The sequence below is a fragment of the Sebastes umbrosus genome, chromosome 14 (assembly GCF_015220745.1).
Source record: "Sebastes umbrosus isolate fSebUmb1 chromosome 14, fSebUmb1.pri, whole genome shotgun sequence".
In the NCBI taxonomy this organism is placed as follows: Eukaryota; Metazoa; Chordata; class Actinopteri; order Perciformes; family Sebastidae; genus Sebastes; species Sebastes umbrosus.
This window is the reverse complement of record NC_051282.1, coordinates 2,916,607-2,988,695: the sequence shown is the minus strand read 5'-3', so window position 1 is coordinate 2,988,695 and position 72,089 is coordinate 2,916,607. Positions and strand designations below refer to the sequence as shown.

The window sequence follows — 72,089 nt, the reverse complement described above, 5'->3', positions numbered from 1 at the left end:
CAGAGTGTAAATACAGGTATATTCAGGCAGACAGTATGAGGAAAATAAAAATTATTTTTTTACATTACAGCATGTAAACATAGTTTTGTCGCCGTTTTCATTTCAATAAAAAGAAAAAACCTTGATGTCCAATTGTTGTCCTCATCTCTCATTAGACAATAATAGCAAAGTAAGTAAGTAAGTAAGGGCCGCAAGTTTGAGGAAAGTATGACAGCTTGTGTTGTCGTCCGCGCCCCTCGGATATTTCTCAGTGACCCTTCGAAGCCCCAGGACAGACCTTCTATCTTACATTATTAGCAATGCCTACCTTAAGAGGAGCAGGAGAACTAAACTTTGAAGTATAGGCCTCGTGTTGATAACAGCCTAGTTCGCAAAGGATCAGCTTAACGTATCTGGAACATTAGCAGATGGAATGACAGCAGCAGATGCAGAATTGGAAGTGTCCAGCCGGCTTTTTTTTCCTAAGGGGAATCATCTCTGAATCACTCTCAGAGTCAGTGACAGATGAATTTTCAAGAGACCTAGGAGAGGTCACTATCCTCCCTCAGACTCTGAAGCCTGGCTAAAGCCTCTGTGGCAATCACATTCCTTCTTGATGACATTTCATCTCATATTCTGATAATTAATTCAATGTGATTTTAGGCTGGAAAGCTTTCTTTCCTCCTGGGTTTTAGCTCACAGCTAAAGGTAGCTTTGCAACAGAGTAAAACAACAACGAGAAACAATAGTTGCTATCCATTGGAGACACGCTGTCTTCAACACTGAAATGATACAACACCGGTCAATATGACCATTTATGGTAGAAATACTCAGAACTCTTTTGTGTTTCGTAATTTTATTAAAATAATAATGTTAGAATAAAATATACACACATTCAGGAAAAGTCAGGGTCCTATAGTCACATGGGTTGTATTTCAACAAAGTTAACATTGCAAAATTAGTGTTAAATCAGTGTAACAGAAAAGCCATTTTAGTTACATGTAGAGATACAGATGGAATATTTCTGCAGCAGATATAGTTTTGATTTCATATTTTTCAGACGTTAAAAAATCTTCAGAATCACATGGCACTGCATACTGCAGATTTATCATGTGCTAAACCACAATATTATGAAATCAACTGCAGTGAATGTGTTTGGTTATAGGTTAAACTGTGCGATATATCCAGAAGGTTATTTGTGTGGTGGCGAGGGACAACACCTTCCTCGCTGTGACAAATAATGAAAAAAAAGACCATACTGTAGGTTTAATCATAGTCCACGGGTCTTGTCAAGTCAAGTCAATTTTATTTGTATAGCCCAAAGTCACAAATCACAAATTTGCCTCGGGGAGGCTTTACAATCTGTACAGGATACGACACCTTCTGTCCTTTGCAGTATGACCCTCTCATTGGATAAAGAAAAACTCCCCAACCAAAAAACCCTTTTAACAGGGAAAAAATGTTAGAAACCTCAGGAAGAACAACAGAGGAGGGATCCCCCTTCCAGGATGGACAGATGTGCAATAGATGTCGTGTGTGCAGAGTAACAACAAAATGAAAATACAACATAGACAATCCATATGACAAAAAATAATACATATAATGAGAACATATGTGAGAAGGTGGATCCAGGAGGATGTCAAGCAGCTTCCCGGCATCGCCAAACAGATAGAGCCAAAGCAACACGACCTTCTCTCCATGCCAAACAGGTAGAGCCAGAGCAACACAACCTCCTTTCGACGCCAAACTGGTAAAGCCAGAGCAACATGACCTCCTCTCCACGCCAGATAGGTAGAGCCCGAGCAACACAACCTCCTCTCCACGCTGGATAGCTAGAGCCAGAGCAACACATCCTCCTCCCCACGCCAGATAGATAGAGCCAGAGCAACACAACCTCCTCTCCAAGCCAGATAGATAGCGCCCGAGCAACACGACCTCCTCTCCATGCCAGATAGATAGAGCCAGAGCAACACGACCTCCTCTCCACACCAGATAGATAGAGCCCGAGCAACAAAACCTCCTCTCCACCATGAACCTATAGAGAGAGGACCATATTTTTGTTTTTTTAATAAATAATAACATAATAATAATAAGTCTTTAACTTTTTCATCAAAGCAAGACGTATAATTACCACGATCATCATAAACCTGCAACACACCACCTGGAGCCCAGTATTGCGGTTGGTATCAGCAGATATACTGTACAGTATTGTAACTCAATACAGTCAGCAACACTGGAGAGGCACAAGCCGATATCTGTATGTCTGTGTGCTATATGCCAACATGGTTTTTACTCTCATTCTAAGCTTGAAAAGGAGAGTCTCCAGAAACAGTGATGGTGATTTGCTGCTATCTAGTGGTAGAGTCAAAGTCATTGTAAACACGCTGGTGACTACCTGTTTCTCTGTGGAGGGAGGACGGCATAATACTGTGCTGAGTAAACTGTAGTTGTTATCTTCTCTGTATGAGGGAAGGTGCTGGTATGAAGTACCCAGTACCCAAAACCTGCTGTATGTGCGAGTAGTCAAGTGCATACATGTGTAACATATCTCCAGTAGCTGCCGCAGTGCCCGAGTGCCCTTTAAGACTGCGACCATGTTGAGGTTTATCTGAGCTCCGTGGGGCAGACTTGGTTAATGAGGTCATTCTGTCTCTCATGCAAACACATAATGTAGCTCAATCCAGCTCAGTTGAGTTAGTTATTGAGAAGCACATTTAGAGCTGTACGTAAAAGTGACATTACACAATATTATTTCAAAATATTTCTTGAGAGGAGGAAATGGCTAAAAGGATATGATATTTAACATTTATATCATCCTAATCTGGCAAAACAAGCGGGTCAAAATGTCCACTTTAGTTTGAGACAAGATACCTACACACCTAATGACATCATTCCCATCAGCCTCTGCTGTGCATTACTAGCATTATCCATAACATAATCTGAAGATTATTGTTGACAAATCATTTTCATAATAAATATCATTAATTGTCAAAAATTACCCCTCACCCCACATCACTATAATGTTACACAGGTGCTCTTTTTGTATAGCAAACATGTTAGAGCTGATGCCTTACCCTGGTTGTGAGTGATGTCTGATAAGTGCTGTCCTCTCACATCCAAGATAAGTCTAAGATGTGTCATTTAGATATGACTTTATTTGGATGTAGTGAATGTACATCATTTATGGTTCATAAGAACAACCTCCTCTCTGCTTCCTCTTTTTTTGAAAAGGGGGAAATGAGTATGACGGGCATCACTGATCATGGTATTTTTCTTTCAATTTTGTCTTCTGACAAATGACAAAAATACAACATCCAAAGCACTATCCCCATTCCTCCACGTGATCCCTCCAGCACTATCGCCCATCCCTCCATTATCCGTAACCGCTTATCCTATTCAGGGTCGCCGGGGGGCTGGAGCCGATCCCAGCTGATATTGGGCATAGGAGGGGTACACCCTGGACATGTCGCCACATCACACACACATCACAGGGCTGACACATAGAGACAGACAAACACAATTTAGAGTCAACATTAACCTGCATGTCTTTGGACTGTGGGAGGAAGCCAGAGAACTGGGAGAAAACCATAGCTAACACGGGAAGAACATGCAAACACCACACAGGAGGGACCCAAGCTGGGTTTGAAGCTGCGACCCTCCTCTTGCTGTGAGGTGGCAATGTTAACCCCAGCACCACCGTCTCGCCCTTCAAAGCACTAATAAAGGAAATAACAAACAAACAAAAAAGCTCCGTTAGGAGACTCTTTGAATAGTTTGGTCTCACTACTAGACATTTTAGAGAGCTGTCTACAATATTGTGATAATGTTATGAAAGCACATAAAGAACCACATGATTTAAATTAATGAATGCATACACTACATGATCCTGATGTGAAAAAATAATGAAGTGTTACGCCATCAATAAGCAGATACAACTTGGTGACAGCAAGTTCGTAAAGAAAAGTGAACTTTTGAAAAATTGTGGGTAATACAGAATTTAAAGCTGCATATTTTACAGTATATTATTATGATTATTAATGGATCAGATGACTTCCTGTAGTGTGAAAGGGGTCATATATAGGGAGAAGAGAATTATAGACCCAACTCGGCAGTTCACCTCCGATCTATAGAGCTTTATTTTTTCGGCCCACAACTTTACTCTTTTGGTTTTGTCTCATCACTCTCGTCCACCTTGTTCTTTCAGCAAAAAAAGGCAGGCAAACAAAGTTAGCTGCTAGCAGGTGAACATAGGGTCGCTTCTATCAGGAGATGGTGGAGACCAAAGCAGAGCCAAAAGGAAGCATGAAATACGACATCAAATATATGTTATTGCTGATGGATATGTAAATAACTGTTTCCTGACAAGTTTGCCATAATATCTTTATAAGGTGATAATGATGTTTTATTTACAGCTAACCCAACTGGCAGAATAAGTAAATAAATTGCGGTTGCTATAATAAATGGTTGCTAAATAATTTGAAACTTTCAGCTGTAGCATACCTCTACAAAAAACAGATACAAAATAAAAAGTTACGTTTATTTTATTTTATTATCAGAATCAATATGATAATGATTTTAGATAGTACAGTCAAAGTTTCTGACAGTTTTCAAGACACTACAGAGCTATCAGCGATGTTGTAATCAGAGCTGGGACATACAGTATGTTTCTGGGAAGACATGCTGCTGTTGAAGTTTTTAAATATAGGCTAATTTTTCAACGCCGTGACCAATGCAAATTAAATTCCATTAGCTACCTCCATTGTACTGAAGGGGAGACAGAAATCACAGGTGATTAAGTAAAACCAAAACTATCTCCATTTCTAGATACCATAGAGGTGACAGTGAGAACATGTATTTAATTAATGTAGGCTAACTATTTAGCTAGTAATTATTGTAACTTGGAGGAAGTGACCAAGTGTTGGTGGGGTCAACCATTTTTTGTGAGCACTATTTTTCTTTTTCTGCTATTCCAATCTTTTGTGAGTTTTCTCTTTGCTGTATTTAGGAAATAAGTCATTAAAGGTCCCATATTGTAAAAAGTGAGATTTCCCTGTCTTTTATATTATAAAGCAGCTTTAAGTGCTTTATAAATACTGTTAAACTATCAAAACGCTCAATATACGGAGAAATACACACATTTGAAACAAGCCGTTAGGATTTCTGTCCATTTGTGATGTCACAAATATACAGTATATACATTATTACACGGTTTTAAACATAAACATTCTAAATGGGTCCCAGTTTATTTCCTGTTGCAGTGTATGTGAATAACATCAGCTGACAGGAAGTAAACATGGACCCAAACTGTTGCCTAGCAACGCAATTCCGTTGCAATTCCATTGAAATGCACTAAAACGGAGCGTTTCAGATAGAGGGTAAATAAAGGTATATTCAGGCAGACAGTATGAGGAAAATAAAGGGTTTTTTGAACATTACATTATGTAAACATGTTCTAGTAGAAACAAAATACAAGTATGAACCTGAAAATGAGCACAATATGGGACCTTTAAGGTACTTCCGCATTGGCTTCACTTTTCAGACCCAGAGGCTCCTATATACACCCTTCTCAAAGCCTTTGTGGATGAGCTAAATATCTAAAATGTAAATGCAGTTCCTGTCTAGCACTCCATCTAGGGGGTGAAGATGAATGAAGACAGTTGGACAGAGGAGATTCAGGGACACTGAAATGTGGTGACTGACACCAAGCCTTGAACCGGTGATCAGAGAAAGAGAAGCCACAATCTCAAGTGCTATATAAATACTGTGTAACTATCAAAACACTCAATAAATGGAGAAATACACACAGCCCGTATTCAGAAAATGTGTTTTTGAACATTACAGCATGTAAACATGTTCTAGTAGAACCACAAAATACAAGTATAAACATGAAAATGAGCTCGATATGGGACCTTTAACAACAACAAAGGTCAGGGTGTATTTCCATGAAAACATTAGAGAGCATATTTTAATAATTTTACTTATTGTTCAAATGGTACATTGTGTCCATGTAGGCTACTGTTTGGTGAATGGTAAATGGACTTGCATTCACATAGCGTTTCACCTATTCCCACACACATTCAAATAGGCTACTGATGGCAGAGTCTGCCATACAATGTGCCAACCTGCCCATCAGGATCGATCTACTGGGTTCATTAACGAGTAATGAAAATACTGGATGGTTGAAAATAAGACTGTAAGTCATGAATGTCGAAGTATGTTTCCATACAAATATTAAAAAAGATTGCCTAAAATCAATGCAAAAACAGGCCTACGATAAATGCCAATTCCGTGTTTGAGCTGTTTCCGACCGCCCCTGAATGCAGCACGTCACCGCGCCACGACCCGGATGAAGTTCCGCTCAACTTTATATCCCAGAATCCTTTTCACCGTCGTCCTCTTTCCCTACAGCAGCCATGTCTAAGAGAGGTAGGAAACCAGCCTGATCAAATCCACTTTCATCTGCTGTCTTTTACCCCCAGCTAGCGCTTAAAGTGTTGTTTGTGTGTGACAGAGAGGGAAAGACAACACATCTATGTGATTAGTTTGAAATTAAAGCGAGTAGTTAACAGTTTGTGAGCGATATCTGGTCAGTTGGCTGAAGCCATGTTTCCCTGTCTGCGCCGTGTCGGCGTGAAGCGAGTAAAGCTGGAGGAAGAACACGAGAATGTGCTGTTTGCTGTGAACTACAGACATGTGTAATCACAGTAGACCTAATGTCGCACTATTAAATGAATTAAAACGTGAAGTCTCGTTCTGCAAACCGTCTCAGTAATGTGTGACGTTAGCTAATGCTAATGCTAGCTGCGCTAGCTAGGCAGCGCCGGTAACGTGTTGGTGGTAGTGTGCATCGTGGAGAGCGCTGTCACACTTTAAAACTTAACCACTGTTGAGCAAATACAGTTAGTTAATACACAGTGGCAGCCAGAGTCTGTGTGTCTGTCGATCAGCTCATGCTGTGATCATTCAGCTAAACGTTAGCCAGTTAGCATTTAAGTCATTTGTGGCCTTCTGATGTCAAAGAGTCTTATCTGAGAAATGCCAGCATATTGCTGTCGACTCACTTGTCCAGTATCGACTGTTTTGAGTCTCGATGTTTGCGAAGACTCCTCGTCCAGTCATCAAAGGTCTTATTAACTGGCGATCTGTCATAGTCTAATAAACTGTAGTAAACTGCAGTTAGTTTAACTCCATCTTGTTGCTGAATAATAATTAATGTGCTGCAAAGTGAATTTCAGTGCAAATTGACAAAGTTGTATTGTAGTTATTAAGAGTATACAGGTGTATAGAGATCAGCCACTGATGTCATCACAGCTCACTGGATGTTAATGTTCTGGAGATGTGTTTTGACATTGCAGTGATGGTATGTTAAAATCTTATATTTGTACACGTGTTAGAACTGGGTGCACTAGTTGTTCAACTCTGGGTGTTTGGTCTTGTCAGAGCAGCTAAAGTGACAATAAGAGGTGTTGGATCACATGCTGGACAAAAAGCATGCAACAATAAAAGTGATCCGTGTAACTTGTCAACTACTGAATCAGGATTTCCAGTGTCTGCTTGTGGAAAACCAATTAAACTGTTAATCAATGTGCTGCTTAAACTGGAAAATAAATGTAGACATGGTGTTTCATTTGTATAATCTCTCTCTGATGTGAATCTCTAATTCCTTGATTTGTCCTGGAAGTGGTATAGATGTAACAGATTATTTTAATGTGTTCCTTGTCTTCTTACAGGACGTGGTGGTTCGTCTGGAGCCAAGTTCCGCATCTCACTGGGTCTCCCAGTGGGAGCGGTCATCAACTGCGCCGACAACACAGGTACGCTTCTACTAACCTATTGTATTGCCATGGCTTAAATTTTCAAATTCAGCATAGGTGATTTGAAGTCTCGAGTTGAAGGAAACTAATCAAGTGAAATGCTTAAACCCGTGTTAACCTTGCTGCTCAGATTAGTGGGTAAATCTTAGTTGTTGACTTTTAAACTGAATTTAACAGGAAAAGTTGCATGTTGACCGCTTGAGCGGGCGGTAGACGTGTGTTAGCAATGACTGGTAGTTAAAGGAATAGTTTGACATTTTTGGAAATAACTTTATTGGCTTTCTTGCTTTGATAAATGAGAAGATCATTACCACTTTAACCTTGAAACACTAAATATGTAGCTGAAGTTACCAGTCAACTAGCGCAGACAGCAGGAAGTTACTGCTCTGTAATCACTGCAGATAAAGCTGTACATGTTGTGTGTACATTATATTGTGGTGGTTAGACGAGTTCAGTGCGAGTTGCTAAACTAGCAGGCAGTTGACTGTATTGATTTTGACTAATTATGGCACATTGTAAGGTTTGTGTTTTTGGCCAATCCTTCCTTAGTGCTCTGTCCCTTCCAAAAAGCACTTGCTTTGTCTGCTCAGTGACTGAGTGAGTTGTCGTCGAAGGGAATATGGACCTCATCACTGTGGGTGAGATAGCAGCGACACACCGTGGCTGACTGATCTCAATCAGTGATGAAACAAAGTGCTGTAGCCTGTGTCATTTCTAAAATGCCAGAATATGACACTGTTCTTTAGAAACTCTTGTCCCAGCTCCTTATCTCACCTTCTCCCCCAGTGTCCCTTTATTTCATGTTTGTGTTCTCCCTCCATCCTTCAGGTGCTAAGAACCTGTACATCATCTCTGTCAAGGGCATCAAGGGGCGTCTGAACCGTCTGCCTGCTGCAGGAGTGGGTGACATGGTCATGGCCACAGTCAAGAAAGGCAAGCCAGAACTCCGAAAAAAGGGTGAGTGGAAACAACTAGTCTGTCTTCAAGTTACTCTAGTATTAGGTTAAGAGATGGAGGCAGTTTAACTGTCATATGAACTAGGGATGTGCACAATTAGTCAATTAAACGTTTCTACCCTCGCTAGTCAGCACCAGAAATACTAGTCGATTAAACTTATTGTTATATTATTAATGTACACATTTACGTTACATATTGACACATGCTGTTGCTGTGGAGAGCTGCTGGTCCTCCTGCAGCAGCGTCTCTCCACTAACACTCCTAACTCACTTCCACCCCGCCACCGCCTCCTCTTTCTGAAATAGCAGCTGGGTTCAGCAGTCAGTCTGGTACTCCTGATTGACTGGATTGGCCCAAAGATAGGGCTGCATTTAATGTTTGGGTTTTTTTTACATTCAAATCTTTGATTGAGGTTTTTTTTTATAGTGACTTCAGCGGCATTTAAAATACGATGTGGTAATGAAAGATTTCAAATGTCTCTTATAATATACACGTTTAACCTTGTAGATTTGTGTTTTCTTTCACGCGTGATACGTTTCATTTTGAAATTCGGCATCGATTTGATTCAACGTGAATCGTCACGCGGTAGTAATGATGTAATTCTGTCGGAACTCTAAAAGTACAGAGTTCAGTACCCAACCCCTAGTGATACAGGTGGTAGGTCAATAGGAAGATGGTTCCCCTTCTAAAAAGCACTTGCTTTGTCTGCTCAGTGGCTAGGTGAGTTGTCGAAGAAGGGAATATTAAGCTCATCACTGTGGGTGAGACGGCAGCGTCACACTGTGGCTGACTGATCTCAATCAGTGATGAGACAGCTTTAACCTGCTCTGTGATACAAGTGTGTTACTGCTCAGGCTGGGTATCGTTTAAAAAAAAAAAAATGACGGTGCCAGAACCAATACCAGTACCCTTAAAGTGATACAGATACCAGTATCCAGTGTATCCTTTGTGGAAGTCTTTTACCGACCGACACGCCCCCTTATTGGATATCAGTTACTGATTGGACGCTTCTGACGATCGGACTGATCTGACACATGTCAACATCACTGTACTCGCAAAACGGCTCCGATACAGCGGCACGATACCACTTTACGTCAGCGTGACGTCAACCTCTTACCAGAGTGAAGACCGATAACAGATTAAACGTTTTATAGTTTAGTTGTTTTCTGATTCACCATCTAGTTAAAGTCTGTGTTAATCGTAGGCCTGAACAACAGCAGAAGGACCTGCAGTAGCTCTCCTTCACACACTGCGGCTGAAGGAGCTTTATAACATCTGGGAAAGGCCTCAGGCGTCTGTATTTACAACCAGCATCATGTACAATGTAACAGAGGAGTTCCACTGTTGGAAACGTGACATTATAGCAGTGAAGAGAAAGTAGCAGCTGAAAGGAGCATTGAAATAATCGGGTACCACTCCATTGCAGAAATGTATTGCTATCTAGAAGGTGTCTGCATGTTTTTTAACTCCATATGAGCCGAGTGAGGAATACGTGGAAGCACAGGCGGTGTCATTTGCAGCTTTATGGGCAGAATACTGAATAACTCGTACTGCAACACAAATACCAACATTACAGCAGTTGGATTAATACAGTGATTGTGGATGTTACCACAATTCTAATGTGGATTAAGTTAAAGTGAAATAATTGTTTCTACTCCCAGTCTCTCTGTTGCAGTGACCATGTCTCTGTATCTTCCAGGTGTGTTGTATTAACTAGAGTTAACCACATTCTCTTTGCCCACAGTGCATCCTGCGGTGGTGATACGGCAGCGGAAGTCGTATCGGCGAAAAGATGGTGTGTTTCTCTACTTTGAAGACAACGCGGGTGTCATAGTAAACAACAAAGGAGAAATGAAAGGTGGGTTCATTTGGATGCTACTCCAGGTCCTGCTGACTGTACAGTTATCTCAACAGCAGGGTCACAAGAAATAGATTTGATCGGTGTGTAATGACCTTAAGCTCAGAACTGAGAGCAGCTACATGGATTTGTCTTGAGGCATTTTAGATTGTTTTTAGAGATTATCATGTACAAGTACTGCGACTTGCGTCATGTTAGACCATGAAATAGGTTGTGGTAATGTTTCTCATTAATTCTCACCCTCTCAATAGCTGCCCTTGCGAAAATTTTGAAACCAGTAGCAAGTTTTCATTAGCAAAGTTGCATCAATGTCACCGTTGGGACGTGTGCATACATACGTCAGTGTTTTCTCAGTGGTGTTACATAGGGTACATTTGAGCCGGTACCAGTACCTGGAATTCTGGAGTTTGGTACGGGTAAAGAATTCCAGGTACTGCCAAATTTCGAAATGCAAAGCTGGCCAAGGCAACACGTCTTGACGCACACGCTTCCTCCGAGACACGCAACGCCTTCCCACGCTATGCCCTGGTGGCAGACCGACAAGCTGGAGTCTGGAGGGACCGGTTTGAGTGGTGTGTAAAAAAAAAAATGTTGAAATTGAAAAGTTGAGACCTATTATTTTTACAACTGAAAAGTTCCTGTACTTTTCAGTTGTAAAAATAATAGGTCCAAAGCGCGTGCGTGAAGACGTGTTGCCTTGGCCAGCTGTGCATTTCGAAATTTGGCACCGATTTTGATTTAACGTGAATTGTTACAGTGTGTAATTCTGTCAGAACTCTAAAAGTACCGAGTTCAGTACCCAACCCCTAGTGACACAGGTGGTAGGTCAATAGGAAGATGGTTCCCCTTCTAAAAAGCACTTGCTTTGTCTGCTCAGTGGCTAGGTGAGTTGTCGAAGAAGGGAATATTAAGCTCATCACTGTGGGTGAGACGGCAGCGTCACACTGTGGCTGACTGATCTCAATCAGTGATGAGACAGCTTTAACCTGCTCTGTGATACAAGTGTGTTACTGCTCAGGCTGGGTATCGTTTAAAAAAATGACGATGCCAGAACCAATACCACTAGAGCAGTGGTTTTCAAACTATGGTACGTGTGCCACTGGTGGTACGCGGAGGAATCTCTGAAGTATTTTTTAAAAATGTAATTAATTTAAAAACATATAATACTATCAAAATACTACAACAAATGAAAATTCATTGATTTCATTTCAAAATTTATTTCGAACATGTAAAATAAAAAAAGAGAATGATCATACCAGCAAGTGGACAGCCAGAAAAAAGTAGTATTTACTTACAATGAAAAGCGTAAGTAAAAGAAATTGTCAAACACTTGATGCCTCGGTTTACATATTTGAAAAGGAGTGAGAAGTAAAAACTTATTTAATCCCACCCCTTCTCCATAAATCATTCATTAATAATTAACTAGCTTCCTTATTGAGCTAAACATATACTCTAATTAATTTTCCTAAACTTGTCCAACTAAAATTACCTTTTATCTCCGTCATACAGAAATATAAATGAATTACTGATATAATTATCCTTATCAAAATATAAATTCATTATCAATCCAGAATACCAATTCATTACTTATAATGTATCTTAAATTACGTACAAATTTATCTTAATCATATTAACTAGTTATCTTTTTCGTATATGCGCATATTATTATTTATAATATACAATACGCACATGTAATACAAAAATAATATACCTTAACCGTGAGATTATTGAAATGGCATTTAAAATGCGTTTTGGCTTTACTGTAATATTTTTATTTTGAAAGAAAAAAACGTATGCACGCGCTACTACCCCGCTACGTAGTTGGGTAGTTTGGCTCCTGCGTGAACTGTGTATTGCTGAATAGGGTAGGCCTACGCTACTTTATTTTAACATCGGTCATAATGGTGGTACTTGGAGAGCCAAATATTTGGTGCGTGCATGATGTACAAAGTTTGAGAACCGCTGCACTAGAGTACTTAATTTGATGCCCATCATGTGAATGGAAGCTGAAATTTGGCACCAGCTAAATGCTGGTAAAATGCTTCACTCACCAGCCACAAAAACAATGGCACATGGTGCTCATGTACTTGCAAAACGGCTCCCATACAACAGCGCGATACCACTTTAAGGCAGCGTGACGTTAACCTCTCGTCACCATCTTTCGGGTCCTCACGCTCCACCTCCCCGACGGTGGTGCGAAAATGGGCCGGGATCCCACCTCAGCCGGCGCGCGCCGGCCCTCATTTTCATTGCGCCACGGGGTTTAGCTTGCACCCTCTGACTCAGGCATGCGTTAGACTCCTTGGTCCGTGTTTCAAGACGGGTCGGGTGGGTTGCAGTACTGGTATCGGGGCATCCCTAGTAGTGGGCCAATCACACGTCACAATAAATCAAATAACGTTCGAGGTGACTGGCTGCGAGCAAAACACAATCATCTTTTTCTCGATCTGGGCACATAAAGGGTGGATTGCAGGCATCATTGGACTGGAGAAGTTTTGATACTACTTGGTACTGGGTTGTTTTATGGTACCGATACCCAGCACTAGTTACTGCTCAGGTTTTTAATGTCATGTATTGCTTTCAATAGCGGAGTCACCAAAGTCTACTAAAGATTTGTGACTATACCCTAAAACCAAACGTCTAATGCGTTCAGTAATGAAGTTTGTCAACTTACCTTGCCACGTTCTACTTGTTTTTTTCATTAACATGTTAATAGTTTGAAATGCAGCAGTCAGTTGTCCCATTTGTATTTAAGAGAAGCATGCCATGTTGGAACCAAATTAACTCTGCTTCCCGTCTCTGTATCTCCAGGTTCAGCCATCACAGGCCCAGTGGCCAAAGAGTGTGCTGACCTTTGGCCCAGGATCGCCTCCAACGCTGGCAGCATAGCCTGAGCTGGAACCCTGCACCGCTGTTCGTTTTCAATAAACTGTTGGTTATCCAGCCTCATGCCTCTGTTTTCATTTAACCTGGATGTAGAGGAAATGATTAATTTTGAAGGGAACATAAGTTAAAATGTTGAACACCTCTGAACACCACACAGATGTCTCCAGTTATTCAGTTTGAAGACGGGTGGAGATATGATGGGAATGTATTTGGTCACTAATCTTCATCTACCAATAAGAATGATAAAGGTGTAATCTGTCCCATATTAAGCGTTCAACTAATATAACTGAAGCCTCGAGAAGATGTCACTGAATTAGAGAGGACCTCTAAAAGCCAGATGAACTGAAAACAGCCGTGGCTGTTCAGAGGCTTAAGTGCGTTATGGATGGATGTGATACTGATGTGAGAGCTTATTCCCGCTAAGTATTGGATATTTAGACAAATGACCTCATCAACAGTTCATCTTGTTTGGTTTTGCAGTGTAAAAGTGCAACTTCATCAGTTGTACTTATTACTGGTTTTGATTTTGCAGTTTTCATAAAAGTTGATTTACGAACTGTAATTTATGAGCCGTGGAAAGAAATCTGATGAATGAAGCATGGGAACCGTGTTATATTTATGCATTGCTAATATATGGACTGTGATTAATCTATAAACTAACGTATATTTGTGAGCCTGGTAGATAGCTCAGGGCATTTGCCCTTTTCTATCCATAAGCATTCATCATTGGAGAGAGGAGATGGAGGAGGAGCCCACTCCGTAGGGAGGCAGCATGGCCTATATCTGGCCAGTTCAGAGGTTGGGTTTGTTTTTTTCTTATAACAAATGAAATATGAATAAAACCAAATGAAATAAAAATGGATAAAATAAATATTTAAAGTAAAAAAATAAAGAAAACTTTATAAAGCCAACAGAACTGGGCAAAGATGACTAAAATGAATACATTTTACATTTTCATAAGGGATTAAATGCAAAAATGTAAATCATTCATAAATATATAACGGAATAAATAAATGCACACATTTAAATATAAAGTATTTAAAAACATTAATGGAAAAATAAATAAAAATAGTGCAAAATTTTAAAAAATAAAATAAAAATGTATTAAAATAAATACATGAATAAATAAAAGGGAAAATTAAACAGTAGAGCAAATAAATAAGAATCCATAGAAAGATAGAAAAATAAAAAATGAGAGCTACATATTCATTTAGCAGCAGACAATTGTAAGGACATCCGTGTTTGTGTGCACAAAACGACCAGTGGTTTGCAATAAACAGCGTGAATGTTTTTTAATATGCATTGAACTACATTACGCACAGTGAACCATGGCTACAGTACATTAATCCAACATGACCAGAGGAACCTCTTTACTTTATTATTGTCCCAGTTTAGGAACTGCATATCACAGCGTGTGTGTTGTCATCCTGGACGCAGCACGTGCACATGCAGTCACATGCAGTTACGTAACAAATGTCTCCTTTGTCCCTCGAGAACCAAACAGCACACTAACGAGCAAAGCGCATTTCAATGTTAAATGTTACCAATAAGTTGATTTAGATGTGATGAACTAAAAGCAGCAGGTGTTTCTACAACAAGTCGAGCTTCACCAATCAAAACAAACCATCTCAGAGTCGCATCCGCACAGAACAACGTGCCTGGTCTGATTACACCTGGACATCATGACGTCACCTCCTACCTGTGACGTGTAGGTACAGTGGAGGAAATAAGTATTTGATCCCTAGCCGATTTTGTAAGTTGCCCACTGACAAAGAAAAGAACGGTCTATAATTTTAATGGTAGGTATATTTTAACAGTGAGAGACAGAATATTAAAAAAAAATCCAGAAAATCACATCATATAAAAGTTATAAATGATTTGCATTTGATTGTGGGAAATAAGTATTTGATCCCCTAGCAAAACATGACTCAGTACTTGGTGGAGAAACGTTGTTGGCAAGCACAGAGGTCAGACGTTTCTTGTAGTTGGTCACCAGGTTTGTGCACATCTCAGGAGGGATTTTGGTCGACTCCTCTTTGCAGATCATCTCCAAATCCTTAAGGTTTCGAGGCTGTCGCTTGGCAACTCGAAGCTTCAGCTCCCTCCACAGATTTTCTATGGAATTAAGGTCCGGAGACTGGCTAGGTCACTCCATGACCTTAATGTGCTTCTTCTTGAGCCACTACTTTGCTGCCTTGGCCGTATGTTTTGGGTCATTGTCGTGCTGGAAGACCCATCCACGTCCCATTTTCAGTGTCCTGGCTGAGGGAAGGAGGTTGTCGCCCAACATTTCACGGTACATGGCCCCGTCCATCCTCCCTTAAGATGCGGTGAAGTCGTCCTGTCCCCGTAGCAGAGAAACACCCCCAAAACATAATGTTTCCACCTCCATGCTTGACGGTGGGGATGGTGTTCTTGGGGTTATAGTCAGCATTTCTCTTCCTCCAAACACGGCGAGTCGAGTTGATGCCAAAGAGCTCGATTTTGGTCTCATCTGACCACATCACCTTCTCCCAAGCCTTCTCTGAATCATTCAGGTGTTCATTGGCAAACAGACGGGCCTGTACATGTGCCTTCTTGAGCAGGGGGACATTGCGGGCGCTGCAGGATTTTAATCCATTACGGCGTAGTGTGTTACCAATGGTTTTCTTGGTGATTGTGGTCCCAGCTGTCTTGAGATCATTAAGAAGCTCCTCCCGTGTAGTTCTGGGCTGATCCCTCACCTTTCTCATGATCATCGATATCCCACGAGACGAGATTTTGCGTGGAGCCCCAGACCGAGGGCGATTGATGGTCATTTTGTGTTTCTTCCATTTCCGAATAATGGCACCAACAGTGGTCTCCTTCTCACAAAGCTGCTTGCTGATGGTCTTGTAGCCCATTCCAGTCTTGTGCAGGTCTACAATCTTGTCCCTGACGTCCTTAGACAGCCCTTTGGTCTTGCCCATGGTGGAGAGGTTGGAATCTGATTGTGGACAGGTGTCTTTTATACAGATAATGAGTTAAGACAGTTGTCTTTTATACAGGTCACGAGTTGAGATTCAGAGTACTTTCTTAAAGCGAGAGGACTAATCTAACCGGTCTGTGGGGGCCAGAATTCTTGCTGGTTGCTAGGGGATCAAATACTTATTTCCCACAATAAAATACAAATCAATTTATAACTTTTATATGATGTGATTTTCTGGATTTTTTTTTTATATTCTGTCTCTCACTGTTAAAATAAACCTACCATTAAAATTATAGACCGTTCTTTTCTTTGTAAGTGGGCAAACTTACAAAATCGGCAAGGGATCAAATACTTATTTCCTCCACTGTACATGACATGGTACACAACTAAAATACATGTTGAGCATTTAATGAAATGTGGCCCAGTCGCCATCTTTTGTCAGTATTTTGATGTCAAGTTTTGAAGATTTGATGCCCTCAAACCAAAATAACAGTGTTTTCAAACCACTACACACATTGTTAACCCTCTCCACAGCTGGCCCGGGAAATTTAACACATGCTGTCCATCAAATCATCATTTTACATGGAGAAACTGTCCACAGAGTGTCACTTTTCACCAAATCACTGTTTTTTCCAACAGGCCTAATAACATGGTGTGATCGGTTCACCTCTAAACTCACACTGATTTCTATACGGAGAACGTTTTTAAGGATACTAATCAAGAAATAAAATGATACAAATAAATGTAAAAGTTGTTTTAACCTTGTTGTTGTCCAACTCAGGGGCGACTCCCCTCGGCTGCTGCTCCTCCTCCATCAGTGGTCTGCTGAAGGACATTTTCAGGCTCCTCGGCTTACCACAATTAAGATAAGATCAGATATTCCTTTATTAGTCCCGCAGGGGGGAAATGTGCAGTGTACAGCAGCAAAGGGGATAGTGCAGAAACAAGATGCATCAGCTAACACAGTAGAGCTAAAAAGAGCTAAACAACGTGTAACAAAATATGAACCATTTAAATAGAAGGAAGTATAAAAATAGGAGCAGTATATACAGTATTGACAATAAACAGACTATCAACAAAATTGCACAAGTGGAAAATGATATTGCACAGTGAGAATGAAATGATATTCCACCTGAAAATATCAAGTTATTGTCAGTTTTTTGGTGTGTTTATGGTCTACTGGGAGCAGTGCTGGTTGTGGTCTACTGGGAGCAGTGCTGGTTGTGGTATACAGGGAGCAGTGCTGGTTGTGGTCTACAGGGAGCAGTGCAGGTTGTGGTCTACAGGGAGCAGTGCAGGTTGTGGAGTCTGACAGCTGCAGGAAGGAAGGACCTCCGATAGCGCTCCTTCACACACTTTGGGTGGAGCAGCCTGTCGCTGAAGGACCTCTCCATTGCTGAGATGGTGTCCTGCATGGGGTGGGAGTCATTCTCCATCATGGATGACAGCTAACCCATCATCCTCCTCTCTCCCACCACCTCCACTGGGTACAGGGGGGCATCCCAGGACAGAGCTGGCCTTTCTGATCACTCTGTCGAGTCTCTTCCTGTCCACAGCAAAATGTTAGTTCTCCAACAAGATCCGCTCTCCAGAAGTTTCTCTCAGTGATTTCAAACTCAAAGAGTTTTCTTTACAAAAGGTTTTCATCTCCAAAGTGCCAAAGTCCAAATGCAAAGTGAGAAATCAGAAAGCTCTGCAGCCCTTATATACCTGACCTGACTGTTGTTGCCATGGCATTTACTGACGCACGTGCATGTTAGTGTGTGATTGAGACACCAAAGGAGACTTTTTTTTTTTTTATCATATTTGTCAAATATATTTTCATTTTATTTATACTTTTATTTAATTTTTTGTAATCATTTTTCACTGATTTATCCCCTTTTATCTCTCTTTCATTACAGTAGAGCTCTCATGCTAATGCAAACTGTCGAAAACCTTACTTTATACTTCTACTCCACTTCAATTCAGAGGCAACATCAGTTATTCAGATTAATAATACAAAATATAATCAACAAATAAATGATGATGTATTATTATCGATTAAAATAGAACTTTATTTATTTTTAGGGGAAAACTCACAAACTACCAGCAAATAAAGTATATCAAGTTATTAAAATGAGCCAGTTGCAATATTAAAGCGATGTAGGCCTACACATTAATGCATCAATAATTATAATATGATATAACTTTACATGATTATTATGGGTCACTCTTTTGGTACTTTAAGGAAGATTAGGCCTATATTTTCATGCTAGTACAGTGCTTGTTCTTTTTTACTTAAGTAACATTTTGAATGCAGGACTGAGTATTATTCCTACACTGAAAGGCAGCTTCTCATTCCTAACTGACAATCATTCATTTCGACATGACTGACGAGTGTTGCTAACAGATGTTAGCTGTATGCAGTATAAAATAAAACTTGTGTGTAAACTAGTTGTGTAATCAAAGTTAACTGTTCTTACTCTTAAAGTACACTTAAAAGTACTTTTATAAACTAAAAAGTGGGCTAATTTAGTCCCAAGAAGTATAAGTAGTACACGTACAAGTATACTACTGGTACTTTAATATTAGTATACTTACTGCATAAAGTATACTTGGGGAATATATACTTGAACTTTACTTAAAGTATACTTGATAAAATAAAGTTGAAGTATAGTACTTCTTCCTCCATGACAGATAGTGTAGTATTGTGATCATGTAGTGGTGTTGAACTCTCCAACTCTTCAGTCAGTCAGTTACTGCAGCTTAGAGGTGAAGAGTCACAAACACATGAGATCAGAGTTACATTGATGAGATGAAGACATCCAACATTTAGAGTGAAATCAAAACTGTGTGTCTGCTCTCACAGGGAGAAGATGATCTGTAGCATCCTGCCTCTCATCAGCCTGACCTGCTGTGTCTCTGGTTAGTTCACTTTATTATCTTTAAGGCACTTTACAGCACTGAGACCATGATCACTAAACTCTCCACAGAAACATCTCTAGATGGAGTTTGACATGTTCAAGTTGTCAGTTTGTCTCTGTCTCCTCAACAGGATCATTTGTAGTGAATGTGACACAGACCTCCTATCAGGCAGAGGAGAACCACAACATCACAGTGGAGTGGACGTTCACAACCAGAACTCACAGTTCACCCAACTCACTTTATATCTACTGTGAACTGTTAGCTGATCTCAGACCCTTAGTCCTGTTTCATCTCCATGAAGGTGTTGAGGTCCCAGAGTCTCAGGATGAACAGTTTACAGGACGAGTCCGGTGTGACGAAGACGTCCTCAGAGAAGGACGACTCAGACTTCATGTGTCCAGACTCAGGACTGATGACTCGGGTCTGTACCGGTGTGACGTGCTCACAGGTTATGGGAGGAACTCTGGGAAATGCTGGCTCAATGTCACTGGTGAGTTGTCAGCAGCTCCTGATGAGCCCAGACCTCAGAGACCAACAGTGAGTTTGGATGAATGAGTCCTCAGAGCATAAAGTAGTCAGAACACAAGAGACTCAAGACTCTCTCCCTCCAACATCTGTCTGAAGTGTCAGAAAATAGATGAAGTGATTCTATTTGAAATGATGTTCATGTTACAATGGGTTTGAATTGAAATGATTCCAGCAGAAATAACTAACGTCAGAGTACAGAATGCTTCCACCGTCCCAGATGTTGGATGTCAAACAACATCAATTGTGATGGTTTTGGGAAAATTACCGTTAACGTCACCTCAGAAGTTGTGCTGAGACCAAACATCTAATGATAAAAAGTGCATTCATATTTACCATATATGGGCTATTAAAGAGCAACAATGAGTAAGAGAATTATTCTAAATACATAAACTGGTAAACATACTATTTACATGGTGAACATATACACTTTTATAGTGCCTGCCTCCAATAGATGGTTTAGATTGTTATTAATAATATTACAAAAACGGTATTTGATCTGTATTTCTCATTTGTCTTCCTTTTTTCATCTTCCTCATTTTCCATTATTATTATTATTATTATTTTGTTATTATTATGTTATTATTTTTGTTATTAGTATTATTGCTATAATTGTTATATTAATATTATTATTAGTGTTGTTTTTTGTAAATATTAATGCTAGAATTGTTATTGATATTATGATTATGATTATGATTTTGTCATTATTGCTATAGTTGTTATTGTTTTGTTTTTAGCAGTTATTATTGCTATAATTGTTATTGTTGTTGTTGTTGTTATTTACTTAAACACAATCTGTGTCTTCAGAGGCCTGTACTACGAAGCGAGTTCAACATACCCAGGGTATCTTCTCGTTATCTGGCTTCACTAACCCTAACAAACGAGATCTCGCTAAACTGTACTACGAAGCTGGTTATCAACTCGGTAAGTCAACCCAGAGTTTCTCAGTCTGGCTGTGAGCGAGGAGGTGTCTGCAGCATCTGACCAATCACAGACATGAACAAGACTACTGACAGACAGGCAGATTTAACAAAGGAAGAGCAAACTATATCAGACAAATACGAAGAAGTTAAACACATAATCCAGACTAAAAGTAACACAGTTGAAGCTGCTAAATGCTGGAAGGACAGCTGGAAAAAGAAAAAAACTCCCGATGTGTTAATGCATAAATTAACAGACTTATTAATTTAACGGAACACTCAAAAGTCGACTATACTCGTCTTAACATATATAGCTTTTCAGAGTGTATAAAATGTATGGTTAATTTACCTTTTAACCCTGTTAAAATGTTGTTACGTCTATGATTATTTAAACATCCTTTCACCTGCTTTCCCTCTCTGACGGTGTGAAACGGACTCAAGAGGAAGTAAAAATAAATAAATATAAAAATATAATTCAAAGCGGTAAACACCCACAACATAAATCCAACTGTCCTTCTTGCATTTGTCAGTTTAAACTGTTGTTTTTAGTCTGGATTATGACTGTAACTTCTTCATATGTGTGTAATATTATCATAAAATCACCGCACTGAGCTCTGATTGGTCAGTAGGAGGTGTTTTCATACGAGTTGATCTCTTATCTGGAACATAACCTGCTCTGGAGCAGGTTAGCCGTTCAGCATAAGTAACCATGGTGATCTATCCAGTTAAGAAGTAAACCAGCTTCGTAGTACCGAAAACCAAGGGTTAACCCTGAAGTTACCTCGATAACGCCAAATCCTGCTTCGTTGTACAGGCCTCTGGATATCAACATGTTGGAATGCTGCTGGTATTTATACCGCAGGTTCCTCTGCTCCTGTCGTCACGTATCGACGTTTTTGAGCGAATAGCAACGCACGACCACAGCTGCAGCTACACTGCGCATGTGTCATACCAAAAAGCTCCAGACCGTGCCCTATCCTGTTGGCGGACTTGGACGAGAACAACCAAAAGCAGTCAGTGGGAGGTATCAAAGGCGTGGCCTGAAGTGGTGTTGGTGTTATTTCTGTTTTTTAAATGTTCTAATACCAGACAGAATGTTTTTATTCTTCTGACTCTGTGAATCACTTTCTTACTTAGTTTGAAACATCCAAATGGGACTACTGTTTTCTATTACGTGAAAATATACCTTCTTATGTATTTTTTGTATTGTGTGACTGAAGGAGCAGGGAGGGGTTGTGTTCCCAGCAGACTGAGCACATTCAAACATTCAGAGGTCATATTTATAAATATATATATATACCAACCAGAATAAAGTCCAGCAGGTAACCAGACAGCAGCTGTTCTTTGTGTCCTTCACACTTCAAACTCAACTCAACACAGATTGTGTAGTCAGAGTTCATGTGAGGCAGATTTCAGATGAGAATTAAAATAAAAAGGGGTCTACATTACCTAAAACCTCCCAGCTGTAACCTGCAGACAGGTGCGCATTTAAACAAGTCCTCTTGACTTCCAGTAAAGAGCTCCATCTGCTGGTCTGTAGCAGTAATGCAGGAGTATTCATGTTGGCTATACTGGTCGGGCCTACAGGCCTACAGTATATTAGTACCTCAGTAGATGTACTACAGAAACTCACAGGGGGAAGTACTTTTACTTTAAAGTCCGTGGGGACTTGGGGGACCGGAGGGTGGCCGGTTCAAGTCCAGCGTGGACCAGGAATGGAGAGAGCACTGGTAGCTGGAGAGATGTCAGGTGTTTACATTTTAGATTTAGTTCAAACTTTATGTATATACAAAATAGCTTCATAACAACTTCTCATATAAATAAGCATTTATTTACAATAGGAACTTTACATGTAAGGCAGTGCATTGTAACAATCTCCATCAGAGGACATGAGATGATTGATAACAGCTGATTGGAGAACAGAGAGATCAATGACTGAACCAACTTACAGCTAAATGTGAATGAGAAACTCTTCATACAGTGATGATGACTGAGACAAATATGACGCTTTACAGGTTTTACTATGGAGGATCTTGAATGGAGTCACATCAACCAGACGGTGACTGTTTAGATGTTTGGTCTCAGCACAACTTCTGAGGTGACGTTAACGGTCATTTTCCCAAAACTGTCACAATTGATGTTGTTTGACATCCAACATCTGGGACGGTGGAAGCATTCTGTACTCTGACGTTAGTTATTTCTGCTGGAATCATTTCAATTCAAACCCATTGTAACATGAACATCATTTCAAATAGAATCACTTCATATATTTTCTGACACTACAGACAGATGTTGGAGGGAGAGAGTCTTGAGTCTCTTGTGTTCTGACTACTGTATGCTCTGAGGACTCATTCAAAGGGGGTCCTCCAGACAGAGTCCTGTTAGTCCTGATGGGTTGTTTCTCTGAGGAGCTCTATAAGACTGCACAGATGTTTCATTTCTTATCAGTAGATTTAGTAAATAATGTCTGAAGGCAAAGCAGAGTCCAGCACAGAGAGCTGCTGCTGTCAGTCCCAGTCCCAGTCCAACGTAGAGGCCGATCCTTCCCAGACTCTCTGGTTGTGGACTCACTGTTGGTCTCTGAGGTCTGGGCTCATCAGGAGCTGCTGTCAACTCACCAGTGACATTGAGGCGACATATCCTAGACTTCCCACCATGACCTGTGAGCACGTCACACCGGTACAGACCCGAGTCATTAGTCCTGAGTCTGGACACATGAAGTCTGAGTCGTCCTTCTCTGAGGACGTCTTTGTCACACCGGACTCGTCCTGCAAACTGTTCATCCTGAGACTCTGGGACCTCAACACCTTCATGGAGATGAAACAGGACTAAGGGTTCGAGATCAGCTAACAGTTCACAGTAGATAAAAAGTGATTTGGGTGAACTGTCGGTTCTGGTTGTGAACGTCCACTCCAGTGTGATGTTGTGGTTCTCCTCTGCCTGATAGGAGGTCTGTGTCACATTCACTACAAATGATCCTGTAGAGGAGACAGAGACAAACTGACAACTTGAACATGTCAAACTCCATCTAGAGATGTTTCTGTGGAGAGTATAGTGATCATGGTCTCAGTGCTGTAAAGTGCTTTAAAGATAATAAAGTGAACTAACCAGAGACACAGCAGGTCAGGCTGATGAGAGGCAGGATGCTGCTGATCATCTTCTCCCTGTGAGAGCAGACGGAGGAGAAGAGACACAAACACGTCACATCAAAGTTCAGTCATTACAGGTGTTAGAGGGGAAATCTACAGTGTGTCTGTAGTCATCACAATACTCCTTTGTATTTATTAGCCTGCTCACTAAACACAACTGATGGACACCGAGTCTTGATGCTAATACCAAAAACAATAAACTACAACTACAGCAATGTAAAGACATCTAACATTTATAATAAAGAAAATGTCTAAGCTGCAGTAATGTGTTTCTCTCATAAGATGGCGCCAGAGGTTAAACTCTCCAGGAAACAATCAAGTCTTGCCTAAAGACTACAAAATGAATCATGTGACATCTCACAGACTGAGGTCAATAGGAGTTTTCCTCACTGGTCCACTAATTTTTTGTTGTTTTGCATCCTTTTTTAGTATTTTTGCACCTTTTTGTAGTGGTTTGGCATCTATTTTTAGTCATTTCACATCTGTGTTTAGTATTTTTTCATCCATTTTTAGTATTTTTGCATTAGTAGTTTCACATCTATTTTTAGTCGTTTTGCTTCTATTTTTAACAGATTTGCATTGTTTTGTAGTGGTTTGGCATCTACTTTTAGTCATTGTGCATCTTTTTGTAGTGGTTTTGAATCTACTTTTAGTCATTGTGCATCTTTTTGTAGTGGTTTTGCATCTACTTTTAGTGGTTTTGAATCTTCTTTTAGTTGTTTTGCATCTATTTTTTGTCTTTCTACAGCTATTTTTAGTCTTTTTGCATCCTTTTGTAATAACTTTGCATCTATTTTTAGTTTTAATGCATCTTTTTGTAGTGGTTTTGCATCTATTTTTAGTCATTTTGCATCTATTTTTTGTTTTTTATGCATCTTTTTTTTGTGGCTTTGCATCTGTTTTTTAGTCTTTTTGCATCTTCTGTAGTGGGTTTGCATCAATTTTTAGTCTTCATGCATCTTTTTGTAGTGGCTTTGCATCTATTTTTTGCCTTTATGCATTTTTTTTTAACTCCTTCTCCCCCTCTCAAAGTCATTTTTTTGTTATTTCTGCTTTTTAAATTTTCTAAAACCAAAGAGAACTTTTCTGCACTTTTGATTTACAAAATATAATATCACCGGGCAAACCATAATAATTAAATGTTCACATGAAGACTGTGATATGTGTAAATAAATAAATAATTATTTAACTATAGCAAGATTGTCTTTAAGCTTTTTGGGTGTTATCTATAATAGTATCTACACATTTTGTTAGGGAGGACCCCCAAACCCAATATCTCCTGGTATATTTTATTCACTGTAGGAATTCAGAATGTGTCTCTTTATCCTGCTGCATAATATGTAGGAGCATCCTGACTGGATCTGAATGATACCCTACTATAGGCTACAAAATAACACAGGAATGTGTTATGTATAGATAGCCATTCATCTGACTGGCTCAATAAAAACATGTCTAAGCTGCAGTAAATGTGTTTCTATCACAAGATGGAGCCAGAGGTTAAACTCTCCATGAATCATTTGACTTCTCACAGACTGAGGTCAACAGGTTCAGTGCTGAAAAGTAGGATTTTAGTTCTTTATTGATACTCTTACCGGCTCCTTTTCATAACTAAATAATTGCTTTTTAATATAATATTTAAAAAAAAGAATATATTCAGAACAGGATTAGAATTTATTTATACATTAAAAATAACTCCATGTTGTTTTAGAGCAGCGACAGTAATGTTTACAACAGTAAAGTCACCATATCAACTCAATAATCTCACTGGAAACAATCTAAAATGTCAATAAAATTAAATGGTATTCGAGTTCTACTCCGGAAACAAAACTGAAGTCGAAAATCACAGGTTTTGGCCAAAATTTCAAAGTTTTGGGCACCCTGGACTTCTAACCCCCAAAAGGCACAACGAGACCACACTGTCAACCATCAGACCAAATTTAAAGTTCCTAAGTTAAATAGTTTCTGAGTTCTGCTCCGGAAACAAAAGTGTGACACGTTAACGGACGGAAGGACGGACGGAAGGACGGACGGAAGGATGCTAATCTCCCTCTAAAAAAATATATATATTTTTTTTTTCAATGCCGATGGGCACCCTTCCTCATTTTCTGCATTGAGGTAACGAATGAACAAATAAAGAAAGAAAGAAATACACTTTTCAGCTCTGTAACTCTTTTTCTCACTCTTTGTCATCTGCCTGGCTGCACTTATTTGTTATAAAAATGTAAATTGTAGTGAAACTGACGAAACACTTTGAAGCCAACAATATCAGGGACCAATAGTTTATTTATATTATAATAAATACAGGTATTTATGAAAATAAAAATCTTAACTTTTGTCTTAAAACCATTGTGATGTCTGATGTGTGTTGCGGTTTACAAGGAACTTGGCGTAGAACACCAAAAGGGTTAGAGCCGGCCCTGGAGGAGGGCCTGCTTTGTCTCAGTCTCCAGAACTCATCAGAATTTTAAGATACGCGGCAAACTAAGTTAAGCAGCGGATGAGAGACTGCAGACAGAGCAGATTGAAATATCATGTTTTCATAACATGGTTACATCATGTTCATGCTTGTTGAACAGGTTTATTGATAAAGTATTGGCTTTTTACTCACAAAGGTTTTATTGCATTTACAGTAACCAGAGTAGTTGTTGTAGTTATCTTCACTTCACCAGAGGTCTGGACTACAAAGCAGGATCTGGGGTTAGTGAGGTAACTTCAGGGTTAACCCTTCAGGGTTTTCACTCCTACGAAGGTGGATCACTTTTTACCGGGGTAGATCTCCAACACCACACCTCCACATCAAAGGGCATAATCAAGTGTAATTTAATTGTCTAATTTATTTTGAAAGCTATTTATAATATCACTGCCCCATCTAGACGACTGTATCTGACTTTTGAGTACTCTGTTAATTTAATAAGTCTGTTAATTTACACATTCACACATCAGCATTTTTGTTTCTTTCACCAGCTGTCCTTCCTGCTTTTGGCAGCTTCAACTGTGTTACTTTATTCTGATTATGTGTTTAACTTCTTGGTATTTGTCTAATATTATGGTCTGCTGTTGGTTTGTAAAATATCCCTCTCTGCTGCCAGTAGACTTGTCCATGTTTGTGATTGGTCAGATGCTGCAGACACCGTCCCTTTAATGTGTACCTGCTCCAGGTAAAGTTGGACTCTGGTTGGCTTCACGAGGTGATCACCACCGTGGTAGGACGGGTTGGTTGGAGGAGCTCAGCCCAGACACAGAGAGCTATGGGAGATGCTGCGGTGTGAGAATAAATGACACCGAAACGTTCAAAAGTACCGAGAAAAGAACCGAGAACGTCAGAGCTTATCAATACTCGTGTCTTTAATAATTTAGCACCGGTGCCCGTTTAATAGTGACTTTTAACAAACTAATACCAATAACTATAAGACACTGAGGGGATGGGAGAACTTGTTCGGACGCGTGCTCCTAAAACAAACCAATGTGCAGTGTGCTGTGTAACGTTGGATCACTTACATTTATTTACACTTTCACATCTCACCATCAAATCTATATCTTGTTCTTCCTCTATTTCCATTCAGTGGACTCTAACTGTTTGGGTTTCGGTCTCACACATACCTGATCCCATCTGAGCCACTCACCCAGATCCTCATCAGGAGAGCTTACCTACAGTATTATGCACTTTCATGTCCATGTTCCAGCCTGTGGTTAGTACTAGAACTGCAGGCATACATGAATTGTGTCATCCAAAACGTAGTAAGAGTTTTAAAGTTAGCACTGACAGCTTATTATTAGGAGTTTCTCCTTACTGGTTCAGTTCAAAGCTACTTTAAGCTTTATAAGTGTTTGTTGTGTGAATAAGCTCAGGACTGCAGAAAATACTAAACCGTGAACCTTGCAGCTCAGATAAACATCTGGAATATAAACAGTGCCTACATATAGAGCAATGAGAATGCAACCGCAGATAAATGACCTAAATATAACATAAAGAATATACAACAGAAGATATCACAACATTAAACACAGACAACCTCATGTTGCCAAACTGAAAACCGCACTTTACCAGATGTTACAGCTGATGTTTAATGTCACACAGAGCTGGTTTTAGTCTCATCTGTCTTCAATGAATCACATGGTTGGATTGTCTCTTTACTGACCGATCAACCGATCCTATTATTCTCCGTTAACTTCCGTTAACTTATCAAGTCCTCAAATACTAATCTGCACAACATCATTCATCTGATGACAATGAAGACATTCATACATTACCTTTTATCAGTCATGCTGCAGACAGTGTTCTCTGGTCTGAGATCAGAAGTCTTCTTCCCAAGAGACAATCAGGATATTAACATGTGGTAATGCTGCTGGTAGTTATACCGCAGGTTCCTCAATCTGCTCATGTCGACACAAACCGCCATTTTTTAGCAAAAAGCCACGCCGACCGCAGCTGCAGCTACACTGCGATTGTGTTATACCACAAAGCTCCAGACCGTGACCTATCCTCTTGGCGGACAATGGACGGGAACAACCAAAAGCAGTCAGTGAGAGTATCAAAGGCGTGGCCTGAAGTGGTGTTGGTGTTATTTCTGCTTTTTAAATGTTCTAATACCAGACAGAATGTTCTGTTGTTAATGTTAATATTCTTCTGACTCTCTGAATCACTTTCTAACTTAGTTTGAAACATCAAAATGGGACTATTGTTTTCTATTATGTGAAAATATACCTTGCTATGTATTTTTTGTATTGTGTGACTGAAGGAGCAGGGAGGGGTTGTGTTCCCAGCAGACTGAGCACATTCACACATTCAGAGGTCATATATATAAATATATATATATACCAACCAGAATAAAGTCCAGCAGGTAACCAGACAGCAGCTGTTCTTTGAGTCCTTCACACTTCAAACTCAACTCAACACAGATCCTGTAGTCAGAGTTCATGTGAGGCAGATTTGCAAATATTTCAGAACAAAAGCTTTGTGTTACTCTCGTTTGAGAGGTGATCTAAACACTTGCTGATTGTAAAAAATAAAGATTTGACAGCCTAGTGCTCTTCCTGGGGGCTTGGTTTTGCCGTCCAGGCTCTGTGCCAGTCACGTGACTGAAAACTGTGAAACACTCCTGCTCTGTCAGTGTGTTGAATGGTTTCAAGCAGGACAGACAGCAGTGATTATATTTGCAGCAGTTTTCAGTGAATATTAACGCATCATGCGCATTGATTACTACGTTGACTACATTTATATTCAGTATTATATAATGTATATAATGTTGTTTTTCTGGGGAGTGGCAGAGAAACCGTATTATTGAGTTTTGGAGGGAAAGGGGGATGTCAGCATGGCGTTGAATACAGATACAGTAGCTTATTAATATTTTTCTGGTGCTTCTGTGGTCATAATTACTGTGACATTCACATAAGCATGCACAACAAGTGAATAGAAGTTTCAGCTTTATTGTCATTAAACAGAGTACAGTTACTGAGACAACGGAATATAGTTTAGCATCTAACCAGAGATGTAAATATTGTACAGAATACTACAGAATGAACAGTAACATACAGCATGTAGAACAAACGGTAAGGATAGGAACATGTTATATAGCCTACTGTATACAGTAAGAACAGTAGAACGTGCAGCAATTACAGCAGGCTGTGTATGTAAAAGTATAAGTAAAAATATATATAGACCTATAGTACGAAATGATATACAGATAACAGCTGGAGGTATGATAAGAATGTGGTGTATAGGTCTACTACACTATAGATCCTACATGTAGCCTACAGTACAGTAGTATGAATATGAATAGGCTACACTCTGTATGGTCAGAAGTACATCAATGAATGCCAGCACCAATTTAAGCCAAGAAAGAAGTTTGGTTAGTGAGGCAAAATGTAGACTACAAGGCAACCAACTGCATTTAAAACATTTATTATGTTATCTGAGCCAATGAGGTGACAGTAACCGTTGTGTCCTGATATGGTTCAGTTCAATATATAAATGACAGGACAAAGAAATAAAAGACATTTTAAGGCTTCTGTTCGTTTGGATGATGGAGAAGTTTGTTGAAGAGAAAGAGGAAGCATGTTAGTATGCGGTTTCGAATACAGTCACTGTTTCTGAAAACCCAGGAAATGCAGTTTCATCAGTGATGGGGCCCTTAAAGGGTGCAAAGCTTCAAATAAGGAACATGTTCAGTATTTGAAGCGAAGAGAGATAACGTCAGGGCTGGACTGGGACAAAAAAATCAGCCCTGGCAGTTTGGCCCAGACCGGCCCCATCACCGGTCTTCTGTGCTGTGTGTACCACGTTTTGTTGAAGGCTCTGTTTGAGGAAATCCCTTCAAATGTGGTTGTTTTGCATACTTGCCAATCTTGATTCCTCAAAAATAGGGAGAATTTCAAAACTAAAGCAGGGAGTCTGGGGGTCCTCACCCAGAAAAATGTGAGTTTCAGAGACTTTGTTTCCTGAATTCTGGTGACTTTAAAACAATGAAAATAACAAAATAATAAGTACACTGCAACAGCATTTTTATGTTAGACCTCTAATTTTACCTTTAAATCTCAGGAAGGAAAACTGAATAATTCCACCCTCTGGCATAAACTTTGAGTGTGAATATCTAGCATAATCTAATTTTCATAATTTATAATTAATTTTTTTGCCCCTGCTGTCCCTTTTTTAGGATTATACATGCTGTACAGTGCAAGAAATAGGTTAAAATAAGTAAATTTGACAGTCTTATCGGACCTATCACATTCAGACTCTGATGGGGGGGGCAGTGCCAGCCCCCGCCCCCACTTTGGCCCCCCCCTGGCAGACACACATAAGCAGACACAGACAGACACAGAAGCACAGAGACACAGAGAGAGAGATGGATAGTAAACAGCAGAGGATGTAAATATTGTACAGAATACTACAGAATGAACAGTAACATACAGCATGTAGAACAAACGGTAAGGATAGGAACATGTTATATAGCCTACTGTATACAGTAAGAACAGTAGAACGTGCAGCAATTACAGTAGGCAGTGCATGTAAAAGTATAAGTAAAAATATCTATAGGCCTATAGTACGAAATGATATACAGATAACAGCTGGAGGTATGATAAGAATGTGGTGTATAGGTCTACTACACTATAGATCCTATATGTAGCCTACAGTACAGTAGTATGAATATGAATAGGCTACACTCTGTATGGTCAGAAGTACATCAATGAATGCCAGCACCAATTTAAGCCAAGAAAGAAGTTTGGTTAGTGAGGCAAAATGTAGACTACAAGGCAACCAACTGCATTTAAAACATTTTATTATGTTATCTGGGCCAATGAGGTGACAGTAACCGTTGGGTCCTGAAATGGTTCAGTTCAATATATAAATGACAGGACAAAGAAATAAAAGACATTTTAAGGCTTCAGTTAGTTTTGATGATGGTGAAGTTTGTTGTCAAGTTTGTTCACAGAGAAAGAGGAAGTCTCTGGACAACCAGGAAATGCAACTTCATCAGAGATGTGTCCCTTAAAGTGTGCAAAGCCTGACATAAGGAAGATGTTCAGTGTTTGAACCTTGGTATCAGTGTCATCAATACATCCTAGTGTTGTTTATCTGGATCAACACAGACCACTAAAGTCTTTATGGATCCTGAAACTGTGAAGCGAAGAGAGATGACCTTTAATCACCACTAGATTTCCTATAAAGAACATGACATGTAGTTATTCATGTTTAATGTCATGACTTTGTTGTCTCCAACAGACACATTGAGTCTCTAAAGTAGCAGAATCAGCCTTAAACGAGCATCAAGTAGAACTAGTCAACGTTTAACACCTAAACTCCCACAAACAACACGGTTTGGTTCTTCTCTGTTTGAACCTGAATATCACATGATCACACCGTTGATGTGCATGTGCTGTTCATCTGGTATTCATGGGAAGCTGACGAGATCAAAATAAGTCTATAACAGTGAGGATTAAAGAGTTATACCTGAGGGGAAATACAAATATCTAAACATTTCATTCATATTTTCATTTAGTCGTTTTGAATCTTTTATTAGGTTTTTTTTGGCATCATTTTGTAATAGTTTTGAATTTATTTTTAGTAATTTTGCATCTATTTTTAGTCTTTATGCATTTTTTGTAGTCGTTTTGCATCATTTTGTAGTGGTTTTGGTATTCATGGAAAGTTGAATAAGATAAAAAAAAATAAGTTTATAACAGTGAGGACAAAAGAGTTATACCTTTGGTCAAATAAAAATATCTAAACATTTCATTAATATTTTAATTAGGTCGTTTTGAATTTTTTTTCAGTCATTTTGCATCTTTTTGAAGTCATTTTGAATCTATACTTAGTAATTTTGCTTATATTTTAAGTCGTTTTGCAACTTTTTGTTGTCGTTCTGCATCTATTTCCTTAGTATTTTTGCATCTAATTTGATTGATTTTGTATCTCAGTGATGGTTTTGTAATTTTTTTGTGATGTTTTGAATCTATTTTTAGTATTTTTGCATCTTGTACTCGTTTAGCACCTCCTTCTGGTGTTTTGTTGTTGTTATTTCTGCTTTTTAAATAGTTTCTAAAAACCAAACTAGACACTGTGAATCACTTTATAACTTTGTTTGAAACATCAAAATGTGACTATTGTTTTATATTATGTGTAAATATACCTTGTTATGTACTTTTTATAATGCAGGAGTATTCATGTTGGATATTTGGTCGGCCTACAGTATATTAGTACCTCAGTAGATGTACTACAGAAACTCACAGGGGGCAGTACCTTTACTTTAAAGTCCGCATAGGGACTTTAAAGTAAAAGGGTGGTTCAAGTCCAGCGTGGACCAGGAATGGAGAGAGGACTGGTAGCTGGAGAGATGTCAGGTGTTTACATTTTAGATTTAGTTCAAACTTTATGTACTATATGTATGTCACATCAACCAGACGGTGACTGTTTAGATGTTTGGTCTCAGCACAACTTCTGAGGTGATGTTAACGGTCATTTTCCCAAAACCGTCACAATTGATGTTGTTTGACATCCAACATCTGGGACGGTGGAAGCATTCTGTACTCTGACGTTAGTTATTTCTGCTGGAATCATTTCAATTCAAACCCATTGTAACATGAACATCATTTCAAATAGAATCACTTCATATATTTTCTGACACTACAGACAGATGTTGGAGGGAGAGAGTCTTGAGTCTCTTGTGTTCTGACTACTGTATGCTCTGAGGACTCATTCAAAGGGGGTCCTCCAGACAGACTCCTGTTAGTCCTGATGGGTTGTTTCTCTGAGGAACTCTATACGACTGCACAGATGTTTCCCTTCTTATCAGTAGATTTAGTAAATAATGTCTGAAGGCAAAGCAGAGTCCAGCACAGAGAGCTCAGTCCCAGTCCCAGTCCAACGTAGAGGCCGATCCTTCCCAGACTCTCTGGTTGTGGACTCACTGTTGGTCTCTGAGGTCTGGGCTCATCAGGAGCTGCTGTCAACTCACCAGTGACATTGAGGCGACATATCCTAGACTTCCCACCATAACCTGTGAGCACGTCACACCGGTATGGACCCGAGTCATCAGTCCTGAGTCTGGACACGTGAAGTCTGAGTCGTCCTTCTCTGAGGACGTCTTTGTCACACCGGACTCGTCCTGCAAACTGTTCATCCTGAGACTCTGGGACCTCAACACCTTCATGGAGATGAAACAGGACTAAGGGTCTGAGATCAGCTGACAGTTCACAGTAGATATAAAGTGAGTTGGGGGAACTGTCGGTTCTGGTTGTGAACGTCCACTCCAGTGTGATGTTGTGGTTCTCCTCTGCCTGATAGGAGGTCTGTGTCACATTCACTACAAATGATCCTGTAGAGGAGACAGAGACAAACTGACAACTTGAACATGTCAAACTCCATCTAGAGATGTTTCTGTGGAGAGTTTAGTGATCATGGTCTCAGTGCTGTAAAGTGCTTTAAAGATAATAAAGTGAACTAACCAGAGACACAGCAGGTCAGGCTGATGAGAGGCAGGATGCTGCTGATCATCTTCTCCCTGTGAGAGCAGACGGAGGAGAAGAGACACAAACACATCACATCAAAGTTCAGTCATTACAGGTGTTAGAGGGGAAATCTACAGTCTGTCTGTAGTCATCACAATACTCCTTTGTATTTATTAGCCTGCTTACTAAACACAACTGATGGACACCGAGTCTTGATGCTAATACAAAAACAATAAACTACAACTACAGCAATGTAAAGACATCTAACATTTATAATAAAGAAAATGTCTAAGCTGCAGTAATGTGTTTCTCTCATAAGATGGCGCCAGAGGTTAAACTCTCCAGGAAACAATCAGGTCTTGCCTAAAGACTACAAAATGAATCATGTGACATCTCACAGAATGAGGTCAACAGGAGTTTTCCCTCACTGGTCCACTAATTTTTAATCATTTTGCATCCTTTTTTGCCATTTTGCATCTTTTTGTAGTATTTTTGCATCCATTTTTAGTATTTTTGCATCTTTTTGTAGTGGTTTGGCATCTATTTTTAGTCATTTCACATCTATGTTTAGTATTTTTCCATCCTTTTTTTGTATTTTTGCATTAGTAGTTTCACAGTATTTTTCTTCATAAATCTTTTTGTAGTGATTTTGCAACTATTTTTAGTCTTTTAGCCTTTTTGTGTAGTAGTTTTGCATCTGTTTTTACTATTTTGCATCTTTTTGTAGTGGTTTTGCATCTACTTTTAGTCATTGTGCATCTTTTTGTAGTGGTTTTGCATCTACTTTTAGTCATTGTGCATCTTTTTGTATTGGTTTTGAATCTACTTTTAGTCATTGTGCATCTTTTTGTAGTGGTTTTGCATCTACTTTTAGTAGTTTTGAATCTACTTTTAGTTGTTTTGCATCTATTTTTTGTCTTTCTACAGCTATTTTTAGTCTTTTTGCATCTTTTTGTAATAATGTTGCATCTATTTTTAGTTTTAATGCATCTTTTTGTAGTGGCTTTGCATCTGTTTTTAGTCTTTATGCATCTATTTTTAGTCTTTTTGCATCTTTTGTATTGGTTTTGTATCTATTTTTAGTCTTTATGCATCTTTTAATAGTGGTTTTGCATCTTTTTTTAGCCTTTATGCATTTTTTTGTAGTGGTTTGCATCAATTTTTAGTCTTCATGCATCTTTTTGTAGTGGCTTTGCATCTATTTTTTGCCTTTATGCACCTTTTTTTAACTCCTTCTCCCCCTCTCGAAGTCATTTTTTGTTATTTCTGCTTTTTACATTTTCTAAAACCAAAGAGAACTTTTCTGCACTTTTGATTTACAAAATATAATATCACAGAGCAAACCATAATAATTAAATGTTCACATGAAGACTGTGATATGTGTAAATAAATAAATAAATATTTAACAATAGCAAGATTGTCTTTAAGCTTTTTGGGTGTAATCTATAATAGTATCTACACATTTTGTTAGGGAGGACCCCCAAACCCAATATCTCCTGGTATATTTTATTCACTGTAGGAATTCAGAATGTGTCTCTTTATCCTGCTGCATAATATGTAGGAGCATCCTGACTGGATCTGAATGATACCCTACTATAGGCTACAAAATAACACAGGAATGTATTATGTATAGATAGCCATTCATCTGACTGGCTCAATAAAATGGCTTTTTAATATAATATTTAAAAAAAATAATATATTCAGAACAGGATTAGAATTTATTTATACATTAAAAATAACTACATGTTGTTTTAGAGCAGCGACAGTAATGTTTACAACAGTAAAGTCACCATATCAACTCAATAATCTCACTGGAAACACTCTAAAATGTCAATAAAATTAAATGGTATTCGAGTTCTACTCCGGAAACTAAACTGAAGTCGAAAATCACAATTTCTGGCCAAAATTTCAAAAGTTTTGTTGCACCCTGGACTTCTAACCCCCAAAAGGCACAACGAGACCACACTGTCAACCATCAGACCAAATTTAAAGTTCCTAAGTTAAATAGTTTATGAGTTCTGCTCCGGAAACAAAAGTGTGACACCCGAACGGACGGAAGGACGACGGAAGGACGACGGAAGGACGACGGAAGGACGGACGAAAGGACGCTGATCTCCCTCTAAAAAAATATATATATTTTTTTTTTCAATGCCGATGGGCACCCTTCCTCATTTTCTGCATTGAGGTAACGACATGAACAAATAAAGAAAGAAAGAAATACACTTTTCAGCTCTGTAACTCTCTTTCTCACTCTTTCTCATCTGCCTGGCTGCACTTATTTGTTAATAAAAATGTAAATTGTAGTGAAATTGAGTAAACACTTTGAAGCCAGTAATATCAGGGACCAATAGTTTATTTATATTATAATAAATACAGGTATTTATGAAAATAAAAATCGTAACTTTTGTCTTAAAACCATTGTGATGTCTGATGTGTGTTGCGGTTTAAGAGGAATTTGCCCTGGAAGAGGGCCTGCTTTGTCTCAGTCTCCAGAACTCATCAGAATTTTAAGATCGCGGCAAACTAAACTAAGTAGCGGATGAGAGACTGCAGACAGAGCAGATTGAAATATCATGTTGTCATAACATGTTAACATCATGTTCATGCTTGTTGAACAGGTTTATTGATAAAGTATTGGCTTTTTACTCTCAAAGGTTTTATTGCATTTACAGTAACCATAGTAGTTGTTGTAGTTATCTTCACTTCACCAGAGGTCTGTACTACAAAGCAGGATCTGGGGTTAGTGAGGTAACTTCAGGTTTATCCCTTCAGGGTTTTCACTCCTACGAAGGTGGATCACTTCTTACCGGGGTAGATCTCCATCACCACACCTCCACATCAAAGGGCATAATCAAGTGTAATTTAATTGTCTAATTTATTTTGAAAGCTATTTATAATATCACTGCCCCATCTAGATGACTGTATCTGACTTTTGAGTACTCTGTTAATTTAATAAGTCTGTTAATTTACACATTCACACATCAGCATTTTTTTTTTCTTTCACCAGCTGAAACGTTTAAAAGTACCGATAAAAGAACCGAGAACGTCAGAGCTTATCAATACTCGTGTCTTTAATAATTTAGCACCGGTGCCCGTTTAATAGTGACTTTTAACAAACAAATACCAATAACTATAAGACACTGAAGGGATGGGAGAACTTGGTCAGACGCGTGCTCCTAAAACAAACCAATGTCCAGTGCGCTGTGTAACGTTGGATCACTTACATTTATTTACACTTTCACATCTCACCATCATATCTATATCTTGTTCTTCCTCTGTTTCCATTCAGTGGACTCTAACTGTTTGGGTTTCTGTCTCACACATACCTGATCCCATCTGAGCCACTCACCCAGATCCTCATCAGGAGAGCTTACCTACAGTATTATGCAATTCCATGTCCATGTTGCACCCTGTTGTTAGTACTAGAACTGCAGGCATACATGAATTGTGTCATCCAAAACGTAGTAAGAGTTTTAAAGTTAGCACTGACAGCTTATTATTAGGAGTTTCTCCTTACTGGTCCAGTTCAAAGCTACTTTAAGCTTTATAAGTGTTTGTTGTGTGAATAAGCTCAGGACTGCAGAAAATACTAAACCGTGAACCTTGCAGCTCAGATAAACATCTGGAATATAAACAGTGCCTACATATAGAGCAATGAGAATGCAACCGCAGATAAATGACCTAAATATAACATAAAGAATATACAACAGAAGATATCACAACATTAAACACAGACAACCTCATGTTGCCAAACTGAAAACCGCACTTTACCAGATGTTACAGCTGATGTTTAATGTCACACAGAGCTGGTTTTAGTCTAATCTGTCTTCAATGAATCACATGGTTGGATTGTCTCTTTACTGACCGATCAACCGATCCCATTATTCTCTGTTAACTTACGTTAACTAGGGGGGGCGCTAGTGAGGCGCATATGGAGTCGTCGGGTCTCTCAGAGCTCCAGGTGGAAAAATAGTTATTTCTTTATTAATCCTGCCGTCTAGTTTAAAAATTGCCTGAAGAAGTCAGTGGTGTTTATAGTTTTGACCACTTTAACAGTCATTGTGTGATTTTCACCCATACCAACTTTGAAATCAGTGAAAATGCCTGACACGCGTCAAACAAAGAACGCCAAACAATCTGGCACAGCTGTTGCGCATGATGGGCCTGATGCGGAGGAAGAATCGACGCATTTGTGGGAAAAGATATCCGACAAAATTCTGGAATCAATCAATAAGTGATTCGACCTCCTAGACCACACATTTGAAACTCTTATGAACACATCTGGCTCTGACTGAAAGAATTGTTGCTGCAGAGGAACAGGGCTCTGACCACGAGCAGCGTATTCAGACGCTGGAGCTGTGCCTGACAGATATGGAAAAGTCAAATGAAAGGCTTCTGACGAAGATTGACGACATTGAGGGGCGCTCGAGACGTAACAATATTACGATTGTGGGGATCCCCGAGGATGAAGAGAAAGGCAGACCTACGGAGTTCATCGCTGGATTAATACCGAAGTTACTCGGGGTGACCAGCTTTGCAAAGCCCGTGGTAGTGGATCGAGCGCACCGCATACCTGTGCCAAAACCTACGGATGTAAAAAGACCAAGGAGCATCATAGCCAGGATTCACTTCTACCAGGAGAAAGAGCTGATTCTACGACTGAGTCGGCAACAACAGATGATCTACAACGGCCATCGGGTCTACGTTTATCCTGATTATACTGCGGAGGTGATGGCACAGAGAAGAGGATTCCGTGAGGTAACCCAAGCACTCAGGGAGAGGGAGGTAAAATACTCTGTGTTTTCCAGCTAAGCTTCATGTCCAGCACAACGACCAGGTAAAGGTGTTTACCTCCCCAGGAGACGTCAAGTCCTTCATAGAATCTGAGTTGAAAAAGTAGGCTTTCGAACTGGGAACTTTGAGAACATTAACTTTGTTATGCCTATATTCTACTCCATCTAAGTTAAAAACGAACAAGACGGCGGATTAAGTGCTATATTATTTTTTTTTCTTTGTATTTTTTTTTCCACTGCGGAGGGACTGGATTTGTGGTGTAGCCCATTGTCCGCATTTAATATTTTTCTGAGAGGGACTCTCGGCTGCTGGCCATTTGCCATGCGTTTCCGAATTTTTCTTTTTTCTTTTTTCTTTTTCTGTGGGGGGAGGGTTTGGGGGTATGCGTTTGTGTGCGAGTGTGGATGTTTTGCGGGGAGAGGTGTGCTGTTTGGCGTTTCAGCTCACTACATAAATATGTCTGCATACTCAGTTACTACTTTGTTTTATTTCATATCATCCATGCCATGTATCAAAGGTTTGAATGGGCATTTGATTTCTGATTATCTGACTTGTTTGTAAGTATGTCCCCAATTCTAAATGATAAAATCACACTAACTTTTTTCGATTCATCCCTGGACAGATCACCCACTAAATCTCCTCCAACTATTAACTCTGTTCAAACACTAAACAATCTGATAAAATCAAGAAATATGGTGGATATTTGGAGAATACAACACCCTGACAAAAAAGAATATTCATTTTACTCACCGGTGCACCAGTCATATACTAGAATTGACTATTTAATAGTGGAGGCTGGTTCAATCCCCAATATTAGCAACACACTTTATCACAATATATTGATTTCTGATCACAGTCCTGTTACGCTGCAGCTACAGTCTTCCCTTTCCAAACCAAAATATAATTGGAGATTTAACCCTCTACTACTGTCATCACCAGGATTTAAAGAATACATGGCCAATAAACTCAGAGACTTTTTAGAGATCAATGATAACAGAGAAGTTTCAGACTCTACTCTCTGAGAAGCACTTAAAGTTACAATGAGAGGATTTATTATTTCTTTTGAGACCTCAAGGAAAAAGGAAAAATGTAAGAGACTGAAAGAAATCAAACAAGAAATTACTCATATAGAACAAATATATAAAACATCTCTTTTACAGTCTGACTATAACAAGATCCTGAAATTAAAATCAGAATATAACTCTGTCCTTGGAGGGGAAATAAGTAATCTACTACTGAAGACGAGACAAAAACATTTTGAATTGAGTGATAAACCACAAAAATTACTGTCAAGACAACTTAAAGGAGAGCAGGCAAAGACTGCTATTCATAAAATACAGTCCAAAACCGGTGAAGTACTCACTGACCAACAAGATATTAACAAATGTTTTAAAGAATTCTACTCCGATCTCTATACCTCTACGTCCACAGCAACAGAGACAGATTATTCCCAGTTCTTTAGTCCTTTAACTCTGCCACATCTAAATGAGAGCAATCAGCACTCTTTGGATGAAATGTTTTCTGTTGCTGAGTTGGTGGAAGCAATTAAGGCATTCCCCACCAGTAACTGCCCTGGACCGGATGGGTTTGGTGCTGAGTTTTACTAAGCATTTCATGAGATATTAACACCTTTCTTACTTAGAATGATAAATGATTCAATTGCAAGAAAAACGCTTCCATGGTCCCTCTATGAGGCAAATATATGTCTGTTATTGAAAAAGGGAAAAGATCCCATGGATCCTGCTAATTACCGGCCCATTTCTTTGCTCAATCTAGATCACAACATTTTAACAAAAGTATTGGCCACCAGATTAAATAAACATATAGCAACAATTATCCACCCAGATCAAGTGGGCTTTATCCCAGGCAGGCTTTCCTTTTTCAATGTGCGTCGCGTGTTGAACATATTGTATTCTGACTTAGGTAAGAACACTCAAGCAGCCGTCTTGACATTGGACGCCCATAAAGCTTTTGACTCTATCGAATGGCCTTACTTATTTGAAACTTTGAGGAGGTTTGGATTTGGGAAAACTTTTGTGGACTGGATTGAAATGATTTATCGCTCTCCTAAATTCTCTGTCTTAACAAATGATACCACTTCAGTGCCATTTAGTTTACATCGGGGTGTGAGACAGGGAGATTGCTTGTCCCCTTTGTTATTTAATATAGCATTAGAACCTTTGGCAATTGGGATAAGAAATCACCCACATATAAAGGGTATTCCAGCTGGTACAGCAGAATGTCTTGTTACACTTTACGCCGATGATTTACTTGTTACCTTAATGGACCCTGAAGCGGGTGTTCCTTATCTTTTACAATATATTAAAACATTCAGTAAAATTTCTGGTTACACAATAAACTGGGGTAAAAGTGAACTGCTGTTTACTGGTGAAAATACAATTTTACAAGATTGCCCCTTTAAGATTGTTCAGAACTATATCACATATTTAGGACTTAAAATCTCAAAAAATCCTAAACTTTTGCTCAGATTAAATCTGTTAGAAGTTATTGATAAATTGAAACGCAGCATAGAATACTGGAGGACTCTGCCCCTATCTATGATTGGCAGAGTAAATGCCATTAAGATGGTATCTCTACCAAGATTTTTATATCTCTTTCAAAATTTGCCGAATATGGATCTCGGCTGATTTTTTTAAGAAGCTAGAGACAATTATTTTAGATTTTATCTGGGGTTATAAAAAACACAGACTATCTAAAAAACATCTGTTCAGGCCCACTTTGGATGGTGGTCTGGGTCTTCCAGTATTTAAAGACTACTACTGGGCAGCCAATGCTAGGGCACTGGCATACTGGCAATGGGGCTCTCCAGACCACGAATCACTCACTTCTGCCCCCCTCTGGCTAAAACTGGAGCTTATGTCTTTAATAAAACCATATTCCTCATTATCCTCCTTACTCTACACTAATCTTGTATCTGCTATTAAATCAGTAAGTCATAGTTTTGTTGTCAGAAATTCACTGAAAATTCTTAGTCAAATTAAACATATCTACAAAGTCCCTAGTATTTCGATATATACACCATTTTGCCACAACCATGCCTTTACCCCAGTATTACTGGACAATACATTTGCTGTATGGTGTGTAAAAGGGCTGAAGTGCATAATGGACTTTTATTTAGACAACAAGTTTGCATCTTTCGGTCAATTAAGCTCAAAGTATAATTTACCACATTCCAATCTTTTCCGTTATAAGCAACTTAGGCACTTTGTGAGGGAAAATATTCAAAATTTTGAATCTACTTGCGAGAGAAACGCTTTTCTAGAATTGCTTTCTCTTTCACCAGAGAGTAAGAAGCTTATCTCCAAATTTGTGAATTATTTCTCCAAAGATTCTGAATCTGTTAACTGTATTAAGAAGGCTTGGGAAAGGGAAATTAATGACGTGTTGCCTGATAAACTATGGAAGACTGCACTCTCCCGTATTCATAGTTGTTCAATAAATAGCAGGCATAGGTTAATTCAGTTCAAAGTGATTCACCGTTTTCATTATTCTAAAGTCATGTTACATACATTTTACCCCTCTGTGTCTCCAATTTGTGATAAATGTAAATCAAATGATGGTACATTGCTGCATTTATTTTGGGACTGTCCATTAATTTATCAGTTTTGGTCAAGAATCTTCTTCTTTTTTTCTGGGGTTTATCGAAGGACTCTCTCTCCTGACAGAGATTTGGCTCTTTTTGGATCTTCAGTGGATTCCTCAACTCTCCCTTTATATATTCAAACAGCTCTATTGATGGGCATGGTAGTAGCAAAAAAACTTATTCTCAAAGACTGGAAGACACCAACTCCACCGTGCTTCAGAAACTGGTTGCATGAATTGGTCTCAGTTATACACATGGATAAATTGCGAGCCAATAATTTTAAATGTCAACATAAATGGGAAGAATCTTGGGGCCCCTTTTTGCAATATTTGGACTCAGTTTGACAATATTTCCATTCATATTGATTGTTTTGTTTTCCTTTTCTCTGTTCTGCTGTTGAATATTCCCACTATGGATGGCCTGCATTTAACTATCACATGGATGATACTGTATGTAATGATATGTATGTTTTGTCCTTGACATGCGGTTTAGATAATTCTCTCTTAGGGATTTGTATTACTCCTCCCCGGGTGTAAAAGTGTGTGTGTGTGTGAGTGTGCGAGTGCGTGAACTTTCGGGTTTGGTTGCAGGTTTTGATTTTTGTTTGATGTATGTGTTTTGTCAAATTTGTCATTAAAAATAATATCAAAAAAAAAAAAATTAAAAAAAATAAACGGGGCACCACCCTGGAATCAGGGACCAATGACCAAAACGTTAATATAGTCTCATTATATATGCTAAACTATCAATTTGGAATGTTGATTAATAATTAAATTAATAACTATAACCAAAATAGATAGTAAAGGTTGAAGGATATCGGAGTTCTTGACATAGCAGAGGTTGGCATTATTCACTCTTGTGCAACATTAAAGAGACCAGCATGCATATTCCACAAACATTTATTTACAAGATAATAAAGGTTTAAAACACAATATTAATCTAACTAAATAACTAAACAAACACACTGTGTGTGTGTGTGTGTGTGTGTGTTGTTGGAAATATATCATGAAGAATAATATGGCAAATGCTTAAACTATTATGTTACGAGTTCAGTGGGTTGAAGATGTTTAGACTAGAATTAGAAGATGAATACTGTGGCGTCTGAGGGACGTCTCGTGCAGAGTCTCAAGGGTGAGACGGCATAAACATATTTTTGTGTAGATAGAACAGTCTCAAGGACTCAGCCTTAGGGAAGAAACAGATAGGGGGGAGAGGACAGAATGATATGACCAGTAGACAGCGTTGTCTAAGGATGGAGTCAGATAATAGGAAGGTCAGATATTGTGGAAAAGTACTACAGTGATATTGTGGAAAAGTACTAAGACGGATCAAAACCCTGCCCTCTTCAGAGAATGCTTGTTGCTGTGTATAAAAGCAAATGTAAAGAAAAGCTCGGGGTTCATTCACTGCGAACTGAAAACTGTATTACATGTTATCAGGGACACATTGATGAATCCAGAACTTCTGTAATAACTCTTTGCAACTTTGATGAATATATCTGCGGAATAAATTGATACTGATTTAACCTAATTTGCAATCTTTTATGATTTTAACTCTGAGCTTGCAGCTGCCTAGAAGATAAACCAACACGCATGAAGGTGACGATTCCCTGAGGGGAATTCCTTCAATTTGGTGACCCCGACGTGATCTTCGGAAAGAGCGAAGCGAGCCAGAGACCGGACAACTCAGTGAGAGAGAGATAAGGGTACCCTGACTACAAGGAAAAAGGTAAGCAGAACCTGTTAAAACAAAATCTGCATATTGGCATAGGATCTAAATTTATCTCTCTGGCTGAGTTTGAAGCATCTCTGTTTGACTTTTGATAAATCAAGTTGCATAGTTAAAAGGATCTGGGATCCTCTAAAGATCTGGGATCTTAGTTAAAAGGATCTGGGATCCGCTAATGATCTGGGATCTTAGTTAAAAGGATCTGGGATCCTATAAGGATCTGGGATCCGTACTGTGGTGTTTGGAACACTAATTAAAAGGATCTGGGATCCTCTAATGATCTGGGATCTTAGTTAAAAGGATCTGGGATCCGCTAATGATCTGGGATCTTAGTTAAAAGGATCTGGGATCCTATAAGGATCTGGGATCCGTACTGTGGTGTTTGGAACACTAATAAACTGTATTGATAGTGTACATCAGAGGAAATTTAAAACTGCCTCAGATACCGGGCCAGCACCGCTGACGGGAGACCGTTAGTAGAAGCTTGTGTTGGTGGGATCTGTGGTGGGGGCATAACGACCCAATTACTCTGATATCACTACTGTTTGAAAACTAAAAGGAGGAAAGTTGCCCTTTTAGTAACGTCTGGGACGTTAAAAAAGCGTTTGGAACGCTGCGCTTGGAGCGCTAGAGTAGTGCGCTTGGAGCGCTAGTTTAGTAACGTCTGGGACGTTAGAGAATAGTAAAAATAGCGCTTGGAGCGCCTGTATGAGTGTACATTAATAACTAGTATTCAGAGGAAAATTAAAACTTACTGTTGATACTGGGCCAACATCGCTGGAACATCAAAGTGTCCAGTAGAAGCTTATGTTGGTAGGATCACAGCGAGGGGCATAGCGACCCATTTACTCTGAATCTAGTTACTGTCATAAACTGAATAAACCTGTGTGAAATAGTACTGGACAGAATGGATGGAGAATTTGACAAAGATTGTGAGGAAAAAGGCGGTTGTAACAAAAGTGGGTTAACCTTCGGCCAACAGTGGGCGAAAGTAAGAACGAATGCGATATGTACCTTTGACCCAGAGAGAAGGGGAAAAGAGACAAAGGAGATGGATGCATGGTTTAAAGGAATGATAGAGAATAAAGAGTTCCCGGAAAACTCCTCTATATCAGCTTTTACCCCAGCAGTACGAGAAGCCATACTAAAACAGCAGGAACTCTTGGCCCAAAGTAGAAAAACGGTGGAACAAAGCGGTATCTTTAAAAAAAAGAAAGCCCAAAAAGACGTTGAGAACCAAGCAAAAACTTTAGCTAAAATAAACGGCATTTATCTTGCATCTGTAACTGAATTAGGACATCAATGGCCAGTAAAAAAAGAGACTAAAAAAGAACCAAATAAAACCCCGGACGGATACAACCGGCTGTACCCAGCTTTAGGGGACTATCCTGGTCCGTTCCCCGATCCGCCACCACCGCATCATCAAATGGTAATGACAGGTATAGCACCTACGGTACCCCCACCATACGATAACACCCAAACATTGCCTCCACCGCCTCCACTCCCTGAACATAGCCCTGAATCCGACCCTCCACAACATTCCAGTCCCAAACCAGTATCTGCCCAGATGCCCCACTTTCCTGTTCAGGGAGGACATTTGTGGCTAGAAGATCCTGAGGGAAAAAGGAACAGAGAAGATTTAGAAAGAAGGATCCGGCTCCTAGAAATAGGCCTGCTAGGGGTAACCAGAGGGGGAAATCAGCCTGGGGTTGTGGATCTAATGGGGGATACAATCTCAGAACAGAACCTACCATCTCCCATACCACCACCGATGGTCGTCTCCCCAAGCGAATCCTCTGACCCTGAGGGTAGGAGGGTGAGAGAAGAGGTGGCTAGGAGATGGCATAGGGATAGAGACGAGGCAGAGAAAAAGAGACATAGAAAGGAACAGGAAGAGCAGGAGAGGAACAGACTACTATGGGTAGAATTAGAAAGAAGGACAGAGGAAGTCAGGAGGGAGGGTGACAGAGAGCGGGATGGAGCATGTGGAGGAGGCCCATCAGGCCATCAGGAGGATGAGGGTACATCCAACACCTCCAGTCTTTGTAGACGAACTGGGCCACGGTTTGAGTCCAGTCGAGAGAGGGAAAGATCTAGAAGACAGGAAGTGGAAGAAACAGGGGAAGAACCAGATGCGTTCCATTGGACTAGGTCAGATAGACGTTCACAGGACGGAGAAATGGGTCATGGTAGAGATGGGTCCTGTATGACCTTCACCGGACAGTTCACGGCACACGGTAGAAAAAAGCAGGAAAGACCAGAAGGAGAGAGACTAGACGAGGAGTATGGGGAAGAACAGCTACAACAGTTTGCAGAGCGTAGCACAGACTTTGGTCATAGACATAATTTGAGACCCCGGGATGGCAACAAAAGAGTGGTCAGACAAAAACCGTTAGGCATGTATCCTATCATTCAGACCACCGGAGGTCAGAGATATCAACCCTTTGGGGCCGGAGATAAAGGTGCCATAGCAGCTAGGTTGCCCCCATTGGAAGAAGGAGGCGGTGCATGGCTTAGAGCATTGGATGAGCAGACCAGGGGCACGAACCTCTCATTAGGGACGTGAGAGCATTGTTGGGAGCAGGAAACGTGTCAGTATGGGCACAGAGAGAATTGGAAGAGAATGCACACACCACTCAATCAAGGGATGAGGAACCTTGGTGTAGATATGCTACCCCCATGGGAAACGCCATACGGGCTAAGTATCCCATTCACGCAGGAAAACTGCATAACTTGGTATTTAAAATAAAGAATGACGAGACGGGGAGTGTTTTTTTGGCCAGGTGCAAGAGAGAGTGGGCTGATTCCTCTGGATATAATCCGGACAAAGTAAATCATCAACATCCCTTTAGGAATGCTATTCTAAAACACTCTCCCCCAGCCGTAAAAGAAGCAATGGATAATAACCCTGACATGCAAGCAGCTGAATCTAGTAAATGGGAGACACATTACCTACACCACATGCGAAAACATGAGGAAAAAAAAGATGATGAAATTGAGGAAATGAAAGACATGGTAGCTAAATTAACGAAGCTTCAGCTAGCCTCAGCTAGAGAAAGTGCAACAGAGGGAAAGAAGCAGAAGAACCTGCACAAACAGATGGTCCAGACACCTGCCCCAATACCCACACCTGTCCCACCTGTCCCACCTCCAGTTCCACCATATTATCCACCCCAATATGCCCCACCACAACCTAACCCTCAATATCAGTACCCACCCTATCAACAACAGCCGCAGGGTCAGAATAGGGGGAGAGGAAGGGGAGGAGGTAGAGGCCGAGGAAGGGGAGGAGCACCGAGAGGAGGAGCCTGCTTTATCTGCGGCAGCCAAGATCACTGGGCTAGGGAGTGCCCAAATTATCAGCAGAACCAGCAGCCTCAGGGTGGACTAGCCCCACCTCCACAGGCACCCAATCAGCAATACGCACCCCTCCAGGCTCCCCAATACCAAATACCAGGACCACCTCCAGGACAATGGGGACTATAGGGAAGCCTAGAAAGCAGAGGGGAGCAGGGACTGGCCGAACCTTGTTTACAACTAATAGTGAATGGAAAACAAAGATGGTTCATGGTGGATACCGGAGCTCGGTATTCCACCCTAGCGGAGCCAGAATGCCGGTTATCCTCTCACTATGTCTCTGTTTTAGGTTTCTCCGGCAGAGAACAACAGTTACCATTTACTGAACCAATACCTGTGGAAAATGGTACTCAAAGACTAATGCATTCTTTTCTATATGCACCTGACTGTCCAAAAGATCTTTTGGGAAGAGATGTTCTGGCAGCCCTAGGGGCTTCTGTGCATTGTTCAAAAGGTGGCATATCGGTGGAATTCCCAAATGGAAGTGTTGTCAGATGTTCCGGGTCAGGAGCCCCTGGACATCAAATGTTATTAAAAGAAATAATCGATCCTCAACAGAGTCCACCCACTGCTGAAATATACTGGGTTCTTTTGGAAGACTGCAATCCACTGATTGACTTTTACAACCTGTGGCAACCATGGATCCGAGCTCTACACCCCTACCTTCCTGTACCTGATCCTCCCCACTGTACCCTAAACTATGATAGGGAAAATGAGATGCAATATCAGGATGAGTTTCAGCAACAGTTAGCTGATAGATCGTGGTCACTACAAGTCAAGGACATTGTAATAGGACCCCAAGGCGTTGCAGCCATAGTCTCTCTAAACCCAGAACAAAAACTATGGTACAAACTATCCTCATACGCTGTCCCACATATCTCATTAGCGCTCGCTCCAAAACATCAAGCAAAAGACCTAGGAACCATGTGTAAAGAAGCGGGTAACGTAACAGGGTGGGAAGAAACAACATTAAAAGGAATATGGGTGGCAGAAAAGGGAAAGTATTATAAAATATCACATTTCAGCACAGTAACAGGCACATGTGAGAATGTGTCCCTAAAACGTCATCACGGCTGTGAAATGACGGATGGGGAAGGGGCCATTTCCATGTTGAACACTCTTCCTTCCTCATTGTGGTCTAAGGGCCCCTTTGATGTGGGAAGATGCAGCATGGAACCAGTAACATTTGAAATGAACACTTACTGCCCTATCTGGAGACCTCAGTATAAACATAAAGCAGAAGCAGCCCAGGGCATCTCCCCTACGATTGAGGGACTAATAAAAGCAGGGGTATTAAAAAAATCTTATTCTCAGTGGAATACTCCCATTTTGCCAGTAATCAAACCCTCCGGCTCATACAGAATGGCTCATGATTTACGAGCCATAAATGAGCTGGTTTCGACCCCTGTTACACCAGTGCCTAACCCCCACTCTGCTCTCTCCATGCTCACCACTGCCCACACCTCATTTACATGTATAGACTTAGCTAACGCTTTCTTTTGTCTACCCTTAGCAGAACATTTACAGGATATTTTCTCGTTTACATATGAAGGCCAGAGGCTGACATATAATGTGTTACCACAGGGCTTTATTCTTTCGCCCTCAATTTTTAATGAAACCCTAAGAAAACATTTAAAAGGGTTGGAACTTCCGGACGGATGTTTTATTGTCCAGTATGTTGATGACTTGCTCATAGCAGCACCCTCGGCGGAGGTGTGTCTGTCTATGACGCATGCTCTTTTGTTAAGACTATATAGTTGTGGCTATAAGGTCTCTAAAGAAAAACTCCAGTGTTGCAGAGCGCAGGTATCATTCTTGGGAAGAATAATTACAGCCAAAGGCACTGCCATGTCACCTGCACACAGAGAGTCGATTTTGCACCATCCAAAACCACTAATCGTTAAAGAAATGTTGTCATTCTTGGGACTCACTGGTTATTCCAGACAGTACATTCCTAACTACGCCGGAGATACACAGTTGCTTAGACAGATGGTAACTATGGCAGGAATGAGAAATCTTACGGCAGAACTGGAATGGTCACAGGAGGGGGAAGAGGGGTTCATCCGCCTAAAACAGAAGATGGCCGAAGCGGCTGCTTTAGCCCTTCCGGACTATTCCCAGCCGTTCCATCTTGACGTATCTGAACAGCTGTCTACCGCCCATGGTGTCTTGTATCAGAAGCAAAGAGGAGACAGAAATGTGTTATATTATTGTAGCATATTATTAGATACCCAAGAACAGAGAGCCAGCCCCTGCGTAAGGTATGCGGCTGCACTGGCTAAAATAGTGGAGAAAGTGGGTCATATCGTCATGCACCACCCACTCCGAATTCTCACTTCCCATAGTACTGTAGCCTACGTTACATCAGCGTGTTTCACTCTCACTCCATTGCGACAGACGAAGATTCTACAAGTACTATCAAAGCCACACATCTCTTTTTTCCACGAGGGTTGCAATATGGCTGACAAAATGGGGGATGGTCAGGGTAAAAAGCACTTATGCGCAGAAAAATCTATGTCATTCACAAAACTACGAGCAGACTTAGAAACCACCCCCTTAACAATATGTGATCTCAGTCTATTTACAGACGGCTGCTGTTTTAGACATCCCACGGAGGGGTTAAAAGCTGGATATGCTGTAGTGTCGGTTCCTGATGTCACCTCAAAACCTATCACACTGTGCTCCGCTACACTAGACGGAAAACAATCTGCCCAAGCTGCTGAGTTGACTGCTGTGGTATCCGCTCTTAAACTCGCTGAAGGTAAAGCTGTAAATATTTTCACGGATTCGGCATATGTGTGTAATGCTATTCACAGGGACATGTCAGGTTGGGTACAAACAGGGTTCAAGACAAGCGGAAACAAAAACATGGCACATGAGGTGCTCATGAGAGAGTTGTTGTCTGCCATTAAACTTCCTAAAAAGGTTGCTGTCTTAAAAGTGAAAGGTCATTCTCAGGGAGAGGACCTAGAGAGCATTGGCAATAATGCTGCGGATGTTGCAGCCAAGGCTGCTGCAGGATATGTTGTTGAATGTATATTAATGCTTGGCGAAGAAGTAGGAGCATTTATTGATGATGTAAAAAAGGCACAGGAGGACGCTCCTGCACATGAGAAAAAATCCTGGGATGATGCAGGTGCTACGGATTGTTTTGTAGGAATGTGGCAGAAAGATGGGAAGACGGTAATGCCGTCAGATTGGATACCATCCATGTTAAAACAAACACATGGCTTACATCATGGGGGAGTGGCGGTAATGATGTATGCTCTGGAGGCATGGTGGTTCCCACAAAAGAGGAAAACCGTGATTGATTTCGTACAAAATTGTACTACCTGTCGGGCATGCAACATTCGACCTACTGAAAAACCTCCTTTGGGAAAATACCCAAAACCTGAGGGTCCTGGCGAACAAATAGTTATGGATTTTACGGATATGGGGATCCGGGCGGGAGGGAAAAGATTTTTGTTGGTCATAGTGGATGCATTTTCCAGGTGGATTGAGGCCTATCCTACTGGAAAAGAGGACGCTAAAACAGTCATCAAATGTTTGGTGAATAATTATATACCATATCATGGTTTTCCCAAACTTATTCGCTCCGACAATGGCTCTCATTTCAAAAATAAGGATTTGAGAGAAGTGGAGACGGTTTTGGGTCTGGAACACAAGTTTGGCACAGTGTACCACCCCGAATCGCAAGGAAAGGTTGAACGTGCGAACCAGACCATTAAGGGGAAACTGCTGAAGATTTGTCAGCAAACAGGTTTGCCATGGACTGAGGCTCTTCCCATTGCTCTTCTGGCTATGAGATCCTCAGTCAATAGGCAAACAGGTTTAACACCGTTTGAACTCAACTGTGGACGACCTTTTCCAGGTCCCACAGTGCCTTTGTGTGTCCTACCTGCTGTAGGCTACCGCCCGTATTATCAGAAGGTGAATGCTCTTGTCTCAGCTCTCTCCTGTTCAGGTGCCCCCCATGCTCCGAAGCCTGTGTTGCTGACAGCACCTGAAGGCCCCCCGGAACACCTTTGGTTGAAGGTGTTAAAGAGGAAGTGGTCGGAGCCACGGTGGACGGGGCCTTATAGAGTGATAGCGAGGACAACAACGGCAGTACAACTTGGAGGGAAAGGCGGAGTTTGGTGGCACTTGACCCAGTGCAGCTCAACAAAAAATCCAAAACCAACGGCAGACTTCATCAGCGGAGGGGTGGACAACCCAGATGAACCGGACAAAGGAACAGCACCACGCATCTCTGCAGGGACACCAGAGAAGAGCACAGAAGAAGACGCACAACCCAGATGAACCGGACAAAGGAACAGCACCAGGGGTAGATGCAAGCATCTCTGCAGGGACACCAGAGAAGAGCACAGAAGAAGACACGTAAACATTGAAGCTAATGACTGAATTTTTTGTTTTCTATACTGAATTTTTTATATATATCACTGTAAAAAATATAAGTGAGCTGTATGAGACACAATTAAGGGACGGAAGGTTTCAAGGTCTTGCCTGTTTTACAGATAAAACACGGCTTAAACGTAAGGAAAAGGTGACTCAGTGAAAGTCTTATATATTATATGTTGTATTAATTATTGCTTTATATATCACGTTAACAATAGCTTATTTTTTATTCATCTATCGGGTAGAGGGGTAGGGTTATCAGGACATTAACCATGGGATGGGTAAATAAAGCCCTAGTGGTATTGGGCTCAATACTACTAGGGGGTCTTATTCTATATTTTCTAGACTTCTTACCAAGACAAGCGAGCAAACAGGTAACCAACCAGACACACCCCAATCACACTTTGACCAGAACAAAACGAGACATACCTCAACGTAGAACTAAAAGATCGAGTCAATGTACTTCTAAAGAATTCGAATTAACATATACATTTGGTAGCAACACCATCTATCAGATAGATTTATGCGACATTATTGACTGCGGGGGGTCAGATGGGGGCCTTCAATGGCGTGGTTATGCGTTGTACACATGCTCATTCAACAGCCGATACAGATGGTGTCCGTCATGGGATGCGGTGTGGGCCTATACAGGACCACACTGGAATCCAGGGAGGAAGTGTCCAGCTAATCATCTCTGCATTTCCTCCCATGTTTCTGTTATGAGAGGTCAAATACAGTCTGGCATACCGCGAGAGCGTCGGAACACTCAATCAAACAACAAAAATAACCCTATGCTGATCACTATTAAAAATCTTAAACAAAACCCACTGAGTGGAGGGGATTGCGGATCCAATGACACAGGACGTATAATAATAGGGGTAGATCAATCAGGAACTGATAAAATGGGGGTAATTAGATTCAAATTCTTACCGGAACCAAAACCAAAACCAAAAGCAAAACCAGAAACAAGACCAAAACCAAAACCAAAACAAAGTCAAACGTCCACCGCAACCTCAGTAAACCCCCCATCACTCACCTCAACACAAACCCCAGAACAGACCGATCCCCGAATAATAAAAATAGATTTTACCCAACTAAATACAAATGACATCATACGTTTAGCCACGGGATATGGGGATAGAAACATCTGGCTTGATTGGATGACGTATACTGCAAAACAATACAAGGCAGGTAATTGTTTTGCCTGCTCAACTGCACGACCCACTCTATTTATGGTACCCGGACCGATACATATGGACGACCCAGAGGGGTGGGAATGCATGCAGCAACTTATAACATCCGGATCCAATATAACCGACACATGTACTAGACTAGATGAAATATATCCGCCCCTAAGGAAAGACATCCAGCCACCAATGTTTACTATACGAAAAGGGGACTATGTATGTTTTAATAGAACAGGCCAAATTAGTGTAACAAAGGGGACCGCTAAATGGTGTAACGTATCCTATGATGTAACAGGAAATGAAACTTCTAATAACTGGACTCAGGGCCGAGGTGATCTTTTCTGGTATTGTGGAAATCAAATCTTAAGAATCATGCTACCAGCTAATTGGTCCGGAGTATGCTCATTAGTCCGGTTGGCAGTACCTATGACTATCATAGGATTAGATAAAAGACAAAATATACGCCAAAAGAGGAGTTTTGACACCTCTGCAAATAATCCCACATACATAGATGCTATTGGTGTACCTCGGGGAGTGCCAAATGAGTTTAAATTAGCTGATCAAATAGCTGCAGGATTTGAAAACTTGCCCCTGGTGTCCGCTTTGTTTCCTATCACACCCAGTAAAAATGTTGACCGCATTAACTACATCCACTATAATGTTCTCCGTTTGACTAATTTAACCCGTGATGCAATTGCCGGACTAGCTGAACAAATGGCTCCTACGTCACTGATGGTGATCCAAAATAGAATGGCATTGGATATGCTGCTAGCCGAAAAGGGCGGAGTATGTTCCATGTTCCAAGATTCCTGTTGTATTTTCATCCCCAACAATACAGCACCTGACGGGACAGTGACCAAAGCATTAGAAGGACTTAGGACATTATCTGACAAAATGCATGAGGATTCTGGTATTGACAGCCCGATAAATGATTGGTTAGACCGTACTTTTGGGAAATGGAAGTCTATGATAATTTCTCTGTTTTCCTCTATCCTCGTTGCCATTGCATGCCTGATATTATGTGGTTGTTGTTGCATTCCATGTATTCGTCATCTCAGTGAGAGAGTAATAATTACTGCTATAGAAAAGAGACAGCCTGACAACCCACCTGCTTATCAGATGAGCATGCACACAGCGGAAGAAGGGGTAGAAAGGCTTAATTTAGAATACCGTGACACCGACCCCGATTCAGAGGGCGGGAATGACTTGAACCTCATGTCATATATTTCTGTGAAGTGAACTTAGACAAGTTCAAAAGAGGGTCTGTTGGAAATATATCATGAAGAATAATATGGCAAATGCTTAAACTATTATGTTACGAGTTCAGTGGGTTGAAGATGTTTAGACTAGAATTAGAAGATGAATACTGTGGCGTCTGAGGGACGTCTCGTGCAGAGTCTCAAGGGTGAGACGGCATAAACATATTTTTGTGTAGATAGAACAGTCTCAAGGACTCAGCCTTAGGGAAGAAACAGATAGGGGGGAGAGGACAGAATGATATGACCAGTAGACAGCGTTGTCTAAGGATGGAGTCAGATAATAGGAAGGTCAGATATTGTGGAAAAGTACTACAGTGATATTGTGGAAAAGTACTAAGACGGATCAAAACCCTGCCCTCTTCAGAGAATGCTTGTTGCTGTGTATAAAAGCAAATGTAAAGAAAAGCTCGGGGTTCATTCACTGCGAACTGAAAACTGTATTACATGTTATCAGGGACACATTGATGAATCCAGAACTTCTGTAATAACTCTTTGCAACTTTGATGAATATATCTGCGGAATAAATTGATACTGATTTAACCTAATTTGCAATCTTTTATGATTTTAACTCTGAGCTTGCAGCTGCCTAGAAGATAAACCAACACGCATGAAGGTGACGATTCCCTGAGGGGAATTCCTTCAGTGTGTGCGTGCGTGTGTGCGTGTGTGTGTGTGTGTGTGTGTGTGTGTGTGTGTGTGTGTGTGTGTGTGTGTGTGTGTGTGTTTGTGTGTGTGTGTGTGTGCGTGCGTGCGTGCGTGCGTGCGTGCGTGCGTGCGTGCGTGCGTGCGTGCGTGCGTGTGTGTGTGGACACAATATGGCTTCTTGTCTCAGTTTATGTATGTGATCTTAATGTGTGTTAGATATGCAGTGGGTTAGAAAAGATGGTTAGTTTGCATGCAAGACCTTGTCTATGTGAAGCATAAACTAAACACATCAGATATGGTGAAGCCACCTACCCAAATATCAAATACAAATGAATCACCACAGTCAAACTCAATGAATAACATTAAACCAAATCAATACAAGTACATCCTAGAAATCAAAGTTGAACAGTCTTGCTCAGCCATGTGCGATTGCTAACTAAGGTAAGCCCAGTACGTTACCGATCCATGGAAGAAAGGGTTTGTGATTCCATGGGTTAAAGTTGTGGTTCCAAGTCAAAGAGGTCATCTTTGCTGTGCAGATTGGTTAGCTTGGTGCTAACTGTGAGAAGGCAGGCTCTCACGTCTTCTGATTTTTGGTTCCTTGTGTTGCTAGGTCTGTTTCCTAACAGACCATGGAATCACAGAGCAGAGCTGCTTCCGGTTTGGAACGCAGCAGCTCACCTCTTGCAGGTCAGGAGAGAGGAGATGAAGAGTAGAAAGAGGAGGAATGAAGACATTCCTCTGGTTTTGTTCTCGGTGATTTTCACACCTAGGTGTGAATGCTAGAGTAGCCAATGAGGACTGAGCTGAGTCCAGAGTCAAGGATCATGTTACTGAGTTCATGAGGTCACTGTTTCTGCCACCAGAAATGGCAGGTCCCTACAGTACCTTTTACTTTAAAGTCCGTATAGGGATTTTAAAGTAAAGGGGTGGTTCAAGTCCAGCGTGGACCAGGAATGGAGAGAGGACTGGTAGCTGGAGAGATGTCAGGTGTTTCCATTTTAGATTTAGTTCAAACTTTATGTACTATATGTATGACCCATCAGCCAGACGGTGACTGTTTAGATGTTTGGTCTCAGCACAACTTCTGAGGTGATGTTAACGGTCATTTTCCCAAAACCGTCACAATTGATGTTGTTTCACATCCAACATCTGGGACGGTGGAAGCATTCTTTACTCTGACATTAGTTTTTTCTGCTGGAATCATTTCAATTCAAGCCCATTGTAACATGAACATCATTTCAAATAGAATCATTTCATATATTTTCTGACACTACAGACAGATGTTGGAGGGAGAGAGTCTTGAGTCTCTTGTGTTCTGACTACTGTATGCTCTGAGGACTCATTCAAAGGGGGTCCTCCAGACTGACTCCTGTTAGTCCTGATGGGTTGTTTCTCTGAGGAACTCTATACGACTGCACAGATGTTTCATTTCTTATCAGTAGATTTAGTAAATAATGTCTGAAGGCAAAGCAGAGTCCAGCACAGAGAGCTGCTGCTGTCAGTCCCAGTCCCAGTCCAACGTAGAGGCCGATCCTTCCCCGACTCTCTGGTTGTGGACTCACTGTTGGTCTCTGAGGTCTGGGCTCATCAGGAGCTGCTGTCAACTCACCAGTGACATTGAGGCGACATATCCTAGACTTCCCACCATAACCTGTGAGCACGTCACACCGGTACAGACCCGAGTCATTAGTCCTGAGTCTGGACACGTGAAGTCTGAGTCGTCCTTCTCTGAGGACGTCTTTGTCACACCGGACTCGTCCTGCAAACTGTTCATCCTGAGACTCTGGGACCTCAACACCTTCATGGAGATGAAACAGGACTAAGGGTTCGAGAACAGCTAACAGTTCACAGTAGATATAAAGTGAGTTGGGGGAACTGTCGGTTCTGGTTGTGAACGTCCACTCCAGTGTGATGTTGTGGTTCTCCTCTGCCTGATAGGAGGTCTGTGTCACATTCACTACAAATGATCCTGTCGAGGAGACAGAGAGGGAAAGTGAGCAGCAGACAAACTGACAACTTGAACATGTCAAACTCCGTCTAGAGATGTTTCTGTGGAGAGTCTAGTGATCATGGTCTCAGTGCTGTAAAGTGCTTTAAAGATAATAAAGTGAACTAACCAGAGACACAGCAGATCAGGCTGATGAGAGGCAGGATGCTGCAGATCATCTTCTCCCTGTGAGAGCAGACGGAGGAGAAGAGACACAAACACGTCACATCAAAGTTCAGTCGTTACAGGTGTTAGAGGGGAAATCTACAGTCTGTCTGTAGTCATCACAATACTCCTTTGTATTTATTAGCCTGCTTACTAAACACAACTGATGAACACCGAGTCTTGATGCTAATACCAAAAACAATAAACTACAACTAAGGCAATGTAAAGACATCTAACATTTATAATAAAGAAAATGTCTAAGCTGCAGTAATGTGTTTCTCTCATAAGATGGCGACAGAGGTTAAACTCTCCAGGAAACAATCAAGTCTTGCCTAAAGACTACAAAATGAATCATGTGACATCTCACAGAATGAGGTCAACGGGAGTTTTCCTCACTGGTCCACCAATTTTTAGTCATTTTGCATCCTTTTTTGCCATTTTGCATCTTTTTGTAGTATTTTTGCATCCATTTTTAGTATTTTTGCATATTTTTGTAGTGGTTTGGCATCTATTTTTAGTCATTTCACATCTATGTTTAGTATTTTTTCATCCATTTTTAGTATTTTTGCATTAGTAGTTTCACATCTATTTTTAGTCATTTTGCTTCTATTTTTAATAGATTTGCATTGTTTTGTATTGGTTTGGCATCTATTTTTATTCTTTTGCATCTTTTGTAGTGGTTTTGCATCTGTTTTTTGTCTTCATAAATCTTATGTAGTGATTTTGCAACTATTTTTAGTCTTATAATACTACCTACACATTTTCTTAGGGAGGACCCCCAAACCCAATATCTCCTGGTATATTTTATTCACTGTAGGAATTCAGAATGTGTCTCTTTATCCTGCTGCATAATATGTAGGAGCATCCTGACTGGATCTGAATGATACCCTACTATAGGCTACAAAAAAAACAGGAATGTATTATGATAGCCATTCATCTGACTGGCTCAATAAAAACATGTCTAAGCTGCAGTAAATGTGTTTCTATCACAAGATGTCGCCAGAGGTTAAACTCTTCATGAATCATTTGACTTCTCACAGACTGAGGTCAACAGGTTCAGTGCTGAAAAGTATGATTTTAGTTCCTTATTGATACTCTTACCTGCTCTTTTTCATAACTAAATAATTGCTTTTTAATATAATATTTAAAAAAAATATTATATTCAGAACAGGATTAGAATTTATTTATACATTAAAAATAACTCCATGTTGTTTTAGAGCAGCGACAGTAATGTTTACAACAGTAAAGTCACCATATAAACTCAATAATCTCACTGGAAACACTCTAAAATGTCAATACAATTAAATGGTATTCGAGTTCTACTCCGGAAACGAAACTGGAGTCGAAAATCACAGTTTTTGGCCAAAATTTCAAAAAGTTTTGGGCACCCTGGACTTCTGATCCCCAAAAGGCACAACGAGACCACACTGTCAACCATCAGACCAAATTTAAAGTTCCTAAGTTGAATAGTTTCTGAGTTCTGCTCCGGAAACAAAAGTGTGACACGTTAACGGACGGAAGGACGGACGGAAAGACAACGGAAGGACGGACGTAAGGACGACAGAAGGACGCTGATTTCCCTCTTAAAAAATAATATATATTTTTATCAATGCTGATGGGCACCCTTCCTCATTTTCTGCATTGAGGTAACGAATGAACAAATAAAGAAAGAAAGAAATACACTTTTCAGCTCTGTAACTCTTTTTCTCACGCTTGCTCATCTTCCTGGCTGCACTTATTTGTTAATAAAAATGTAAATTGTAGTGAAACTGACTAAACACTTTGAGGCCAACAATATCAGAGACCAATAGTTTATTTATATTGTGATAAATACAGGTATTTATGAAAAATAAAAATCTTAACTTTTGTCTTAAAACCATTGTGATGTCTGATGTGAGTTGCGGTTTACAAGGAATTTGGCCTAGAGCACCAAAAGGGTTAGAGCCGGCCCTGGAGGAGGGCCTGCTTTGTCTCAGTCTCCAGAACTCATCAGAATTTTAAGATACGCGGCAAACTGAGCTAAGCAGCGGATGAGAGACTGCAGACAGAGCAGATTGAAATATCATGATGTCATAACATGGTTACATCATGTTCATGCTTGTTGAACAGGTTTATTGATAAAGTATTGGCTTTTTACTCACAAAGGTTTTATTGCATTTACAGTAACCAGAGTAGTTGTTGTAGTTATCTTCACTTCACCAGAGGTCTGTACTACAAAGCAGGATTTGGGGTTAGTGAGGTAACTTCAGGGTTAACCCTTCAGGGTTTTTACTTCTACGAAGGTGGATCACTTCTTACCGGGGTAGATCTCCAACGCCACACCTCCACATCAAAGGGCATAATCAAGTGTAATTTAATTGTCTAATTTATTTTGAAAGCTATTTATAATATCACTGCCCCATCTAGATGACTGTATCTGACTTTTGAGTGTTCTGTTAATTTAATAAGTCTGTTAATTTACACATTCACACATCAGCATTTTTGTTTCTTTCACCAGCTGTCCTTCCTGCATCTGGCAGCTTCAACTGTGTTACTTTATTCTTATTATGTGTTTAACTTCTTGGTAGTTGTCTAATATTATAGTCTGCTGTTGGTTTGTAAAATATCCCTCTCTGCTGCCAGTAGACTTGTCCATGTTTGTGATTGGTCAGATGCTGCAGACACCGCCCCTTTAATGTGTACCTGCTCCAGGTAAAGATGGACTCTGGTTGGCTTGATGTTTAATGTCACACAGAGCTGGTTTTAGTCTCATCTGTCTTTAATGAATCACGTCGTTGGATTGTCTCTTTACTGACCGATCAACCGATCCCATTATTCTCCGTTAACTTCCGTTAACTAATCAAGTCCTCAAATACTAATCTGCACAACATCATTCATCTAATGACAATGAAGACATTCATACATTACCTTTTATCAGTCATGCTGCCGACAGTGTTCTCTGGTCTGAGATCAGAAGTCTTCTTCCCAAGAGACAACAGGGATATCAACATGTAGGTAGGTAGGTAAACTTGTGAGCCTGTTATATAGCTCATGGCTTCTGCCCTTTCCTATCAATAGGAGATGTTGGAGGGAGGAGAGAGGAGATGGAGGAGGAGCCCAGTTGGTGCTGAGGCAGCATGGACCAGCCAGATGAGGATTTTTTTTTCCTGTTTTTTTTTTTCTTGTTTTTCCTCATAACAAAATAAAAAATGAAGTATGGATAAAACAAAATGGAGAGAAAAATAAATTAAAGAAAGAAAAAAAACAAAAAAAAACAAAGAACGAATAAACAAACAAATACATAACCAAAAACAAAACAAAAAAAACTTTAAAAAAGCCAACATAACTGGGCAAGATCAATATAATATGTGTGTGTGCGCTTGAGAGGGGTGGGGTAGCTGGCTGTTAGTCAGGTTGCAAATCAAATTAGCGCAAGATTAAAAAGACTGAGATAAAATAAAGTAAAATAAATATAAACAGGTAGATAGATAGAAGTAAAAGAATGATGGCTTAAAGGATGGTGTTTAATAGGGTGATGGATAAAAAAGATGATGTTTTAAAAGAGAATGATGGATAAAAAAAGGATGTTGTGGTTGTATGTGGTGTGTGGACTGTAAATAGAGTTAAATGTGATCATGGGTTAATATTGGTGGTGGTGGGGGGAGTGGGGGTTTGATAGTTATGGTGGTTTGTTTTGGAGTATTATGGAGAGGGGTGTTCTGGGGGCCCATTGTGCTTTGTGGATTAATTGTGTCATGGCAGGGTTATGGATGGCTCTTTGTTTGTATCTCTGGGTAAGGATGGTGTTTCTTTCTTGGATGGGTTTAAGTCCGGACATACTGTGGATGTAGTGGGTGCTGATGTATTGTGGGAGTCGGTATGTCAGTTTTATTGCCTCGTTCTGGATGATTTGTAGTCTGTTGAATTGATGTTGTGAGGCTGTGGTCCAGACTGGTGCTGCATATTCAAAGATTGATCTGATGTCTGTTTGGTAAACCTTGAGGATGATTTCTGGTGAGGCTCCGTGTTTGTGTCCAGTGAGTGCTTTGAGGTGGTTGAGTCGTTGGTTGCCTTGTTTTTCCAGGTTATTGATGTGGGTGGTCCATGTCATGTTCATTTGAAAGGTGACTCCTAAGAACGTTGCCTCTTTGGCCAGGGTGAGGGGGGTGTTGTGGAGGGTGAGGTGGATCGTTGGTTTGAGTTTGGTGTTTCTGGTGAACAGGATGAGCTGAGTTTTGGAGGGGTTGAGTTTGATTCTCCATTTGTTGGACCAGGTTTTTATTGTTGTGATGCATGTTTGGAGTTTTTTGGCAGCCAGTGGAATTGATTTGGAGTGAGTCCAGTAACAGAGGTCGTCGGTAAATTGTGAGATGTGTCCTATGGTGGGTGGGGGGTAGTAGACGTCGGAGATGTAGATGAGAAAGAGGAGGGGGGGGCGCCTGGGTTAGCTCAGTTGGTAGAGCGGGCGTCCATGTATTGAGGCTTGGTCCTGACCGCGGCGGCCCGGGTTCGAATCCGGCCTGTGGCCCTTTCCGCATCCACTCTCTCTCTCCCCCCTTTCAAGACTCTATCCACTGTCCTGTCAATACAAATGGAAAATGCCCCCAAAAAAATAACTTTAAAAAAAAAAAAAAAAAAGAGAAAGAGGGGACTGAGGACTGCACCTTGAGGGACACCGGCTTTGGGAGTGAAAGGGGTGGAGAGGGAAGTGGAGACCTTGACCTTTATTTGTCGGTTGTGGAGGAAGCTTGAAATGATGTTGTATATTGGAAATGGTATTTGGAGTTTTTGGTCTGGTAATCTGTAGAGTAATCTGTTGTGCCACATTTTGTCGAATGCCTTTTTAATGTCAACGAATATTGCCAGGGTGAATTCTTTTTTGGTGAAACTGCGGGTGATTGATTCTGATAGTCTGAGGATGTTGTCGGTGGTGGATCTGTTTTTACAGAAGCCAGCTTGGTGAATACCCAGGAGTCCCATGTTGTCTGTGTGTTGTGTGAGGCGTGCAGTGATGATTCGTTCAAACAGTTTACCGATGTGACTGAGGAGGCTGATGGGTCTGTAGCTGGTGGGATGTTTTGGATCTTTGCCCGGTTTATGGATCATTGTGACTATGGCTGTTTTCCAGGGTAAGGGGAAGTGACCGGTGGTGAAGAGGAGGGAGAGCAGGTTGAGGCATGTGGTGAAGAGGAGGGAGAGCAGGTTGAGGTAGGTGGTGAAGAGGAGGGAGAGCAGGTTGAGGTAGGTGTCTGGTGCTTGTTTGATCAGGATGGTGTCTATGTTGTCTTGTCCAGGTGCTTTATTTTTCATTTTTTTCAGGTAAGTCCTGATTTCTGGGGGGGTGATTGGTTGTGTCAGTGGGTGGTCATCTGTTGAGGTGAATGATGAGGGGGGGGGGGGGGGGGGGGGGGGGGATTGGATGTGGCCATGTCGACAGTTTCTTTCCAGTTGTGATCAAAGTGTGGATCTGAGGGACAGGAGTGAGTGTTCTGGAGAGTTGGTATGTTGTTTTTGTTTTATGCACCGTTCATGTTTTTTATTTTCTGCCAAAAGCTGCGTGGGTTGGATCTGTAGTCGCTGTCCAGTTTATTGTAGAATGATTTCCATCTTTGCTGTGAGTGCAGAGTGAGTTGTTGTCTGATCTGGTTCTGGAGCCGGTTTATTTCTGTTTTGGTATCCGGTGATCTGTACTACAAATTTGATTAAAAATTATTGAATAAATTAATTAAATTTAAACAAAAATAATAAGTAAATCCAAATTAATTTCACTAGGAAAACTGATTTATATTTACTGAATATCTGGGTGAAATTGATTTATATTTATTAATTATCTAGGTGAAATTGATTTAGATTTTCTGAATATCTGGGTGAAATTGATTTATATGAATTACTTATCTTGGTGAAATTGATTTACATTTACTGAATATCTGGGTGAAATTGATTTATATTTATTAATTATTTGGGTGGAATTGATTTAGATTTACTGAATATCTGGTTGAAATTGATTTATATCAATTAATCATCTTGGTGAAATTGATTTATATTTATTAATTATCTGGGTGAAATTGATTTATATTTACTAATTATTTGGATAAAAATGATTTGGATTCACTACATAAAATACATAATATCAACTAACATTTTAACACATTGTTGCTTGAATCTATTCAATAATATTAATTGTCACTTTGTTGCCACAAATTTTCTATGCCTAATCTACTCAATATCATGCCTTTTTGGTGCCACAGTTTACTTAGGTTGGGCCAACAGATCACAATGCATAAGTACAGCAGGTAAACATTTATTTGAGCCATTTATACATTATTAAGTTTCTCCAATGTTTTCCAAGTGCAAAGTGCAAACATACAACAATAAAGTAGAGAGGGGCTATAATAAAACAAAGAAAGAAACCATTCATGTGTACAACAGGGATACAATTAATATTTACCTGACAAATGTATACTTGAGACTACTCGACAGACAGATGTTCACTTGGAATGATGAAAAGGCTAAATTTACCAAAACTGCACAATGACCTATAACCTCTGCCCATCACTTCATTACAGACACAGATTCCTTTTTTTTGGATGTGATTAAAGGTTTAGTCCTGATAGTTTAATGCATTTAAATTACGTTGTATGTTTTCAGACTGCAATTATTTTTTTTAATTTGATTATGAAATATTTTTTTATGACATGCACTAATTGAAATCCTCAGGGCCATTATGTTTTTCAAACAGCTAAAAGTAAGCGATAAAATATCACATGTTAATTGACTTACAGTTTGGGATAAGGTCAAGTGCTTACATTTGCCTTACATCTTCACTACTGGCTAAAATAGGACTCTGGACAATCACATTATTCATTTGTTAAAATTCCCCAATTAAAACCTATTAAATTTGCATCCCTGGTGTACACAGTAGAATCACAAGGTACAAGAACAGCTACCTGTGGCAATATTAAGTCAAAAACATAATACCACTCCCCTCAAATGAGTATGATAGTTTTTTTTCTAAATAACCACCTGCAACACTGAAACTTGTGCATTTTACAAAGATAACTAACCCTTGAAAGTAACAATGTGACAGTTTTCACAATTACTTAACAATTCCCTTCATTCTGCAAGGGTCCATTTTCTTAAGCTAGTAGCTTATTCTTGAGGCTGTTCACTTTTGGGGACAAATTCAAACAATCCAGCTCGAGGAAGAGTTTCTGGAAGACTTCAAGCGTGTACCTGAGCTCCTTTGGATAGGCGAGGTTCAATGCATATGCCAACCCAACGAGCAAGGAGCAAGCCCTTGGAAAGTTACCCAGAGCAGTCAGAACTTTCTTGCCCTCGATCACAATACCGATGTCGTCGGGAACCTCTGACGTATTAGTGTTGATGTTGTAGATTTTCATCCTCTGTACAGCAAGGTCCTGTGACACACTGTCTTCATCAGCATCCTGGAATAGCACAAACATTGTATTTCAGAGTATGCAGTCAATAGAGAAGGTCCTAATTGAAGATCTCCTAAATTGCTTCTAACCCTTTGGAGAAGAACTGACTCACAGTTGTAAATATTTATAAATGACATTTTTGAAATTAAATCAATCCATTGCTTCATAAATTGATTTCTTCCTTGCACTTGTGTATTGATGAATAGCTTATTCTACATTCACTAACACAGGCTGGTCACCCGTCAACCAGTCCTCTATGGCAGTGTAAGCTCACTCCTGAAGCTTGAAGTAATCCACAGCAACTGGATCAACTCTGCTCCTTAACTTATTTTAGAAGTTGCCTCAGTCTCTCCGTAAAACTGTCTCTCAGCTGCTTTGTGAATAGCTCTTAGAAAGAAACTCTTAGCTAAGAACTTTTAGGGCCAAATTTTAAAGAGAAGAAGTCAACTACTGATAACTTGAATTAAGTCAGTTGGTCAAATCAGAATGAGATGGTGAGCATTTAGTAACACCTATTTCTACAGTAGTATGTACGAATTCCGTAATAGAAAACAAAGACTTTACACACAGAGAGGACAATGATTACTTACACGACTCAACAAACCTATAAAAACCTTGTCAAGAATTACTGAAGAAATAGAGTTAAGATCGTATTTTTTTTTTTTTTAAAGTTATTTTTTTTGGGGGCATTTTCCATTTTTATGACAGGACAGTGGATAGAGTCTTGAAAGGGGGGAGAGAGAGAGTGGATGCGGAAAGGGCCACAGACCGGATTCGAACCCGGGCCGCCGCGGTCAGGACCAAGCCTTAATACATGGACGCCCGCTCTACCAACTGAGCTAACCCAGGCGCCCTAAGATCGTATTTTGTTATTTGACCTTCCCAAGACATACTGTACAAGGTGAGAAATGAGAGAGAGAGATCAGTTTCTTTATTTTTTAACATTAAACTTACATCATACTCTTTTAAGAGTTGGTCCGTCGATTCCCCAAGGTACACCATCAAACACTGAATGACAACATCTCTGGTCATGTTGATGCTTGGAAGGCTTGGGGCCTGGAATGACAAAAATAAACATAGTTCAAGTTCTATTCAAGTAAAAATCATCCACTGACCTCAAACTGGCCAGAAGATGCAATTTTTAACACTAGGTGGCGTATATTACTGTTTAACAAACTCCTATCAAGCATCCTTAATGTGCTGTCCAAGTGACCAGTCTACTGAAACACTTCCCGTTATTACTGAGGTTTCCAGGGAACCAGCTGGGACTCCAGGAGGTCATTGGTCCCATCAAAGAAAGAGTGCATAGCACATAAACTCCCATAAAACTACAACATTTACACCTTTCTTTTTGTATGGATTAAAGAAACACATTACATTTTAATCAGTGAGCTCTCAATGTGCTGGTAGGCAAATTTTGTTAACTTTGGACCGTCTCCCCTTGTTTCCAGTTTTTTATGATAAGCTATGCTGCTGGTTGTAGCTTCATATTTATAGTACAGACATGTGAGTGATATCAATCTGATATCATCTACCAAATTATCTTCCAGCGGTTTGATCACAAAATTCCTAAAAAATAATATTAACAAACATAATACTCATTGAAGGATACCTTGAGTAGGATAGCCTGCAGCCTCAACCCCATGGTTCCGCCCTTGGAGTAGAAGAGGTTCAGAAGCCGGGGAGTGTATTCATCCAGCTTGGACATGCACTTTGATTCAAGGTGCACAGTTGTGATTCTGTGAAACTCATCCTGGATCTGAAAGACCAGTAATAAAACCAGCTTTAAAGCCTCAAATATTACTATTATACAATTTTATGACATCCGTGTTTGCTGATTGTTTACCTTCTGGGTTAAATCATCTGACTGTACACTGCGGGATTCCTGATGGAAGTACCAACTTCTCAATACGGTCATCAATCATCACTCGGAGCTTTGCCTACATCTCTGCCAGCCTGACAAGAATGTGAATAGACAAAAGTTCAATAGCATCACAAGCAGAAGTTTAAAGATGAGACAAGACATACAGTGAGTAACGTAATTAAGAGGCTGGAGTGTGCCACCAGAATAGAAAAAAAAATAGAACTAATTAATTTATTAATTAGATTGTTAATGTAATTAAAGTATATTTAAATTTGCCAATTACAAATATTTCCTTATTCTGTATTTAATCAATAACATAATTGTAATATTAGTATTTGTTGTTTAGTATGTGTTGATACTGTATATATTACATTAAAATTTAGTTTATAGGATTTTTGTCTGAAATCTAAAAAAAATTCAGAATAAATTATTATTACTATTATTTACAATATTACAAGAAGAACATGTGATTAATTTGAGTAATATAAATTGTAACTAGGGTGTGGAAAAGTATGCACAAACCATGTGTTATCATAGCTTAATTATATGTCTATGAGAAATGAGTGATCAGTATTTTACATTTTCTGCTGCTTTAATTCAAATTCAGGTTGGAACTACAGGGTTTTCTGAACATCACTGATAATCAAAACTGATAAAATCTGCTTTCTAACCTGCAAAAGTTGATACAAAAAAAGCTAGTATTAACCAAATTTTGTATTGCAAAACAAACGGTGTACAAAACATTACACAACCTGTACTGTATGTGAAACATTGTATCACATCACATTGTGTATTGCATATAAGTGTGATACATACCTGTTGATAGATTTCAGTCAAAGACTCTTGATGCACCTGGAAAGACATTCATATTAGCTTTAATTCATGTAGCTGGTATGTCAATATACAGTCAAAATATCACTTTCACCATCTGTGGCATATTCTACAGATGTCTAGACATTGAAACTGTAGTAATGTTGCTGGTATGATGTCAATAAAATGTCAAACGGTCATTTTGACTGTCTATCTTTGCTGTGAACGGCGCAGCACACGGAAAACAATAGACGAGACCAGTAATCTGTAGAAGAGACTCAGCTCTGCAGCCACGCTGCGCTGCTCAAGCGGTAACTAGTTTACTGACCTCAAACCCGCATTCACTAACAAGGCTTGGTGTAATCTGTCCGCATGAGCTGCAAACACTGTTTGAAAGTAATGTTACTCCAACAGAGTCAAAGTAAAGCGGGTCGGTTCTACCATCTGAATCCCGCTGTGGCCTCATAGCACCGTGAAGAGAGACATTAAACTGCGAGGCTCTGTGAATTAGTGATTAACAGCAACCAGAACATTCACTAAACACAATCACGAACTTTAGAGAGAGAGAGAAAGAGGAAATAAGGCACTTTCAAAATGTAATGACAAACCCTGATTAAACTACTGATTTTTAGGCTACAAAAGCTGAAAAGTTGGTAACTGCTTTCAACAGTTTACTTGAGAAAACGAAATGTAGTAATGTCAAATATCTCTTATAATTAATCACCTCTGAGAGCAGGAAAGTTTGTTTGTTTAAGTTTAATTGTCCATGTTAATGCACAACTAAACAGGTGTGAGGTCTGGCTACTTGCTGGCGTTAGCTAGCTTGTTAGTGTGGGGGGATGGCTGGAAGCTCCTATGAACATGTGTAAAAGTAGATTAGGTGGTATATTCAAAGGGCATTATATATGGTATAACGTTACACCTGGGAAAGTCACATGAAATTGTGACATAGAGTCATTCTCTTTTTAGGTCCATGCCTTTAGTTGAATCAAAGATAACACAGACAGACTATGAATACAGGCCTAGCTAAAGTTAACATTAGCTAGTTGATTTTTGACTTACAGTGCAGTAAAGTTGGCATTTTTGGTAACTTGCAGTAACGTAAAACAATGTTGAACTGCTACAGCAACTTGGTTATAAATTGTTCGTTAATAACTAAAAACAATTAAACAGGTCTTACCTTTGTGAAAACGGTCAAATGGCGGTCCCTCAATGTGTGGCAGACAATGCTGGAAGTCCATGTGGCGCCAAAATGCCGTGGACGGAAATGTAGTAAAGTGATTAAAACTAAAGACATCCCAATGAGTCAAATTTATCAATTTTCTGCATCTTTAATGTAACTGATAAAATATAATTAAGTTCTACTCAGTGATTCACATTTGATTTTATTCAAACAAAACTAAGTAAAATGCATTAATACAGTATATCATTCTAATTTGTTCAATTCAGCTCAATGTGATTCCAAACTGCACAGTCTTTTTTATTATGTATAAGTTACTATTATTTATTAATTAAATATTAATTAACCCCAATCCCAGTTTTTACATGGTGGAGTTGGCAGAGTGGATGTTTGTTGGTTCCTCATTATTGAGGATAGTGAGGTTGGTGGTGTCCAGTATTTCTTTGAGTGCTATTCCTGATTTGTTTGTAGTGTTGCAGTTAAAATCTTTGTGTTTGGCATTAAAATCTCCCATTATGAGCACGTTTCTGTTTTTGTTGGTGATGGTCTTGATGAGTTTTCCTGAGGGCTGTATTCCAGGGGGACAATATATTGATGAGATGAGGAGAGTGGTGGATGTATTTAAAAGCAGTGTGGTGGCCATGTATTCATTGTGTGCCAGTTCTTCTTGTGTCAGATTAAAAAGGGTTTCCCTGTATTCGATTCCCTGTTTGATTAAAAGTGCCACTCCGCCTCCATGGCCTGTTGGTCACTCTTTTCTTAGAATATTAAAACCATCCAGGTTAAAAGGTGTTTCTTTCCTGAGGAGAGTTTCATTAATGGAGGCTACAGTGACTTGCATTGCAGTTAAAATTTGCTTCAGTTCACTTTTGTTTTTCCTTATTCCTCTGATGTTTATGTGTAAAAAGGTGGTAGCCATAAAAAGGGTTAAAAGGATTGGATAAAAAGACTAAACAAATAAATTATGAGCAGTTTAAAATATGGGACTGTTTAAAAAAGTTTGTGTTTTTTCTGATGCTTTCCAGGATTTTCTGTACAGTAGTGTCGTCTTTGCATAGGAGTTTGAGGTCTTGGTGAATCTTGTTGAGGTTTGTGCTGGGGTCCTGGGGGGTTGGTGTGGAGTCCTGGGGGGTTGGTGTGAGGTCCTGGGGGGTCGGTGTGTTGTCCTGGGGGGTTGGTGGGATGTGGGAATTGGGGGGGAACTGGAACCTTGGATGATTTTGTGGACGGGAGCTTCTTGGTGCTGTGGTGGTGAGGGCTAGGTAGGTGGGGCAGTGTTTGGAGATGGAGGGGTGCTTGCTGCTGCAGTTGGCACATTTGCAGTCTGTTGGTGGTTTCCTGAACATCTGAGATATGTGACCGGGGTCTTGCATTGCATTGATGTGTGGTTGAATTGTTGGCAGTTGAAACATTGTTGGATGGATGGGGGTGGGTGAGATTTTTCATCTCTGTAGTGGGAATGCTGCTGGTAGTTATACCGCAGGTTCCTCTTCTCCTGTCGACACGTAACGCCGTTTTTGAGCCAATAGCAACGCACGACCGCAGCTGCAGCTACACTGTGAATGTGTTATACCACAAAGCTCCAGACCGTGTCCTATCCTCTTGGCGGACTTGGACGAGAACAACTAAAAGCAGTCAGTGGGAGGTATCAAAGGCGTGGCCTGAAGTGGTGTTGGTGTTATTTCTGCTTTTAAATGTTCTAATACCAGACAGAATGTTCTGTTGTTAATGTTAATATTCTTCTGACTCTGTGAATCACTTTCTAACTTAGTTTGAAACATCAAAATGGGACTATTGTTTTCTATTATGTGAAAATATACCTTGTTATGTATTTTTTGTATTGTGTGACTGAAGGAGCAGGGAGGGGTTGTGTTCCCAGCAGACTGAGCACATTCAAACATTCAGAGGTCATATTTATAAATATATATATATATCAACCAGAATAAAGTCCAGCAGGTAACCAGACAGCAGCTGTTCTTTGTGTCCTTCACACTTCAAACTCAACTCAACACAGATCCTGTAGTCAGAGTTCATGTGAGGCAGATTTGCAAATATTTCAGAACAAAAGCTTTGTGTTACTCTCGTTTGAGAGGTGATCTAAACACTTGCTGATTGTAAAAAATAAAGATTTGACAGCCTAGTGCTCTTCCTGGGGGCTTGGTTTTGCCCTCCAGGCTCTGCGCCAGTCACGTGACTGAAAACTGTGAAACACTCCTGCTCTGTCAGTGTGTTGAATGGTTTCAAGCAGGACAGACAGCAGTGATTATATTTGCAGCAGTTTTCAGTGAATATTAACGCATCATGCTGCACGCATGATTACTACGTTGACTACATTTATATTCAGTATTATATAATGTATATAATGTTGTTTTTGTGGGGAGTGGCAGAGAAACCGTATTATTGAGTTTTATGGAGGGAAAGGGGGATGTCAGCATGGCGTTGAATACAGATACAGTAGCTTAGTCATATTTTTCTCGTGCTTCTGTGGTCATAATTACTGTGACATTCACATAAGCATGCACAACAAGTGAATAGAAGATTCAGCTTTATTGTCATTGCACAGAGTACAGTTACTGAGACAACGGAATATAGTTTAGCATCTAACCAGAGATGTAAATATTGTACAGAATACTACAGAATGAACAGTAACATACAGCATATAGAACAAACGGTAAGGATAGGAACATGTTATATAGCCTACTGTATACAGTAAGAACAGTAGAACGTGCAGCAATTACAGCAGGCAGTGTATGTAAAAGTATCAGTAAAAATATCTATAGGCCTATAGTACGAAATGATATACAGATAACAGCTGGAGGTATGATAAGAATGTGGTGTATAGGTCTACTACACTATAGATCCAATATGTAGCCTACAGTACAGTAGTATGAATATGAATAGGCTACACTCTGTATGGTCAGAAGTACATCAATGAATGCCAGCACCAATTTAAGCCAAGAAAGAAGTTTGGTTAGTGAGGCAAAATGTAGACTACAAGGCAACCAACTGCATTTAAAACATTTTATTATGTTATCTGGGCCAATGAGGTGACAGTAACCGTTGGGTCCTGAAATGATAGTTTCTAAAAACAAACTAGACTCTGTGAATCACTTTATAACTTTGTTTGAAACATCAAAATGAGACTATTGTTTTCTATTATGTGTAAATATACCTTGTTATGTATTTTTTATGAAGTGAACGTATTGTGTGACTGAAAGAGCTGTTTCCCTCCAACCAGAATAAAGTCCAGCAGGTAACCAGACAGCAGCTGTTCTTTGTGTCCTTCACACTTCAAACTCAACTCAACACAGATTGTGTAGTCAGACTTCATGTGAGGCATATTTCAGATGAGAATTAAAATAAAAAGTGGTCTATATTCCCTAGAACCTCCCAGCTGTAACCTGCAGACAGGTGAGCATTTCTAAACAAGAACTCTTGACTTCCAGTAAAGAGCTCCATCTGCTGGTCTGTAGCAGTAATGCAGGAGTATTCATGTTGGCTACACTGGTCGGCCTACAGGCCTACAGTATATTAGTACCTCAGTAGATGTACTACAGAAACTCACAGGGGGAAGTACTTTTACTTTAAAGTCCGTGGGGACTTGGGGGACCGGAAGGTTGCCGGTTCAAGTCCAGCGTGGACCAGCAATGGAGAGAGGACTGGTAGCTGGAGAGATGTTATGTGTTTGCATTTTAGATTTAATTCAAACTTTATGTAAATGCAAAATAGCTTCATAACAACTTCTCATATAAATAAGCATTTATTTACAATATGAACTTTACATGTAAGGCAGTGCATTGAAACAATCT

The 72,089-nt window shown here is 40.0% G+C and overlaps 3 protein-coding genes across 5 annotated transcripts; 1 reads left to right on the top strand and 2 right to left on the bottom strand.

Annotated features, from left to right (window-relative positions):
- Positions 1-6,264: 6,264 nt before the first annotated feature.
- rpl23 (ribosomal protein L23) lies at positions 6,265-13,554 on the top strand. The gene is made up of 5 exons (XM_037793130.1): positions 6,265-6,405; positions 7,710-7,793; positions 8,622-8,750; positions 10,495-10,608; positions 13,420-13,554. Exons 1-5 carry the CDS (start codon positions 6,393-6,395, stop codon positions 13,500-13,502), a joined length of 423 nt encoding a protein of 140 aa, XP_037649058.1. The 5' UTR covers positions 6,265-6,392; the 3' UTR covers positions 13,503-13,554.
- Positions 13,555-22,488: 8,934 nt separating this feature from the next.
- LOC119502252 lies at positions 22,489-28,398 on the bottom strand. Of its 3 annotated transcripts, XM_037793123.1 has the most exons (4): positions 28,191-28,398; positions 27,089-27,197; positions 23,899-23,954; positions 22,489-23,768 (listed from the first exon to the last, which is right to left on the bottom strand). In XM_037793123.1, the coding sequence occupies exons 3-4, from the start codon at positions 23,945-23,947 to the stop codon at positions 23,143-23,145; spliced, it is 675 nt and encodes a 224-aa protein (XP_037649051.1). In that variant the 5' UTR covers positions 23,948-23,954; positions 27,089-27,197; positions 28,191-28,398; the 3' UTR covers positions 22,489-23,142. The 3 variants fall into 3 exon arrangements, with proteins under 3 accessions (XP_037649051.1, XP_037649048.1, XP_037649050.1); XM_037793120.1 differs by lacking the exon at positions 27,089-27,197; XM_037793122.1 differs by lacking the exon at positions 28,191-28,398 and having other exon boundaries at positions 27,089-27,388.
- A 4,796-nt stretch (positions 28,399-33,194) lies between these two features.
- On the bottom strand, positions 33,195-60,234 carry LOC119501244. The gene is made up of 3 exons (XM_037791485.1): positions 59,916-60,234; positions 33,882-33,937; positions 33,195-33,751 (listed from the first exon to the last, which is right to left on the bottom strand). Exons 1-3 carry the CDS (start codon positions 60,038-60,040, stop codon positions 33,195-33,197), a joined length of 738 nt encoding a protein of 245 aa, XP_037647413.1. The 5' UTR covers positions 60,041-60,234.
- Between the last annotated feature and the right edge of the window lie 11,855 nt (positions 60,235-72,089).

Coding starts and splice junctions, on each gene's coding strand:
- rpl23 (XM_037793130.1), top strand. Junction 8,751..10,494: donor GCCAGAACTCCGAAAAAAGG/GTGAGTGGAAAC, acceptor CTTTGCCCACAG/TGCATCCTGCGGTGGTGATA. Junction 10,609..13,419: donor CAACAAAGGAGAAATGAAAG/GTGGGTTCATTT, acceptor CTGTATCTCCAG/GTTCAGCCATCACAGGCCCA.
- LOC119502252 (XM_037793120.1), bottom strand. Junction 23,769..23,898: donor CCTGACCTGCTGTGTCTCTG/GTTAGTTCACTT, acceptor TCTCCTCTACAG/GATCATTTGTAGTGAATGTG.
- LOC119501244 (XM_037791485.1), bottom strand. CDS start 60,040: ATGAGCTATATAACAGGCTCACAAGTTTACCTACCTACCTACATGTTG. Junction 33,938..59,915: donor GGCAGCATGACTGATAAAAG/GTAATGTATGAA, acceptor CTGCTCTCACAG/GGAGAAGATGATCAGCAGCA. Junction 33,752..33,881: donor CCTGACCTGCTGTGTCTCTG/GTTAGTTCACTT, acceptor TCTCCTCTACAG/GATCATTTGTAGTGAATGTG.